This window comes from Zonotrichia leucophrys, chromosome 4 (assembly GCF_028769735.1).
Source record: "Zonotrichia leucophrys gambelii isolate GWCS_2022_RI chromosome 4, RI_Zleu_2.0, whole genome shotgun sequence".
Classification (NCBI taxonomy): Eukaryota; Metazoa; Chordata; class Aves; order Passeriformes; family Passerellidae; genus Zonotrichia; species Zonotrichia leucophrys.
In genome coordinates this window covers 21814228-21886316 of record NC_088173.1, presented here as the reverse complement: position 1 = coordinate 21886316, position 72089 = coordinate 21814228, and the positions used below count along the sequence as shown (strand labels likewise).

Here is a 72089-nt window from a genome sequence, read left to right as displayed (position 1 = left end):
GAAAATCACTCATAAAAGAGTACTTCTAAAAATATATATCTGTAACTTCAGCAGAGAAAGAAAATCTGGCTATTTAGCAAAAGAGAAAGAGTGGGGTGGGGGAACAGACTCCTACAGTGAGAATAAGAGAAGTTATACAGTGGACTGATTTTTATGGCTCAGACATAAACCTTTGAATGCAAAGGTTTATAAAGTAAATGCTGACACTCTCTTAAACACTGTAAAGCATTCTGTAATGGTACCAGATTTCTAGTATTTCTTTATAAATATATATATATTTTAATAGCTAAGCCTTTTGAGAAGAAGTAGTACAGATTATAGTAAGAACTACAGATAAAGGTATCTTTTCCTTTTTTTCCAGTATAATAGGTATCAGTGACTTTCCAGCAATATACTATAAGTAACCACAGTAAAACTCCTGACCTTCTGCTGTTCAGTTAAAACCTTCAATGTGAATTACACTTTTAAAAATATAAGATCCTTACTCAGTTATTTGAAATAATTTTGCTGACTATTGATTTTTTTTCTCATTATATTCACATTCTTCACTCGCAAGAAATGACTTCTTGGTTCAGAAATGAAATATCCATTAGTGCCACATTTCTTAAAGATGAGTTGGTGTGCTTTTAGATAACCATAATCACTCCATCCAGGCACCAAATTTGTAATATTACTTACAGTTGTAAATTCATGATTTCGAGCCAGAAGTTACAGAAATACTAATTTATTGTTATGAACCTGATTTAATCTCATCTTCTTTGGAAAAAAAAATCTTTCTGGTAGGTAAGGATTTTAAAATATAAAGTCATATTAAATTGCTGGGGTCTTTTTTATAAGTTGTGGACATTTTCATCTACTACTATTTATTATTTTCAAGTTATAATTTAAAAAATTCTGTAATGGTCCAGTATGGATAACATGTATTTGTCAAGTTTAAACTTGTCCTCACCTGCAAAGTTAAATCTTTCTAGAGGTTGTTACTGGGAACAGTAATCTGTAAAAGGAGGAGTGACTCTTGATTCATGACAGCCTTAAGCCTTTCTGTAGGTAATGTGAGAATTGATTCTATTTAGAAATAAAGAATTATTATCATCAGCTGTTTCTGTTCTTCCACAGCAATGACTGATTATACCCAGGCTGGGATGAGCATATACCATCTTTTAAAAAACAAGATGCCTCCTTTTAAAAAAAGGAACTAGAACCTAGTAGTCACTGAAGTAGGTATACACTGAAAATGCTGCAAGTGAAAGCACTGCATATGCTTCAAAATGAGCTATTTGCCTTTTTATCCAAACCTTGATGCCATAAGATGGTGGTGTGTAACTACTGCAATGACTGTTTGAGTTTTAGGGGACTGGAATTTCTGCTCTGACTGTTGGAGACTGTCCTTTCTCAGGGATCTGGTGTCAATTCCAGACCATGAGTGCCATCAGCCTTTACACACAAGGCTGTTAAGAGCCTCATGTGATACAACTCCAGCAGCATTTGTGTGCTGAACATGGATGTAATGGAATTACATTGAGTGTAATTTTTATATTGAATGCAATTTTTTAGCTACATGCTTGTGTGGTGCAGCATCTAGGAGATGAATAAAGAATGTTGAATGAAAATTAAGGGATTTCTTTCATTGTTAAGAAAACATTACAAGATTAAACAATGTTGATCAAAGTTTTAGAGTAGTGAAAAATAAGGTTTGCCAAGAGAATGTGTGTTCTAACAACTTTTGTTGTGTTGGAACCAGTGACCTCTGTGGAATTGGCTTCTCTGGAGCCACAGAAGGGGAAGCCAGGAGAGAATGAGTAAATTCTTTAGTATGGTGTCAAGTTTGAAAAATACTATTTTTTTGGTTTTTAACTGTTTCCAAATGTCTACTTTCATTAGAGACATCTGCATGTATCTGTATAGACATTCCATTCTTTTTATCTTTTAACTGGCTGTGAATGTTTATTCCCAAAAGAATTTCCACATACATAAAAAAATTTACTTTGTTTTCCCTCTCTTTAAATTTGGTTTCCTACTGCTGCCTCCATGAATCTTATGAAAGACACTTAGCATGGTTGCAAAAACCCCCAGGGTATTTTCTGATTTTTCTGTGTTTATTTCATCAAAGCCTTTTTTGCATTTGATTTTTTTCAATCCAGTTTTAAAGTTAAAAATGTTTAGTATTAATATTAAATGTCTAATCTAGATTCACATTTCTATTTCCCAGACAGAAATGTGTGCATGAAATATTGTTGCAACATTCTCTCTTTATTTAAGCCACATGATACTTTGGGCTGATATTATTACCAGAGAGAAAATAAAGAGATTTTGTGGTTAATCAGGTGAAGTAAGTCCACAAGTACTTTTTGATTTAGCTCCTGGAACTTTAGCTTACTCTATAGGATATACTGAAGTTTAGAAAATAGTGTACAAAGAAAAATAAACACACCCAGAATCTTCCCCTGCTTTTAAGGACTAAGAGAAGTGGCACTCTAAAAAAGGAGCTATAAATTGAAAGTGAAAAAACATCCCAGTGGCTTGTAACACCAATATGGTTCAAGATTAATTCTGTAGTTTATCAGTTGCAACATATCTGGCTCTTGTTATCTTTGCACTATTTTTATATCCCTGTAAAAGAAGACTAGTCCATTATCTCTTAATATCATGCAGAGAAAATTACTGTGTGACACAAGGATGGCTGTGGAATTTGTACCCCTTGAAATGTTTTTTCAAAGTCAAATCACATCAGATTCACCTTTCTGTCTTCCTAGAGTCTTGGCACTGTTAAGAAGCAAACCAGGTTATACGTTACAAAGCAGGCCATGCTTTGTGTTACAGTTTTAGTAAGTGCTAAAACACACTCACCAATTACAACAGTTTATTTTGCTATCTTATTTGAAATCCTTTTTCAGTTAACAAGGTGATGAACAATAAGGGAATTATTTGGATGTTTTCGGTAAAACTGAATTTATTTTACTCTTGCAGCTGAAAATAGTTTTGTGTTGCCACTGTTCTTTTTCCTTAGGCAGAACACTCTCTTATGAGTACTTTATTTCTGGTGGTACAAACCAATGCATTTTGAGCTTTTAATGTTAGTGTTTTTTTTTTTTAATTTAGCTGTTCTCAACAGCAAATTCTAAAGCAGTAATTGAATTTATAATCCCAATTCAGTCCTTAGCTGCAGGAGCCCCTTGGAAATTTAGGACCACTACAAGGGTTCTTCTGTACTTCTTTTAGTGTTGTGCTATGAATTCACATGCTGTATTCTGTATTATAACAGATTTCTAAAGAATGATTTTTGTTAAAAATATTTTATAAATGTAGTATCTATGTATATAAGATCATGCTGTCTCATTAGGATTGTAGCAAGTGCAGAATTAAAATGTCTAATTGACTGAGGAGAGGATTGAACTTCTGGAAAAGGTGGTTGGCCATTCAACCTCACTTAAGCTTCCTCAATCCATTGAAGATGTGGTTTGGTAGTTTATCCATTAGCTGTAAGCAAACCTAAGGTGTAATTGTCTCTTCTTCTTCTCATCCTCAAAGATAAACTTTGAAGTAACCTGACTTTGTCTGTGAGAACAGAAATGAATGTTGTAACTTTCAGAAATCTTTCCTTTAACAGAAATTTTTCATTCCTAACTCTAACTAAAAGATATTTAGAGATTCCAAACACCTTTGCAAACATGCTGGAAGTGACATTCCTGCCAAGTTATTGAATGTAAAAGCAGTACAGTGTGATCCAGATTTGTGACTCAGAGGTTATCAACAGCCAGAGAGGTGGAAGAAGCCCGGAGCAAGTGTAGGAATTGTCAGAAAAGGTAACCAACTCATATTTTCTGTATTAATTCAGTCACCTAGGATGCAGGGAGAAAGTGAGCATGGATGGCAGTCTGTGCAAAATGCCGGGGAGCAGATTGTTCACTCCCAAGTTTGCTTATGGACTACATCTCAGAAACAGTGAAAAAATACAAAGTATGCAGATCCAACAACATTTACCCTGCTCAAAATCCTGTTGTCATAAATATATTTTTTTATTAACTGAATTGTATGAAACTTGCAGTTCGTGTACTCATGTTGGGATTTACACTTTTTTATTATTACAGGCTATATATAGGCTGCATTTATACAGCCAGTTCAGGATCTTTCTGAACAAATCACTGATGAGCAAAATAAGGATACATGGAGCAGAGGAACTGTTTGTGTACTGAAAATGGGAAGAGATAGCTCTGTGTGTGATTAATCCTGTTGATTTGGGTAGCTACATATCGCTTTCCTAAATGTCAGGGTGCTGTGCTCTTATTTTTAATCTGCCATCTTTAATGAAATGTAAACAGGCTGTACATTAGCTACCACTGTATCTTCAGTATAAAAGAAATATCAGATCTCTAGTCCCAGCTTCCACCAGAGTTTGCAGCGTTTTACATATGTACATGCATACATAGAGAGAGAGAGAGGAAGAGCACATCCTTGTCACCAGGAGTTGTTCCTTTAAGAAATGTTAAACACAAAATTGACAAGTAATTTATATTTGCTACACAGTTATTCCTCTGCAGACTGTGGAATGGCTCCCAAGCTCAGGTGTCATCATATCCCACTCTGCTTCTCAAATTGTATCTCCTTCTATTTCCTTGTATGTGAAGGCTCTGTGGGTTTCTGCTCCCTACACACTAAAAAAGCTGTATGAAAAACCAAGCAAGAGGTAATATTGTGTGTTCTCTCTGTGGCTTTGGATTAGCCTCCCCAGAAGTGGTTGGCCACGGGGTCTTGAGTTTCACTGACAAATAATGAACGATGCTAAGCTTTTTATCAAAGTTGTATCCATTTAGGGGCAGAGGCTGTAGAGGATGTCCCTTGTCTAATCACTGTCTTGTTTTGCAACAGGCAAGCACTAAAACTTGGTAAAATTGTAAAATGTGCTCTGTGAATTTATACATTCTGGATTTCCCTATAAGATTCACTTTTAAAGAATTTATCACTAAGTATTTTTATCACTAGTATGAAGAGTGAACTACATATTGCTTTGAGTATTGATGCAACTTTCTGAAGTTATGGACAATAGAGCTAAATGAAAAATGCAAATATTTATTGTTTAGATGTATGTGTTTTGGTTTGGTGGCTTTTGCTTATTTTGGTTTTTTAAATTACAAATCTGAACAAAAGGTCAGCTCATAGACCACATTGTCTTCTATGGGGTTTCCAGATATTTTAACAACTGATGTGGAATTTTTTAGTTTTTTGGAAATGCCTGCAGTGAATGACGATAGCTTGTGCCCTAAGCTGCAAGGCTGCCTGAGAGCACCAGGAACCAATTAACCCAGGAGCTGGGGACCTAAAACAAACTGACACCTAGGACTTGCTTTGGAATTTCCTTCTGAGACACTGACAGTTGACTTGTTTGGAATTTACTGCTAAAAGGGCACTCAGTCACCATCTCTGAAACCCAGTTAATTAATCCTTGTCGGAAAAGCTTTGCCCTGAATGCCTAATGTCTTGTTACACTGACCTTTAAAGTAACACTTGCAGCTGAGGTATCTACCTGAGAGCACTGTCTGCTGAATGCTGGCTTTCAAAAATAGGCACAGCAGGGTCCTCACACTCTTTTCCTTTTGTTCAAGACTGTCGTACTCGTCCTGCTTTTATTCAAAACTTTTCATCTAGCCATAGTGTAGACACAGCTGTGGCTGAGAACACTTATGCTTTTCATGTTCCCTATGGCCTCTTGCAGACGTAGCCAATGCCTTCTCCAAGGACTCACTGCGCTTGTAATTGCGTTGTCATCCTTAAAAAGTTTCTTCTGGCTGAAATGAATTTCTCACTGCTCACAAAACTTTCACCTGTTATAACAGTTTATAGCTCTAGTCTCATAAAACTGATTCACAAGGCATGCATATAAACAGATCTGTAATTTCTGATTTGCTTTTAGCTTTTAGTGCAGACTGTTTGTAAGATATAAACACCAGGTTTGGTTTTAAGAGTGGATCATCCAAACATCTCCTATCTACCTTTTATCAGGCAGTGGATAAGCAGCAAGTCAGGTCCCTCAGCAGCTCACACATAACCAAGCTGTCACAAAACTGACATCAAGGTTTCCAGGCTTCCTACATCTGCTGCTACCTGGGCATTGAAACCTCCCACAAGGCACCTTCCTGTGCCCCGGGGCTCAGAGTTTGCTTCTGCAGGCTGCTGCTACCTGAGCAGCTGATGAGCCAAAAGGTGTGGCTGGGAGCTGTGAGAGAGGGCAGGTCAGCTCCTCAGCAGCACCCTGCTGCTTCTCCTGCTTGGCACAGGGTGGGAAACTGGAAGCCGTGTCTTCCCAAAACACCATGAAATAAGTGGTTGGGAGTCCATGAAGTCAAGGAGCTCCATGTTTTGGGACTTCTTCTAGCACGAGAAGGTTGGTGGCTGGCAAGATGTCAGCCAGCATTGCCTCAAAAACTGGAAATCAGCTGATTCCAGTTTTGCTGAATCAGCACTTCCAGAGGAAAGCTGTTAGGTCAGAAGATTTTTGCACCTAATATCATGAGCAGAACACTAAAGCAGCACATATTGCAGGAGGAGATTTTGGAAAGGTCATTGACTATTCATTTTCCATTGAGGATTACAAGCATATTTCAAGAGAAAAATGATGCCCAAGTGCTAAATTTTCCTTAGAAAGTTACATTTTTTTGTCTGTATGGCCCAGCCTGAATGGCTGAATGTCTGCTACCTAACTAAGATTGCCCTTTGGAAAATAGTCCCCACATGTAGTTTGTAAAATTTGCTCTTTTTTTTCCTCTTTTTCTGCCCATAACACTTTAAAATTCTTAAATTACAGTATTTTAGGAAAATAATTTTATAGTGTTCTGATTTATATGCAGGCAATAGAGAAAAATCAGCTTAAAATACAGTTTGACTTCTATAGAGGCATAAATCTGACACTGTCCCTCAGAAAATGTGGACTTTCTGCAAAGGCACTGGAGCCACCCAGGCACCTGCCCGCACAACTAGACAAAAAAAGAGAGATATTTTATAGATATTTTAAAAACAGACTTTACAACCAAACAAGAAAAGTGCACTTGAAAATCCAATTATGTTAGCAATGTCATTTTATTATTTCAAAGGACAATAATTATTTCTTAAACAAAAGGAGGCAGAAAGAAGAAAATAGAAACATTATTAATCTGAAAAGGAAAAAAAAAGAAAGACAAGGACATATTGTGTTTGTGTTCTGATTTGAAGTCATTCTTCCTGGCACACACACCTAAATGGGGAAAAAGGAACAGAAATAAAAGAACCCAGAAAAAATTGACTTTACTTGCTGTATATTACCATACTGTATCATGACAACATATAACTAAAACTAACCAATTAGTGCTAGAGAGAGGTTGCTCCCCTGTGGCACCTGTGCATCCTTTGATAACAAAGAAAGCGATTCCTTTGTATTGTGCTGCTCATCATCACATTTCCTTCACTATTTAAGCCAAAATTAAAAGGAATCAGCAAACCTGATAAATCAAATATTAAAATGGAAAAAACAGAATTCTATTTTCCTTATTGCATGGCAGAGTTTGCACTCATCTCTGCCTTTTTCTGTGTTCAGTTATTGATACCAAATTAATGAGATGGTACTCAAGTACTTATCTGCCGTTTTGTATCGGACAACCTCTATTCAAAAGCAATAAATGATCTGATGGCTTTTACAGTGACAGAAATATATATAAACCATTATTAAATTATAAAGTAGCAAATAACACAATTTTAATTATAGTTAGAATTAAAATTTTTGAATTTTTTGAAATTCACCCCAGATATTTAACTATCTATTTGTTAATTGCAAATGGGATTTTGCTAGGTGCTAGACTAATTCATTGCTTGGTATAGATAGATATATTTTTGGTTTGGTACAAAAATTGTAGTTGCTGGGGGACTCTTCCCTGACTCCAAGTGTTTTGGGTGAAGCCTTTTGTTACTGTGCCTTTCTAGGTTATTTTTAGAAACATGCTGCACTGTATTGTAGGAAGCACTTACAGAGCATTCCCAGTTAGGGAGGAGCAGGGGATGAAACAGGAGTTTGCAGCTTCTTGCTCTAGGTGCCAAGATGTACAGTTTGTTCTCAATTGCCTTACAAAATATTGGAAAAAACCAAGCCAGCACTCAGTCAATATTTTGTTTGTTTCATTTTACAATATGTCCAGGCTTTCTACCCAAACCCAAATAACAGAAAGATTGCTTCTGAGCTGTAGTATATCATGTTTCTGGAAAAGAGAGAGCAAAGTGCCATGGAAATTGACTACTTAGAAGCCTTAAAGGGTTATTCTGAAGTGGAGGGTAGAAGCAAAAGGAGGATAAAGATAGTAAATCCCTAGAGACAGATTTATAAAATCATCCACGGGCAGGTCTTTATGAAATCCCTCAAATATACCAATATTCTCTGTCTTATGCACTTTCTCACAAAAGCACGTTTTCCAATATCTGTGTCCTTACAAATATTTTTATGCTTTTGTATCCACTGTAGTAGTACCAGAGCAGTGCAAAAATCAAATGATCTGCACTACTTTTAGTTCCATATATGAGGGTATGATTTTATTTCCAGAATGATAAAAAGCAACAAGAAGGTGGAGTTTTTAAAGAAACTGCAGTATGATTCTGTCATTGTATCATACTCTCACCAGAAGGAAACAGCCTCCTTTGTCTGATCTAATACATGACAGAAGCTCTAAAAGGGATGAATCTGGAATGGGCTAGCAATAATTGGAGACAAGTATCCATTTGATGGATGTTCTTTAGGTGACAACAATGTGTAGATAGATAAATATTTTTCCATTTGGTTTTGGGATTGTTTTTTTCCCAAAAGTAGAGCTGTGAGTGTTTCAGTTAGTGGCTCATAGACCTTAACATTGTGAACTTCTCTGCTTGGTGCTCATAGCAAACACTGTTTGCAACAAATGAATTTATTTATAATTGTTTATAAATTGCAAACTTCTGCTCAGTAGGCAAATGTGCAGTAGCTGGCATGTCTTCTCATCCTTGACTCTGTATAAGATGAGGAATGTCTCTGCATTTAACAGAAAGATTTGTCTTTTCTGAAACTGAAATTCATAGATCGTTTACTATATTGGTCTTGTCATGTGAAAACACCAGTTGATGCTAAATTAGGAAAAAATAATGCAAATGTTGGTCCTCTAAAAATATTCACATGGTGACCCTCTTCAAATCAAGTTTTCTCTTTGCATGTATGTCATGTTGCAGGCCTGTGCATGCATTTTTCTTGAGTATGCAATAAGTGTGAGAACTTGTACAGTTTGGAAAAGAAAGAAGGTCTAAGATAAAGTTCCTGAGGAATCATCGTCTTTTCTTATTTGAGTACTCCAATAATATTTTTGCTACAAAGAAATGTTTTGCAAATGACTTTTTAATAGATGTGCTGATGCATAGGTGGGCAAATATTGGCCTGTTAAAGTTTCTAAAAGAGTAGTAATTTATGGTATCACCATATATATTGCAGTGCTATAAATTTCACAGATCTAAGATCGATTTATATTGAGCTCAACACCTTCATTTGTTATAAATAACAATCTTTTGATTTTAACTATATATGTACAGATGTTTGTATAGTTGCAACAAGAGAAGGAACAATTTAACACAGAAATGCGTCCAAAGCTGAAATATTTATGAATAATAATAATAATAATAGAAAATTTAATCTTAAATAATTGGAATCTTAATTCTGTTCTAGGGACATTAGAATAGAATTTTTCTTTAGAAACAGGATAGTTTGAAAGAAAAACAAAATTAAAAGTTATTTGAGCTGTCTGCTTCCACCTATAGTAAACTTCTGCTCATACTTAGAGATAATAAACCACATCAAGCCAGAATGGAAGTGAAATTTTTATTGAAAGTATTATTGACTTCCACATGTTTATATACTGGCTGAGTTTTATCTTACATAATCCAAACCTAAGGGAAAAAAATCTTAGTGTAGGATTTGGAGTCTTTTATGCTGAATTATAATTTCCAATACAGCACTCAAAAAGCTTTCAGTGTCATTGTACTTGTTTTACATGTATTCTAGGCCATGACCTTGCTAGCCTTTCTCTGCAGAGTTAAGACATAGGTTTTTTTTTTCTAAACCCAAAATAAATAAGTAATGTCTCTCAGTTTCTATTTAGAAAAATAACTTACACCATTACAGCAAGAAATCCATAGAGAAGCTCATGGGAACACTGTAACATGCAGGAACAGGATCAGAAAAACACTTATTCAAGGTGATAAAGCAGTACTGCAGTGACCAAAAGAAATGATTTAGCTGCTACAAGGTGAGTTATTTTCAGAGAGCTACAGAAACAGTGCTATCAAATCTTCCACAAGATGCAGAAACATTACACTGCATACGTGACCGATTTTTTTAGAATCTTCTGGCCTAAACTGCACCAGCTGTGTGATGCTCCCAGTTGATTTCTGACAAGCTGAAGTCCTCCATAAGGACAAGAGCAGTTGACTTGGAAGTGTCTTCTGATTCCTCAAAAGATAATTTTTTGACATCATCGTTCTGAATTGGAGAGCTGTAGTAGAAACCACTGTGAAATCCACATTATTGGTTGGCCCCTTGGTTCTTACCCAGAGGCTCTCAGCTATGCCAATGCCTACTGTGAGCTCCTGTGCCTTCTATTACACACAGTGCCATGCCTCCCTATGTTCTGTCCTGGATATCCCCCCAGAACAATCCAGCATGGCACTCTGATCACAGGACTCACTCACCAGGTTTCTCTTATGCAGGGATATCAAACATCTGGCACTGGGCCAAAGCTTGTCTTCTGTTCCTCACTCTGCCTGCATTAGTGTAGAAACATTTCAGGCGGTCCTTTGCAGCCACAACACCTCCTGAGGCTGATTAAAGGATCCCATTCTTGATCATTTCCTCAAGTTTAGGCACAACATCCCCTTGCTGTTCACTGGTGAGCCAGGTATTTTCCATTTCCCCCTTCCAAACTAGTTAGGGGCACTTGTCCAGCAGAGCTTTTGTAGCATCATCTCATGACTGCTGAATTTTTTAAACATATATTTTCTCTAAGATAATGTTACAAGTGAGGATTTCTGTAATGTATAAAAGAATAATTATTTAGGTGATAAAAAAGTTCCTGTCATAGCTGCTGTCTGCACTGTGAATCAATGTGTTTTATAAGAGCTTCCCAAAGTTACAAAAAAGAGAAAACTGAATATCATTGTATTTCTAACTCATACCAACAATAAGCCTTTTGCCTTTCCTAGTTACAACATGAGTTGCATGCTTGCAAGAGTCATGGCCAATTCCTGGACAAAGCATAGCTGTTTCTTCTGTAGAGAATTCTGACAAATATGTTAATTACTAGGGTTTTTTTCCAAAAGGTCCAAATGAATTTCTAGTTGCATATAGCACACAAAATGTCAGTAGGGTTTTTTAAGTGAAAATTGTTTAATATATTTAAAAATGACATGTTTTAAACTCTGGGAAGTGTAACATCTTTAAGTGTTGCTCTTCTCAGTCCTATCAGCCTTTCACTTATTCTTAAGGTCTTTAAAAAAACAAATTTTCAGTTATGCCAAAAAAATCAGTGAAGTCCGTTATAAAATATTTTGTTTAAACCTATAATTCTGTGAATTGAAACCCAAAGTTAGATTTCCTTAGAGTATGAAAATTGTCACATAATTTTAAATCTATATGTAATTATTCACTCAAATCCTAACCCCAGTTACAGCTTTGCTTTGAAGGTTGTTGTGGGTTTAGGGATACTTCTCACCACAAATCTGATGTAGCAGCTCGTGCTTTGGGAAGAGAATGGTTTTGTGCTTTGAGCAATGGAACAGATTAATGGAAATGTTCAAATACGTCTCTGTGTGGGGGCTGAAGTAATTCCTGTTGCATTATTGTTCATCTCCCATACTGGGCATTATTATAAATGTGGAAGAGAAATTTATCTGTCTTTGACTAAATTCCTAATATTTTAATTTGCTGTCCATGGAATACAGGTAGCTCAGAGACAGATTGTCATGGTACAAATATGCTGATACTTCTTTCTGTTTCAAAGAAACTTAAATTTTAGTTTGCAGTGAAATAATGTTTTTACCAGAAATTTATCCCTCTGGGCAAAGTACTGTCACAATTATGAAGAGTAGTCCCATTGCACTGAAGAATGAATTCTCAACTATTTCACAGGACTGTGAAACAATACAAGAGCTCTTGAGGTGGATCAAAACAGTAGTGTCTAATATAATTTATTTGCAGTCATTCCATCTCTGCAGTTTTCAGAAGAAAAACTGCTCTCAATTCAGTCAGTTATTCAAGCATTGTTGAAAGAACATTCCCTAGAAATGAAAAGTGGGCAGAAACTTTAATTAGCACTTTCTATTTTTTAATGAGTTATGAGAGTTGGTCAGCTGTACTGCATACATAGGGCACAATTGATGCAGTGCATATATTGTGAACTAGATTGTTCAACTGTACAACACTTCAGCTCCTCTAAACATCTCAGAACCTGGCAAGGGACCAAAACATCTAAAGGAGTTTATGCATGTGCTAACCTCCTAAAATAAACATTGCTCAATTGATGCTTCCATTTGGGAGGTGTGCATGAGCCCTGGAGTGTGCACGAGCTCTGCATGCAGGTCCAACACTGCTCCCCTCTGAACAATGAGACCCATCAACTATCCAAAGCCTACCCAGAGAAGGACTGCAGCAGCTTGAGAAGCCAAAGAAGTGTTTTCCAAATGAGATAGATGCAGCAGCAGGTGCCACACACTCTGTGAGTGGTGCAGCTGTGGAATGGTCCCACTGACTGGGTGTGACTGGTGGAGCTGCAGGATGCTGTGCTGCAGCATCTCCTCAGTCAGAAGAAATTCAGCAGAGACTCAGCATGGAGCAGTGATTTTATTCAAAGTGAACAGAGGCACCACACTGTAAGGCAGGGTAGGAAGTTACATACATGCATAGGTTTATGATTCTCCTTTGGTTTGCTCCAGGCTGCTTTCCTCCCTTTCTCCTCACAGCTAGTGCATTAGGATTATTCTCAGCAGGTGGCTAATTTCTTTCCATCTGCTTATAGGAAGCCAAGTAGGTCTCTGAGTTCTCTGGGTTAGGATCAGCTAGTATGCTTTCAGTTTTATATGTGTGATCTGTGCTTCAGAACTGTAGCTCTGCCAAAGGTAAAAGAGGTTTTTTTTGAAGAAAATCTAGAGAGGTTGGTGAAATAAATGCAAAGCAACCTTTTGAATTACACGTCATGCTGCATGTCTTTCACTGAGTTGTAGAGAACATCAGTGCTGAGGTTATCCGTCTGCTGTTTCCACCCACTGAGAGAATATTTAAATTCTGGTGACAGATTATGAAATAGATACTGAAATTTCTCTAAGGCTAGTGCTTCTGAAAAAAGGAAAAAAAAAGAAATAAGAGAATTTCATAATATAGCAAATGTCTCATGTTTTGCATGCTGTACAACTGGACAGGTGTTTTGTGAAGAATCCCCAGGGAATGTCTGCATTGATGTAAACAGGAAAGAGTTCTCATTTCATGAATCACTAGATTGTCAGTGATGCATTACAGCTTGTCACAGATATTATGGAGCAAAAATGAGGTCTTACCCTGAGTTTTATACCCCTATGACTAGAAAATTTGGACCAAGGGATTTGTACATTTTAACTGTAACCATCAATGGCAATTTTTTAAACTGCAGTTATGAGTATTTTTGAGACACTTTTTCTTTGTAGATTTTCTAACTGGATACAGCAATTAATCCTTTAATATTTTCTCACTGATAGCTCTTCTCTTCTGTCAAAGGCAAAATATGACAGTACTGAATATCAAGCAATTGATTTGTGAAATAAATATTGTAACACATTAGTAAAAAGTTTTGTGAGTTGATCTCTGAATAGTGATCGATAAAATAGCTCCAAAATATACACTGTGTGTAGTAGTAGGTGTACTGGAGAACCAGGCATTTATGAGTGACACTATGAAGCAGGAAACACTTTTGTACCTCTCATCATGCTCAAAGAAACATGTTGGTAGAAACTGGTGGAGAAAGCTGAGATAGCCAAGGTAATGAGATATGCTTACCCTTCCTAGCTCAGAGGAACAGAAGACTAGATAAATACTCATACAAGGCAGAGAAAATAGCATTCTTCAACACTGCTGAATACTGCTGTAAAAAGAGTGTGGGATTGTTGGTCTTTGGCATTTTTTACCCCACCTTGGTGGTCATTAATTTCACTGAGAGATATATGAGTGACAGATCTACTTGTGCAAGATTTGAGGAAATGGTACTGGACTTAAAAAAATTAAAATTACGTGTGTAGCTACTTGTAAAGTTCTTTTTGGTTTGGAATTCTTTTATTTCCTCCCAAAAGTCTCTCACTGAAGACTGTGTGTCAGTCATGGTGTTCACAACTTGGTGCATTGCCTTGAACTTTAAGGATAAACCTGTTGTAAATTTTTTGCTTGGGGTGTTTGTACCACTAGCTAAACAAAACATATCCGCTTCTTTAAAATGGCGTATTATTATTCCTTAATACATTGTATAAAATGAATATGCAAATGAATTTGGAATTTATTCACTTTTGTGTAATAGAATTTTGCCTTTGACTGTTCCCAGCTGATGCCACTTTGAGGGAGTTATTCAATAAGGGCAGAAAATACAGCTATCACCTTTGCAAAAAATATTTTTGACCTTGCGAATTTCCAAAATTTCATTCCATTAATTTGAAAGCTAAGATTTAATGTAGTGAACATCAGGCAATCTGTAGCACTTAATCTACTAACTCAGCAAAACACCAAATTAATTCAAATTTGAAAAGGCCTCTCCATCTGTAGCAAAAGCATGTTATCAATTACATATTGAATTAAATAAGAGATAGGAATATTTTTGAAAGCTTGAAATTTATGGTTTCATTAGACTGAAAAATTAAACCTAAAAATGTGTAAAAATCCACATTAATAATTTAGTTTTAGCACATAAATGCAAATGGCTTGGAACTGAGCTTCATTTCAGACTGTAAGTGGTAATTACCTAGTGACACCTCATGAGGTTCATTAGAACCTTGCTCTTAATAGAAGTGGGGAGCACTAGGGATCTGCACAAATATGAGGATTATGGTATTCAATCACTACAAAGTGGTAATAATAAAACTCCATTAGATGGGATTTCCAAATATGAAATCCAAGAAGACAATCAAATATGAGTGAGTTAAATGATCATTTAAAAGTACTTTATTTAGTGAGTTCTCTTTTCTTCTCTTCATGAATGGGTTGCTTTGTACGAATTATTTTGTTGCTTGAAACAATAATATTCAACAATTAGAAGATGGAAAATTCTTTCTTCCAAAGTGTTGATCTTATACAAGGCCAGTCTACAAACTGCATTCAGTTATTAATTAGTATTTTAGTATTTGTTATTCCTAATTTTTGATATATAATAACTACTTCTATGCAAAATTATTTCCGGTCCTTTTCTGGCCTATTAACCACAAGATGCATGTTCATATACAAATATACACATAAGAATTTATATTATGGTGGCAGTAATGATACAGAAGCCTCCTCTTGACCAGCATTTTACGTTGATTTGAATTAGTATTTAAAAGCCAAGCACATGACAGACGGTTTTAGAGTGCATGCATGCCATATGTAGAAATCAAAGTAGAAAATTAAAATGATAATGAAAAGAGAAAGATCTACTTCTCTCTCTGCAAAGCAGATTTTAGATAAGAGGAATCTCTTCTGCTGTTCAAGTTTGTATATGTAATTCCAGCAAGTAAAATGGTTAAATAATTTTCTATACTTTCTTTTCTGTCTTACACCAGTGAACTCAGGTTCCGCATTTTTGCTGATGTTTTATTTGCACTCACTACTTAATATGTTGCAAATACTCTGCCTGTATTTGTGTGAGGGAAATTCTTCTGATGACAGTTTTGTGAGCTTGTCTAGAATCCAACACAGTATTCAGGACCTCATGATCTACTGTGACATTTTATTCAGGTAGAAAAAAAATGTACATCTACTACTCTTACAAAGCACCAAGGCCTTCACTTTTTCCCCATTCTTTGTTTTATGCCCTCCTCATGTTCTCATACACTGTCTTTTTGTTGATAACATAAAATTTTATGTCTTATTCCATTGCTTTGTCAGTTGGCTGTATCTCATGATATCCTCACCACTACAGCTTTATCATCCGTGAGTTTATAACTATGCCAAGCATTACCCTTCCAGATTCCTCTTTCATCTGTTCCTATGCAGATCCAAATGTTCTGTTCTTTTTATTTAGTTGTGAAAAACTTGTGCTTGTACAAATTGGAAGGTTCACTAAAGAAAGGTGCTTAAACAGTTTGGATAACTTTGCAAATGGCCTACACAAGATGCAATTCAGGACGCATATGTAATTATTGCACATTGGTAACTGTCTTTTTAATCACCCCAAATGTCCAATTGCATGTTTTGAACTTGCTGATCTTTACAATAATTTATGAATTGAGGGCTGTTTCAGGAGAAGATAATGTTAAAATTCCATCTTTAAAGCACGTAAGGTTTACAGTTGAAAATGCCCAAGCAATATTGAAAATCAAGGATGATTCTTGGAGAATGCTTATTCTGGTTGGGCAGATGGATTTTTTTATTATTTCATATATTTTCTCAGTAAAAGCCAGATTTTTAAGTCATTATGCTATTCCATCAATATGTAATCTAGACAGTCTCAGCAATAATATGTTTATGAATCTATTTTAACTTCTATATTGTTTCCTCTTTTACACCAGAAGTTTCACTGGTTTTGGTATTCTGAAATTCCCACTTTTCCTCTTACACTGCATAACAATTCCTATATCATGTGGATCTTAACCAGCACATTCAATTTAAAATGCAGTACTTTACCCAGTGGTCATTACACCATGCAGTTATAGCTTTAACAAAGTATTAGTGCCACTGTTTTTCTCATTAAATTTCTCCTAGAGATAGATTTCTTTCATCACAGTTGCTGCTTCATTGCATAAAAAAAGACTTTACTCTTCTATAGTTTTTCTATAATTTGTTCTGTAGTTTCTCATTAACCTGTTTTTCCCAGAAAGGTTATAATCCCTTCCAGTCTTATTGTATGTAACTCAAAAATTTCTCAGAATGACATTTCTATAGCATCCAAATTCTTTGTACTTAGACTTGAAGAAAAGTGACATTAAGATCAAAATACTTAGGTCTGTGCTGTCTCATCAGCAACTGACCTCAGAGGAGATATTTTTATTTAATCCAATAGCAAATTGGATAGATCATAGAAAAGTTGTTGAAAGCAACCTTTAAAGTTTATCTAAAATAACTCCCCTGCAATGAGCAGGGACATCTTCAACTAGATCTGGTTGCTCAGAGCCCTATGCAATCTGACTGAATGTTCCTAGGATGAAGGCATCTATCACCTCTCTGGAAACCTGTGCCAGTGTTTCACCACCCTCATTGTAAAAATTTTTCTCCTTACAGGTAGCCTGAATCTAGCCTGCTTTAGTTTAAAACAATTAACCTTTGCAACAGAGTCTGCTGAAATGTTTCTACCCATCTCTTTTATGAACCCCCTTTAGATGCTGTAAGGCTACAATAAAGCCTTCCTGGAACTTTGTCTTCTCTCTCAGCCTTTCCTCGTGGGAGAGGTGCTCCATCCCTCTAATCCTGATGTTTCTGCTCTGGTCTTGCTCCAACACTCCCATGTTCTTCCTGTGCTGGAAGCCCCAGAGCTGGATGCAGCATTGCAGGTGGAGCCTCACCAGAGCAGAGCAGAGGGGCAGAATCCCCTCCCTCCCCTGCTGCCCACGTTACTTTGGATGCAGTCCAGGGAATGGTTGCTGCAAGATCCTTCTAGAACAGAAAGAGTGAGTGCATATCCTTTTTCAAACATTCCAATCATTCATAAAATCTTTGAGATCATACTGTGTAAAATATTTCCTGTTGATCTCAAATTACTTTTGATTTCCTTGAAACGTTTTCTGATTAAATAAACTGTTCACAAGTAGTGCTTACACTGAGAGGAAGTTGAAAACTCTCATTATGTTGCAAAGTAATTCTAATGTTTTTATCTTTGATATTAAGTGGTCTGTAGGTGAATCCAAGCTCATTTGTTGCTGCAACAGTTTGTAGGACTGTCCCTAAAATCTGAACCTGTCCATCATAAGAATTTTTGCTATCTAAGAAACACTGCCTCCAGGCTTTCAGAAAAAATACAGCTGTTTCATTTCCAGCCATTTGTCTAAACTGAAATACAAAAAATTTATACAACTTACAGCATCTGTATCATTTAGTGCTAGAACTGTTAAGGACTTAAGGTCAAAGTAAAAAATTCCCAAAACTTAAAAGCTTTCTGGTTATAAATCACTGTTTTGTTAGAGTCAAACCATCTAATGTTGACACTTATGTAATAAAATACTTTATTAATATTAATGCTTTAGAAATGGCTACTCTTCATATTTGAAGTATGAATATTCAGAAAATATATGTGAAACTCCTTGGACTGACTCTGGAACTATTTGAAAACAAAAAAGCTCAGTTAATTTAATAATGAACATCCAACAAATGAATAATTAAAAAGAAAGAAAGATAACTGCATTATCCAGTGGGACAGTTATGTATTATCTATAATGAACATATGTGACCCTTTGCAATCTCTGGTTGCATCTGAAAGCTATTCTCAAAATAGCTGACTCACAATATTTCTGAGTTTGAAGTCAGATGCATTGTTCCAGATGAAGCTCATTTAGCTGGTTAAAAAGTTGTTTCATAGCTTCTTCTATGACATCATAATCTGTGAGAGTTATCATCACCTGTGAGAGTTATCACCACTTACTAGGAGCACACCCACTCCTACTAATTTGCTTCTGTAAAATTATCTGGGTTAGAAAACACTTCTACTATTAGCTTATGCTAGTGCTGAGTGCTGATCTGAGGGGTGTTGATGAGAAGAAAAAGTGACAAGGAGTGGAGAACAGTATGGTCTTAACCCCGCCGCGCTGCAGCCTAAAAAAACCAGAGCAAACCATTGTCTTGTGTGATCTCAAGTTATTTTACTAGCTAGCCCATGAGATGCCCAGTTAGTAAAATAACTTGTGAATAAATTGCTTGCCTAAGATTTATTCTAATATACTGTTGCTTCACTTGCCATTTGGTAGTCAAGAAAAAATTCAGATGCATGTGATCACTTTGGATGGCTGGCATATTTGATCAGAGTGATACAGTTAATTTGGATTACTGCTGAGGAACAAGAATAAGGTAGAGGAGACACATGCAATTTCAAATTCAATGTTTGTAATTAATGACAGTGTACAATTTTTAGACATGAATTGAAATATGTTCTTGTGTGCCCCAGAAGTAAAATAAATCTGTTGAGGCTCTGGACTAGGAAATATTATTCTATAGATGATGTAGCAGAGGGTTGTGTTTTATGTCTTCGTAATAAATCTCCAAAGTTTAGAAACACTGGAACCAAATTTATACTAAGATGTGAATCTGATATTTTTTAGCTCATTTAACCCTATTAATGTAACTGATGTTACCAGGATATTTCTCAGATTGCAGTTATATAAACACACTCGGAGTGTAAATCAAGAAAAGATTTAAACATATTACCCTTTAGAGCTACCAACTTCTGGCTTAAAAGAATTTTGCTTACTTTGGAAAGATTTAATTCTATATTTCCAAACAGTTAAAATACCATCCAGCCTAACACCGTTTTTTTGGAATTATCACAAAAATTAATTCTGTTCAATTTTCTTTTTTAATTCCACTACCTGTGGCAATTCAATTCTAACAGAATGTAAAGCAGTACCATAAAATTAAAATTCTGGTGATTAATTATTGCTATAATGACCCTTGGCATAATAAATATGTAAATATTGGATATTTCTTCAGTATGATGACTTTTACTCAATATTACGGAAATAACAAGATAAAGATCAGTTTAAATGTACATTAGTAGAAAACAAGCAAGTTTTAATGCTTTAATTTGGAAAAGGCTGTGCAATTAAAACCAGACAGCTGTTGTGGAAACCTTAAGGTTTAATGGGAAAAGTTATAAATCATGATTTATGGTGAGAGAATGCAATTTCTTGGAGTTCCAGAAGCGTACTTTATAAGTTTTTTATATAAGTTTATAAGATCTGCAAAATGTCACTTAAATGGTAGCCAGGGATATAATTTGTGCTTCCCATGAGAAAACAGAAACAAATTTAAAGCTAAAGAGAGTGTAAAGCAATTGCATGTTCCAGTCATCAATTTATCCTCACACTATCTCTACAAAGTCCATTTTAACTGCAGTTATTTTTTATTTTACACTAACATTGGACAGTTCATGGTATGTCTGGGGTCTTTGACCTTCATGGGATCATAGATCAAGGATGCAATTTGTCCCCAAACTAGCAAACAACAGAACAGCCTTATTTCAGAGTTCATCTTCAGAGCATGAATAATGTACATGAAGGTACAGAGAAACGTTAGTGTGTGGGAAAGCACTGGGTTTATAGTGGGTTTAGTGTAGGGGAAAGCACTGGCCTTATATGGCCAGCTCCTCCTCTTGCTGACAGGGTTGAGCAGCAAGGAGATGTTAGAGAACATGACTGAAGCCATAGGTGTGTTATTGGCTGAATGTGTTGATTATGCCCATTGCAAAAATTTTATATAGGGACATTTGTCCTTTGACGTAATAGGATATTTGGACATATAGGATATTTGTTAAGGGACAAATCATAGGGACAGATCATCAATACCTGACCTTGTCCCACAGCAGAGGAATCTTAGATTGTCAATGGAATGTCAATGGATGGGAAAATCTTGGCCAATAGTCTCTCAGCCTTGTCATGAAATGGTAGAAGCAGAACCTCTGAAAGATTTTTATTTCCTGATGGTTTCTGTGTCCTGTTGGATGGCCATGTGTCTTCATTGCTAGAAGGCCCAAAATATAGGTCTTCAACACCTTCTTCCACTTTGCTGCAGTAAGAAAGATATTCAGCAATGTCACAGAGATAATTTTCTCTTATGTATTCCAGAAATGGTGATAACCAGCAGAGGAGACTGAGATTGGTGCCTGTTTTTTCTTCAGTTGTCAGAGGCTTCACAGAAGGTAAGCTATTACTCAAAAGGGGAGCTTACACAAGTGAGAGAATATCCATTCTATTGGAAATTATTGTTTAAGTCAAAACCAAGCTGCATGTTGTTTCCAGTGTCAGTTGTCTGTGTCAAAATCTGATTGAACAAGCCTATGGTGGGATTGATTTTGATGCTGACAGACATGCAGTGGCAACACTGGTGCTACAGACAGAAGCACAAGGCACATGGGTGCTGCCATTTTCAGAGCTATTAGCATTCCAGAAACTGAGAAAGCACAGAAAAAAAAAACAACAAAAAAACCAAAAACCCAAAACTCTAAATATGTAAACACGTAAAAATTATTCAAATTCAGGAAACTATTTAAGCAAACAAGCAACAGAAATAAAACCCAGAGACCAAATATTGAGCAGCATACTCAATTTCCTAATCTGTTTTCATAGCCTATTAGGCCTGTAAATCCACAGCAGGAGACACACAGACATGCACATTTTTAAATTTAGTTACACTAGGTTAGAACTGTAGTATTCCACAAAATGGATAAACCCTGAAATGTTACAGTTTTATCCTCATTTTCTGAGCTGTAAAAATGATAAGCATGGAAAGATCATAAGCATGGAAAGATGCTTTGTAACTACTGTTCAGTACTTTTAGGAAATTGAAGCATTCTGGTTATGTTTAGAAAAAGAACATTGTTGATTGCTCAAATAAAGATTCAAGTCTTCATTTAGAAATAATTATCAGATCCACGGATTAGGGGAACCTGTGTGTGAAAGTACACATGCCCATATAAATACTGGAAAACTATATTTAAGAAATACAAATGGCTTATTTTCTTTCATATTTTCTATAAGCCCAATATTTGAATCATCCTTTTGTGTGCATTTGGAGTTTCTTGCTCCACATTGTGGTGGGTTGTCAAACATCTGCTTGGCCTATTGCTTACTCCCTCTCCTCAAGAGGGTAGAGGGGAGAAAAGAGGAAGAACAGTGGGGAGAATGTTCATGGGTCAGGATGAAGGCAGGGAGATTGCTTACCAGTTACTGTCACAAGCAAAGCGGCTCACCTGGGAAAAGACAATGCAACCACTCCTAATTAAAATAGGTATTTATTAATTTGGGTAGTGGAAAACAGAAAGAAAACTGTTAAAGTAGCACCTTTCTCCCTAAGTCTCCCCTGAATCCCTTTCCAATGTTCTACATCATTCTTTCATTTCTGGCTCTTCTAACCCTGCTCCAAGTGGTGCAGGAGTTTACATCAGCACATGGCTGTTTCTTTGCTCCTGTGTACTGCTCTTCCTCCTGGCACTTCTGTGCTGCATGTGGACCCTTCACAAGCTGCAGGGGAGATAGCAGCTTTTCCATGGTGCTCCTCCTTCTCTGACATCAGTTTTCTCTCTCATTTCTCACTCCCTTTTCCCCTCCTCCTCTCGCTGTCTGGCATTTTATGAATTTTTTAAAATATGTTTTCATGGAGATGTCATCAGCTTGGCGGATGTGTTCACTTGTGTCCTGTGGTGGGTCCATTGGAGCTGATTGCACCTGATTGTGTGTGGCACTGAGCAACCCTGGCTCCCCCCACAGAGACCCTCTACAGCCCCACCTGGACACCTTCCACCTTGCCAAGGACTGAAAAATTTTGCAAAATTTTAATCGTATAGGAAATCCTGTTCCTTTCCAATTATTTTTTTTTTTTTTTGTTTCTCTCTGATGTATATCACAGGAGACCACGTACTCTGAATTGTGTATGAAAGTTGAAACTGCAAAAGCATTGGTTAAAAATTACAAAACATGATCCAGAATACCAGCTATATTGCTAAGTCTTTGCCTTCAGAATACATAATTTCTTTTCATCCTTAGCACTGATGATTTAAATTGCCATCTTCCCTCTCCCCACCAAAATAATTCTGAAATATTGCATTGGTTAAGAAGAAAAAGTACATCACTGCTGGAAAATTTAGCCTTAAAACTTCTAATTTTCAATAACTGAGATGCAGTTAACCAATTACTTTTATTGTCTAATTCTCAGAATTTAACACCTTTTAAAAATTCTGCTATAAACATCAGTTGTTTATAGCCCTGCAGTTGTAAGACAATGCTATTTGCAGCTTGGCAGGTGTTTAATCTCTGGTGACTGTGAGATAGGTCATTTATCTCTGCCTGAAAGCTCTTTGGTAGTATTTCCTGTCATTAGCAGTGAAGCTGCAGGTCTACTCACATCCATTTGGGCATAGGAGTCTGTTCTTCTAGTTCACCTTTATGGCAGATGTTAGAATAAAAGATATCTTGGATTTTAGTCAGTGCAGTAAGAATTTTTTAAGGATTAGTAATCACAGTTCTGGCATGCTAATAAGAGAAGCACAAAGGCTGAAAGACTGGGTGTTTGACCTTTTATGACAGGAGCTTGCAAATCATACTGTTACAAGCTTTGCTTGCCTACAGCTTCAAAGTAAATAGCTACAAAATGTTCTGCTATAGTGCTGAACTTTTAAAAGAAATTAGTAAGGAGAGATTCAACTGCTGACAAAAGAGAGAGTACTTCACAAAGGGGGCATAAAGAAAAGCACAGGAAAGAAGCAATCAGAGAGGAAAGCTAATGCAGGAATGAAGTAAGAAGAGTACTTTATGTGCTGGATATGATAAAGGCTGGACAAAAAATTAATCAGCTTCACATGAGTAGCCTACTTTTTAATGAAGTACAAAGCTGTCAGCAAAAGAGAAAATGTCACCAAATGTCAGCAACAGAATAAGCACAATATAAATCAGAACATATTCCTTGAGATAAAAGTTGCATAAACTTCATGAAACTTTCCCAATCAAGTTCTAAAAGAAGAAGAAAAAAATCTTTACAGAGAAAATGTCAGTGCTAATACAGTCAAACAGAAAACTACACTAATGGGACAGAATGAAAAATAAAATTATCTCAAGTTATAAAATACAGAATGACCTGATGAACCGCCTTGTACATGAGCCTCCAATTTTAGAGAAAATAAAATTTTTTAAATAAAACCCAAGGCAGTGAATTGTTTTATGAAAATTTAAATGTTTTGTTTTAGTGTGTGAGTTCTGTGTAGTGTAACTTAGGTGCTTATTAGTCTCCTATTCTTCTACTGTAAATAAATTATGCCCTTTTGTATCTTTCTTGCATTTAGATGCTTTATTTCTTCTTTGGCAATAAAGAATAGCTTCAGTTGCTTAATAGAGAAGGAGCATCTTGGGCTCAGGTACCTGGAGAGCATAACCTTGCTTATCATATTCCACTGCCTGAAGAACATTTTCACCCTCTTTTTTTTTTTTCTTCAAACACCCCTCTCATATGTTTAGGAGAAAGTGTCCTCATTATTATCTCCTGACATTTTTTGCTTTGTATGAAATAAAGACCTGTTAGTACAAGCTATGAAACATCCATAATCTATAGTGGATAATCAATCTATGGATAACTTTGGGTTTTAATTATACTATGTATAATGCATACAATAGAGGGAAGGAAGGAAGGAAGAAAGAAAGATGTAAGTAAAGGGGAATTGGGTAGAAGAAATGCATTACCTTGAAACAATTGCAAAATTTTTTTTCTATCAAAAAGGAAAGAAAACAACTCAAATAAAACAAGTGTAATTCTACTGTCACGGAAACACTGGCAAGATCACAAGTCTCTAGGCTTTAGGTCTTCTATGAGTTTAGTAGCATGTTTGGTGCAGCATCATCAACATCTAACAATGCATTATGTGCTTCTGCTGGCTCTGCAACAGCCATGATAGGTTCTGATGATTTAAGAAAAAAAGAAAAAAAAGAAGGGTGTAAGAAAAATAAAGAGAAGTAGAGAAAGTAAGAACCAAGTGCCCTCTATGGTAGTCAAAAAGTTACTAATGGAATGGAAGGTATTCAAACAAAACAAAACAAACAAAATTATATATATACATGGATATATATCCACACACAGATAAAATCCTTTAAAAGAAAAGATGCTTCAGGAAAGAATATCTCAGAAGAAAAAAGTCTGAGCTATGGGAGAGGTACTTTGTTTAAGAAGTACTTTACTGTCTGGAAAAAAGCCTACATTTCTTTATAGAAACAGATGCTACTGATTATTGTCCTGATTTAGGTACTCAAGAGATACAAGACCCTCAGTCATCACTTCCTCTTAATCACCCTGGCACTGGGTTTTCTGATTCCTGTTCCTAGACTTTCTTTCTATAAACTGAAGGGTTGAGATGGAACATGTGGGATTGTGAAACCTACAAGATGAAAACAGTCTGACCCTGGGTTTTCTGATTCCTGTTCCTAGACTTTCTTCCTATAAACTGAAGAGTTGAGGTGGATCATGTGGGACTGTGAACCCTACAAGATGACAAAGAATTTAAGCCCAAGTCACCAGCACCTGTGATCCCCCTCTCCTCAAGCTTTATGTGTGTATTGATGATGAACAGTGACATCAGAACAGTGAACAAGTGGCTGTCCCATTATTTCCCTTACCTCTGACTGCTGAAAGATCCAATTCTCAAAGAGTTATAGAGCTCTGTGAGTATAGTCCCACTGAATTCAACAGTAGAATTTATGTTTGTGTTTATTCAGTATATGGCTCCTCCAGGCTTTTCTTCCATGGACAAATGCAGCCAAATAAAAACAACCAGAATCGCAGAGGTCCTGCTCTCTATGACAGTTTTCTGTGGTGGTTTTTGTATTCCAGCTCTCCCATTCTTATTTTATTTCCATTGAAATTAGTTGGTAATTTAAAGGGTGCATTTAAGGCCTGTTATTCATTGTGAGATTAGTGTGGACATTCAGACTCAGATCAACAAAGTACTCACCCAGGGATATAGGAAAGTTTATGAGCTCTAAGGAACTTGTTCACTAGACAGGAGGAATGTTAGCTGGTGCTACAGTAATTAATGGTTAAATTACCCTTGGGTAGTAGGTAGTAGGTAGCATAACTTTACAATCTGGTAGCTTTAAATTTCACTACTAATTGTAGCAGTGGGAGTTAGAATGCAGGTTGAAGACATAATGAAATTACCATAGGGAGGAACAGACTAATGAACTGAAGTCCAACAAAAGTTATGGCTACATTACTGTCAACTTGAAAATCTGTAAATAAGAGCTTTGAAAACCGTTGAGGGCACTAGACAATGGGTTTTATGTGTATATAAGTATGAAATGTGGATTGGGAGGAATAATTGAGTTTGCTAGATTGTCAAGTACGTACTTGGAAAAAAAATCACTTGGTCATCATTTAATCTTCTTTGCACACCTTTTTCATCTTATTTGCATTTTTAATGCAAACCCCCACAGAATATCTCTTCAATCATACTGAATTGGTTTGTGTCAAGCAGTTAATGCATACACAACTTTGCAAGTCTTTTAATTCCTCAGCAAAAAACTTAGAGGAAAGCATAATAAACTTTTTATGTTTTTGGTACTTGGAAATTCAAAGTCAAACTTTCCTAGTTTTATTAAGAATTCTGAAATCTTGGTTTATTGAATAGTAATTCTAAACCAGCTTTTTAATGAACTCGACTATTTCAAACTAAATTATTTTCAGTCAATAAAATATAGATGAGTGAATCCAGTGCTTTAGGAAATGTGGCTGAAAAATTATCCCTATGGATGTCTTTACTTCTGGGTATTTTATTATGAATTTATAGGTTTATTTTTAAAGTTCCTGTTCTTTGGAAATGTCATATGAAAATCAGGTGTGTTGCTCTACCTGCTGCAGTTTGAAAGAACAGCATTTGACCTTCCAAAGGATGTTACAGCCAGTATTTGTTGTGGAAGTTTAAATGCATTTGATCTGTTTGATCTATCAATCATCTATAACATCATTTTCTCATGTACTGTGAGGCTTTTTCATGGATTACCATTTGTATCAGCTACATCAGCTGTATCAGTTTCACTTATATCAACTATTATTTTCAGCTTTATGCAGACCTGTATATTGCCTAGCCTGAGAATTGTTCCAGTAGTAGAAATTCCATTATTTTACTGCTCAACCTGTGCCATCACTTTGTCATTCTAATCTAAATTATTACCTAATAACCTGCCTTTTCTATTGTAAATGAGGCCTGTTTTTTCTTGTCCTGTATGTCACTGTAATGCAGGAATAACTTATTTTCCCTTTGTTCCACAGCTTTTAACATAATTAAAATCTATTCCACATCCACATTAATGCTAAGAAGATGTCCAGTATTCTCTTTCCATGTTTTCTGTACCTCTGACCACCTATTGATCATCTCTCTAAGCTGTATCCAGTTAATTCCCTTCTTTCTTAGACTGCAGTTCCAAGGCTGCTCAATTCATGAAGGCTGTGCCCCGGATAATTAGGGCAGGGACAGGCATTTAGACTCAGATCTGCTACCTAGGTGGTTCTTTTGCATCCTGTCCCCTTTATCCTATACCTGTTTGGCTGCTGTTGGACAGCTGGAATGTCTTGCACAAATTTCCAGTTTTTCACCTGTACATGGTCCTGAAATTTAGGGGCCATCTCTCTTACCTTCATGCAGGTTCACTAAGCATCCTCTGCCCCATTACCTGTGACATTAATGAAGTCATTGAATGGATCCTAACTAAATACAGGCTTCTGTATATCCCCCAAGCCTTCTGAATTTCATTATGCTAACTGCTCTCTAGCTACAGTTATCTATGATTATCCAAGGTGTTTTGCACCTACCATCTAGAAATTAAATCCATTTGAGCTTTCTGGCCTCTTATGGGCCTGTATTATCACATTGAAGTATATGATCTTTATTACTGCTGCAATATTTGTCAATGGTTTGCTCAGATTTTTCTCAGAACTAATCACAAGCTGGTTATATTTCTTTAGTTCCATTTTGCTAGCTTTTTAGATTTTGTTTTTTTTTCCCCAAAAGCACTATACTTTCTACATTTGCTAACACTGATTTCCATTCTTTTGGCATTTAAATCCACCTTGATGATTTCATAAAGAGAATGATTCTATGAGTCTTCAGATCATCCTTTGGGTATCTCAGGTAAAACTCAATCATGTCTCAAGGTTTTGAAAATTTGTTACGTAGATGTTACGTTATAAACTTTTCCTTCTCTTTTCTCAGCTGACACCATACTACTTTCTTTGTTACCCTTAATTAAACTACCTTTAATCAGGCATGCTTCCATTTTCTCTTTTTATGAAGACTGATGCAAAAATGTGCAAGAAACATTTCAGCTTTCTCAGCATCCCCTGTCACTTTTTCTTCCTCCACTTATTACCAGATTTCCTTGGGCTTTTTCTACCTATGAATGCGTTTAGTAGTATTTCACATATTAACCACTCATCCCTGAAGTTTACCAAAAATTGGTATGACTAGACTGGGGCTGTTTTCTCAAAAAGTGGTTAGTAGGTGTAGTGGGAAGATATTCAGAACTGGATGATAATAAATTTCCTTCCTAATACCTTACAGTGGTGAATCATAAGAAACATGGTTAATAATTTCTGCTTCATTTTCAGTTTGAGTTTTTCTATTTTGAGCTTCCATTCATTAATCCTTTCTTTGGTACACCTCCTTTGCTGGGTTAACTGCCAGCCTTTTCTTTCTGTAAATGCACTTGTAAGCAGTGAAGAGTTCAATTTGCATTTCACCTCTGAGAAAAGAGCCTGAATTCTCCTTGCAAATGTCTGTCTCCAACAGTATATCTATGAACCCTCCTGGTTTTATTCACTGTTTCCTACTGATGTATGTCCTAGGATATTAATGATATCCTGTGTTCTATGATGGCTGTTAAAGACTGGTCAGGGTGGTAAAATGTGAATTTACAGGGTTAAAAAGAGCTGACTAGAAAAAGGTATGAGATTTGGAGATAGGGGGTGCTAAAATGTGAGAGGCAAAATGAGGAAAGAAGTAAGGAAATGGGAATTTCTATGTTGTGTGTTAATAGTGGAAAGATATTTTTCTTTTTAAATATCTGGATTGAATGAATTTTTGATTTTGTAGGTAATATTTGTTAAAAATTAAATTTCATTAACATCATAAAGATTTACAAATTAAGTGCTTCCATTTAATTTTCAGAATGGTATTGAGCCTGTCTGAGGACTTTGTTTTGACATATATGCCTGAAAAGCAAAAATATTAAATTTCTATGTTTCTGGTTTAATTAATAAAATATATAGTACAAAAGCATACAGATATAGGTGGCAAGTATATAAAAGCATAAACCAAGGTTGAAATTTAAATTCCTACACTTGAAAAATATGATGATATTATGATTTTAAAGGGATTCTTTTAATCCTCTCCTACAATGTTCTTTGTAGCATATACATTTAGGCATTGTGCACAGTTCACATGATAAAAATTTTGGTTTCAGGTACATTTAGAAAAATGTAGGGCCCTAATTCAGGACTAAGTAAATATTAAGAAATTAATGGAAATAAAAATATCTCCTCCTCAACTTATTCATTATCAGAGTCAGTAAGTAACTCCAGTTCAGTACTAACTCAAATTATTTATATTTAAATTAGTAATTCAAGTCACCTTAGTTGCAATGCAAGTGATCAGAGAACAAAAATACTCATGGAACCACAGCTGATGGCTCAATTAGTACCAGAGCACAGTTGCACAATCCTCTTGGAGTAGATGGGACTCCTGTGCAGTACTAGGTTAATCAGGAACATGCAGCTGTCATTATTTTCCTGCTGGCAGATCCTTTTTGAATTTAAAGTCCTATTTAACCTGAGGTGGAAACTTATGTATGTACATGAGAATGGAGTTCTAAATGAGGTATAACTCTTTCTGCTTCTGAGACTAGCGTTGCACTGAAAACAAGAGCACGAAACATTCAAGCACTTCACTAATACTTACACCTCCATTGGCCCTCAATTTCTGTTTTACTTTATTCTACCATCAACCTTCTTCATACAATAAAATGCATAATCAAAGCAGGGAGCTAAGATAAAAGTGAAAAAAGCACTAGAATCTCCACTTTGTGTAGGCTTTTTTTTCATAACAAGCTTAGTCTTTGATCATTTTCCATTTGATCAAAGAGAGCTTTGATGCTCTTTGAAGAAGTACTGAATTATTGGAATAAAGATATAGAATTTGATTCACATTTTCATCCAAATAAAATAAGCAAAAAAAGTGGACTAGTAGTTTGCAGTAGATATGTCTAAGGATATACAAATAATTGGAAAAAGCCCCCCACAAATATAAAGAAAAAGGGAGTATAATCTATTTACAAGTGGAAGTTAACAGCAGGAAAGAAAGCCAAATGTATAGCATGTTTTTTTCTAGAAAATGTGTCTCTAACTGCCAGTCAAACTGTGATAAATGTCTTCAGCTTGGGAGGAAATATATGCTTATGAATATCAAAGTGCAAAATGCATTGCAGATCCATGCCTGAGCAATATTTACCACAGCTGGAACGCTTTACTCTAAGGAATGCTAGAAAAGAAGGAATAAAAGTCTAGGAAAAAGCAAGTACAGTTTAGCTCTCTATGTTTTATGGAGTGTTGCACAGTAAGTGAGGTGAGGGTTTTTTTCTGGTGGGTTTTTGTTGTTTGATGACAAAAGTAGAAGAGTTCATACTTTTGAAATTCATCAAAATGAATATACGTAAAATCTGTAATCTGGGTCTAAACTCATGTTTTTCAGCCGTTAATGAAATACATCAGTTTCATTTTGGAGGGTGGATGGTCAAAGGCAGCCACAAAACAAAGCCAAATTTCAAAGTACATATTCTTTTGTTGTTGTTGGGGTTTTTATCTTTTTTTTCCTTTCAGTTTTCTGTTTTTCCTCATAAATAGCCCAGTGCTAGAAAGTGCCAGCAAGGTCAGATAGACAGAAAAAAACTGTAAAGACTGAAAACTGCATTTAGTTTAGAAAGGAAAAGACTACTATTCATATATGCATTTTGGTCAACTCACTTTTATTGTAGAACAGTTATTTAATGAATATTTTGTCTCACTTGTAAATATTGATTTAAAGATGTAGAAGCTTTAGAAGTTTATAACTAATTATTCCTTTTTTCAGGAGAATGGTTACAGTGCTGGAGCTGTGTCTACCCTAAAGCAACTTTAATGATAGTTGTGTTTTAGGTCTCTGTGATTTAATTGAAGTAATGTTAGTTGAAGTTCTGGTACTCAATCTATTCAGCAAAATCCCTTCCTTCAATAGAGATTTTAATGATTTTTTTTTTAAAGTGGTATGAAAAGATGAGAAGTTCTTGTAAATTCAAGCTGATGTTTATTGTAGATGGTAGAAGGAGATTTATATAAGACAACTTGTCAGATTATTTTGGCTCTGACAATAAATAGACCTAACCAGGCATGAAGAGAGGCAAATTAGACCCATGCTAAACAAACAAACAAACCCTTCCCCCCCAAAAAAGCAAGAACCCCACCCAAAACAAACCAAAAACAAACAAAAAAAAATGAAAAAGCAAATTTTAGACAGAAATTCCAAACAAACATAAACCAGACAACCAGGTCTTGAAAATGAAAAAGACTTCAGCCACAGAGAATACAACTCGAGAAAGGAGGAGAAAGATGCTTCATATTCAAGGGAGGGGGCATCTGAAAACTTATTTTATCTGTCCCACCAGTGCATAGAGAAAAAGAGCTTCAGAAAGAAAAAAGAATAAAGCTGATTCCTACTCCATCTGCCTAGCAGAAAACAGAAGCAGCCTCAGATGACAACTTGGACATTTTTTCAGGTATTTTAGATCTCCCCAGAAAATTACTTGACTTCCTAACTCACTGAATTCATCTTCACCACCCTTATGTTCTTTTTAAAGAACTCTTAGAGTAACAGAGACATTACAGAAAGTTGCAGAAATGGTAAGTTTTGAATTAGGTGGATCACGTGCAGTTGACTCACTCTAGATTCGTGTTGGCGCATTAACAAATTAGAGATGTTGTTATATGCACACATGCTAAGTGAAGCATTTAAGAATAAGCACAGCTGAAGATGTTGGAGTGAGGAAAGTTGCAACACTGAGAAAACTCTAGGAATTATTAAGATAAGTAAATGAAAAACCCTACATACAGGGCTCTGTCTAAAAGAGTGTATATAATTCCTACATATTTAAAGGGAGTAAGACTGAGAAGCCATTCTCCATCTGTCTACATTGGTGAAATCAAGAACAGGATATTCCATACAGTGTGATAGACTTAAAAGAGGTTGTTCTGTCCTTGAAAGAGGTCAGTTTGAGGGATGATACTTACAGAGTATGTCCATCAAAACTTCAATCCATATTAATTCTGTAATTAATTATTAAATCATGGTAAATTTCTGTGCTTATAGTATTTGCCAGAATGAAAATGCATCTCTTTTTATTTTAGTTGAGTAATTCCTACTTTTCAAATTATGATAGGAATCTTTGTTCATATCCACTGATAAAGAGCTTATGCAAGTTAAACTTCTCTCTGGTTTGGGTCATTTTTTCTCCTTCTGTGGCTTTGCCTCGGAAGGCAAGTTCTGGTTTCTTTGAGGACTTGCTTTTCCATTGTCTTAGACATGAAAATGCTCCAAATGATTTCTTGTTTAGCTATATTTGCTGAAGAGTGAACTTTCTTTTTGTTTTGTAGTTTTAAAAAGAAATGAACAAAAATCTAGATGGCTAGACTCAGGTAATATGAAATACAGAGAACAATCAATAGCAAATGTAAAATATTAGATTGAAGCAGTGGGAAAAAACTGCATGCAGAAGAATATGATGCTTTCATAGAAAATTTTTGTTAACCTCTTGCAGGTATTTACTGACATGGTAATAAATTTTGGTACTTTCAGAAAAAAATAATTATAAATGTTTTATAGATGAAAATGAATTTTGGGAAAAAAGACATTCACCTGACATTTAAAATACTAAAGAAAACTTTAATAAAGTGGAAAGATACTTTCTGGAAAGATATTTTACAAGAAAAATTACTAAATATTATAGTCGAAATTAAGATTATAGAAAAACATAAGAGATGCAGATTTTAACTTGCAGTACAAATATATTGCCATGTAAATGTGTTCTATGTCGCTGGGGCTTTTTAATTATTGTATGGTGAATATTCCTTATCTTTGATGCAAATCCCACCAGAGTCTATATCCAGTTACTTCAGAGGATTCAGGCTAAACTGCAATCCTCTGGCCTGCATCAGATCAACAATGATAAAGGAAAAAACTTACTGTAGGTAGATAATTTATTAAGAGTCAAGAAACAGATGAGAGAATATTCTTGGTCCAATGGAATCTGCTTAAAGGCTAGAAAGTGTGGATATCATTGTTCTCAAAGCCAGTAACAATATGTACAGCTACAGAAAATAACTTACTTTCCAGGTTTTGAGAATGACAGCTGCTTTTAATGGAATCACTCACATTTAAATGGTTTACTGTGGTATGCTGGTCACTTTTGTAACAGACTAGAAATAGCATACATATTCACATATAGATGTCCTAAATTGCTGTGATGGGTCTTGTTGCTACAGAAAACCTGTGCATAAGAACAGTGTCCATATTCTTATTACAGCACAAATTTAATTCCAGTTTACTAAATTATTTATTTTATGAAAGAGAAAATAAGTTTTTGGGGTGTTTTTGTGAAACAAAACTTACAGTGCCTCAAGGTTACAATCCTATAACTGTTCTTGGAGTTGTGTATATATGAAGCAACACTGTCATGTTGAAAGTAGATCTATTGTTTCTTCTGATATATGTCTGCAAAAGTGTCAACTATTTGACTCTTCTACTGTATTAGAAGTTTTCATAGAGCCAAATTCCAAAGGCTCCAGCTTCTTGTTACTGTCCAGTCCCATTTATCAAGCACATTGAAATGACAAGTTCAAGACAGAGAGTTCTTGCTGCCCTTGGGCTGGCAAAAGCAGTCTGGTCATTTGAAAATCAGAATAAAGTTTGTAGCTGGATATAACAGTTTCATTTGGTGATTTTTTTTTTAAGTTGGTGAATTGTTTTGCATACAGTTTGATCCATAAGCAGAAAAACAATTTAAGGTTGGAAAAGGAAGGAAGTTCCTAGCATATTCTGAATGAAGATATATGGCTTCAATTCAGGGCACTGTATGTATCACAGACACAAATATTCTTGGTTGGAAAACTCCTCAAGAAACATTTTATTCTTGTTGGGATGTCTTCAGGTCTCTAAGCAACTGATTAAATCCTTGAAAGCGGGCCAAGAAGGTACACTAACAGGATTATGTGGTTAACCATTGGAGTAAATGAGTATAATGATTGCCAGGTTTGTTCAGGGCCTTTGTTCTCTTTGATGGTGGGTAGAGCTTGTGAAAAGAGGATAAAGCTAAGAACTGAACGTTTTAAAATAGGTTGTATATACCCTGGGCTGAAATAGCAAATGTATATTTTTAGCCCCTATATTAATGAAGTGGCTGAGGTATCACTCCTGTTTGTTTTTGAAGGTAAATCCTACTTCAGCTACAAAAAAGACACTAAATAAGACTCAGAGCATGATCAGGTAAGTGCTTGAGTGTCTGATATGCTGGTTTTAAAAGTTCAGCTGAGACATGTAACTAAGTGTGTGATTCTGCTGCAGCACAAATTAAAATAGAGGACATTTTTTGTGAATCTATGTACAAAAGTACATTCCAGGTTTTAGAGGAACAAGGTTTTCCTTTATTATTTGAGGAATTACAGAATGGTTTGGGTTGGAGACCAAAGATCATTTGGTTCCAAACCTCCTTGCATGGGCAGGGACACTTTCTGCTGAACCAGGCTGCTCCAAGCCCTATCCAACCTGGCCTCGTTCATTTCCAAGGTTGGGACAGCCTCAGCTTCTCTCAGTAGCATGTTCCAGGGCATCATGGTGAAGTCTTTATGGTGAAGAATTTCTTCTTAATCTGTAACCTAAATCTACCTGCTTTCAGTTGATAACTGTTAGCCCTCATCCTGTCCCATCACTACACTCCTTGAAAAAGAGTCACTGATAAAAAAATGTTTTTGGCTTTTCCTGCATAAGGAGTTTTATTATTCCCCAGGATGGGACACCCAAGGGGCACACTGCAGAGCATTTGATCACTGAGTTATCTTTTCATCCTCTTCCCTTTTCCTTGCTACATGTCTGAGTCCACATACCAAGCTCAAATACTGAAACTAGAAAAGTAAGAGTAAGAAAGGTAACAAGTTGAGAATAATTGCAGATTAATTCCCCTCTGGAGTTTAAAATGAATTAGGGGCATAGCTGTGCTCTTACATAATTTTCTGCCTGTTCTGTTCCCATGGTAGTAGAGCTTTTTTTGCCATCTCTTGCTACTGACTGCTGAGGAAATTTTAAATCTGAGTGTACATTGTTGAATCTCACCAGTAGAGATTTGATCTTTATAACAGAAGCCCACAAGCTTCCATGTAATGTGTATTGCATACACATACAAATGAATTGCAGTAGAAATAAAAATAATTCAAATGTCTTTAAGATGTCTTTAATTTGAAGCTCAGAATGGGTATAATGAAGTCGTGGGTCTCCTTTGTAACAAAAACACCCAGATGGGCTCACCATCTCCACTCCATATGGCACTTAGTCTCTGCTCTGCATCCTGCTGTGCTCACAGTATAATCCATATGGACCTCACTTGATTGGTTTCCTGTTCCTGCAACACTGACTGTCTGTGCATGGCTTTCCATCAAACATGCACTTACTGCTGAGAGAACACATTTTTTATGTGATAATTTCCTAGATTGTTGGAAATGTGAAAGTATTAAGTTTTTTGTGTGCTTTAGTCTGTGCTGTGGCTTTGGTCATTAGTGGTGAGGTAGAGTGCACACATATAAAGCCAATGTGCAGAATCTTAGCCAATTTATGAGTGCTTATATGCACCCTCTGAAGACAGCTAGCAAGCATTTCTCTGTTCAAGCAGCGCGTTCCTAGGGTGTGCAAGGCATTAAATGGAGGGCCAGGAATTTGGAGGAAGGCCATGGGCAGGTATCAAGTGGCTTCAGCTCTGCATGGGGTATAGGATGTAAGGGGAACTCTGTAATTGCTAGGGTGTCAACTGCATTCTTGAAGGTGAGAGGCAAAAAGGACAACAGAAGTGCAAGTTGCACTCTGTCCAGGTTTTCTCTTTTCAAGGTGAATTAGCAGTGCTTGTACACTGCAAGCTGAAAGTGATGCAACTCTAAAACAGGGTTGACACCTGAAGATCCCAGGTGATAGAAATTCCAGCTTTAATGCTCACTGGATGTGTGCATAAAAAACCCTGCGAGTCGCTCATTAAGTATTGACACAACTTGTAGGAGTTGATCTCACAATCATATCTTGCTAGTGTGCATAGGAAAGGGGTACAACTTTGATGTTATCAAGTTGTTTTGAAAGCTACATTTAGTTCTGATAGTCCTGATTCTAAAGAGATTAAGCAAGAGGGTGCAATGCTCTATGATGAAAGACCATAAGAACATGGCAGACTGACTACAAAGATAAAAATCTGGAAAAAGGGAAAAGAGAAGCTGGCCTAATGACTGAATGGTAGAGATTAAAAAGGATAAAGAGAAGGAAAAGGCTTTTTTTGATGTATCTTTTGTTGTAGTGAACCCTGCTAAAAAGCATTCTTTTGAACATATTGCAATTATCCTGTGGAATTGTGTCATTAAATATTTCTATAGCTAAGAAATATGTGGTATTCGGTAGAACTGATGATGAAAAAATTCAGAAATTTGTTACATGTTATATAAATTATCTATACTATATATTTTAAATTTTTTAATGTAAAAATATATGTCTTTATCTTATAGAAATGTACTTAGCTGCTGGCCAGTAAGATTTAGTATTATGCTTGTCACACACATATATATGTATATACACTATATATATATATATAGACACTATATATATATACACACACACACACAAGCATGTGCTCACATACACACATTTACATAAATGTGTGTATATAAATATATATATTTATACATAAATATATATATTTATATATAAATATGTATATATTTATCTCACAAAAAACTCAGAGAGTTTGGCATCTTCCTTGAACTGTGCATAGTAAAAAGCAGCATCAAGTAAACCTTGAGACTGGTGACAACGGAAAATTCATAAAATATAGGCATGCTGAAGGACAAAGGGAGAAATCAGCATCTTTTTGACAGTCAGTATCTCTTCTACATAGTAATGCATATATAAGGGAAAATACTTGTGATAAAATATACCCTATTATATCCTTTATTTTTATTGCTGTCATGACAGCTGATAAACTAAAACTGCTGATTGTGTCTCGTTTAGCGACGACTCGTAAAATTTTCTCCTTCTTTCCCATTTTGCCTTTACCATTTTCTGCAGACCCGAGAATAATTTAAACAAATTACCACTATAATCTACATCACAGTTTCTCACAATATTTATTTTCAGATATAATATTTTCATACCTATAGATTTACAGATGTCGATATGTTTTTCCAGGCGCCAGATTTGCTTGTGCTCCTCACACAGTTCTAGGTGCCCCCTGGCAGCCAATGTATTATCACCATGGTTGCTGTATCACAGAAACACAGAACAGGTGAGGTTGGCGCCTTTGGATCATCTGGTTGAAACTCCATCCCAAAGCAGGGACACCTAGGGCTGTTTGTTCAGGGTTATATCTGACCACATTTTGAATATTGCCAGGAGGCAGACTCCACTCCCTCTCTGGACAACCTGTTGGGAAAAAAAAAAGCAGCTTTTTCTAGCACTTAAGCAGATTTTTCTCTGTTCAAGTCTGTGCTTTCTTGTCCAATCATTGGGTCCCATGAGGAAAAGTTTGGCTGCATTTTCTATTCTTCCCCCATTAGGTATTTACAAATATCTAAAACATCTCCTCTGGGCCATTATTTCTTCAGTTTAAGCAGTCCCAGCACTTTCAGTCTCTCTTCATGTGACAGAGGCTCCAGTCTCTTAATCACCTTTGCTGCCCTCTGCTGGACCCTCTCCAATATATCCCTGTTTTCTGTGGAGACCAGACCTAGGCACAGTACTCCAGATGCATCTCACTAGGCTGAACAGCCCTCCCACTTCTTCCTAATCCAGTTCAGGAGGTTCTTGGCCTTCTATAGCACAAGGGCACATGGACCTTGGTTGATTTTCAGTTGTCTAACAGGACCCCAAGATCCTTTCTGACAAAGCAGTTTTTCAACCAGCCTGCAGCATGTACTGGTATGTGGGTTATTATTTTGCAGGTGCAGGAATTTATTTTTCTGTTTGCTGTACTTTGAGATTCCTGTCAGCCCATTTTTTCAGCTTGTTGAGATCCTTTTCATTATCAGCACCCCTTTTATCAATTTGGTTTATCAATTGCTTCTCTCAGTTTTTTATCATGTTTAAATTTGCTGAGCATCTAATACTATCTCATTCTCCAATTAATTAATGAAGATGTTAAAGACTCTTTGCCCTAGTATTAACTCTTTGTGTAGACTACTTCTACATCTCTTGGAGTGCTGCTGCTCTTCTGTGTTGTTTCTCCAGGAGATACTGAGGTTATTCAAGCTTCCCATGAGTATCATGGCTTGAAAAAATGAAATTATGTGAAGGTTTTGTCTGCATTTTCCTGATCAGGTGTCCTGTAGCAGACACACACAGTTGTGCTAACAACTTTGGTTTGACCTCTAATCCTGATCCCTGAGGTCTCAGCTAGCTCCTCATTCATCACAAAGAAGATCTTTATGCATTCACTCCCATAAAATGACTTTCCCTTTGTGCCATCCTGGCCTGTACTTAAATGTCCCTAAAGTGGGACATGCCTCCATCAACTGCAGCACTTCAGTTGAGTGAATTCTTACCTCACCTCTAGGATGCTTTCACAGCCCTGCAGCTACACACTGACCTCTATTTCTTCATTTGTTCCCCTGTTTCAAGTGTTACTATACAGGCACTTCAGAGAGGCACCCAGCCATGCTCATTTCCAGAAAAGGTATGAGTGTGTTCCCCACGATACTGTCTTTGCTTTCAGGTACTCCTTTAGTTCTGTGCCTGTGCTTAAAATGGACCCCTTTCAACTTTTTAAGAATTTTTTTCATAATAAGGATATTCCAGTCCACATCTCCCTGGAACCCTTGCTTGCCAGCCTAGTCCACCATTTCCTCATTTAATTACTGACTGGGGACTTTGTCCCATTTTTCCTACTTTAAAGCTCTTCCCACTTGCTTGCACAGCCTGCTGACAAAGATGATTTTTTCCCTCTTTGAAAGGTGGGTTCTGTCTCTTTCCAGCAGTTCTCAATCCTCAAACAGTCCCATGGTCACAGTGAAGCTGCTGTTGACCCGCAGAATCAGTGAGTCCCCATCAGGATCAAGGAGACAAACTCGCAGTGTGCTGATCTCTCGTCCCTGCTTGTTTACTTGGCCAGACACACCTTCTGCCGGTGCACTCCTCTTGCTAGCCCAGCCTCAGTAGGAGAGCCCGGGCACCCCTGCAGCCCCAGACCTGAAGAGATGCATCTGTACTCGAGGTGAGGCCCCAGATGTGCTGGGGAATTGCTCCAGTGGGGTGGGGACTGAGCCCTGCAGTGTCTCCAGTGCCACTGAGCAGCGCATGTGCTGCTCTCCCCAGAGCTTCTGCCCCCACTGTGCGCCCTTCTGCATGAGCTGCTGCCTCTGTGACACAGCAACCCATCACCACAGCAAACGAATTTCTAGTCTGAACTAGCTGGTACCTAGATATGCTTTGTAACTCTGCAGTGGTTTGCCTCACTCTGCTTTAATACAGTGTCAGAAAAATGCTTTGTAGTTTAACAGCAGGGGACTGTATTGTTTATTCAACAATAGATTAGGCCTGGAGAAGGAAAGGTGTGAGGGCAGGAATGGGTACACATAATCTCAAATACCAGCAGAATGTCAGACTTTTAATAACTTGATCAGGGCCAGAGATGTGTATTAACCTGTTCCATACTAAGGGAGATGTGACCTGGGCAGAGAATAATTGAAAAGGGGTTAGCAAAAACCAAATAATATCTCGGGGGGTTTTGTTGGTTTTTTTCCTTGCTTTGTTTTTTACTTAGGCTATACAGACTTGCATTTTGGTTCTAGGGTGTTTTCCTGTTTTACTGTAATTTTAGATGCCAAGTCGTCATTTACAAGTGGAGAAATAATCTTTCAAATGTCATTTTGCCACAGACATCAAGAAGTATTTATACACACAGATTAGCAGCCAGTGTCTTTTTAATGAGAAAAGGGTTGTCATTTTTCATGGTAGCAAATTCTGCTGTCATTGTTCTGTACTGTATTTTTAGTAACTCCATAATAAATAACTAAATACAACAAAGGTGGATTGCTCCAAAATGAGGAAATCTTCAAAAACCTTCACCAAACCTCCAAAATGGTTATCTCTAAGGAATAGGGAGCTACTTAAGTTTTTTTTCTTAAATATATTCTCTTTTAGTAACATATAGTAACAGCATATTAACAAATTTTATTAGACTCTAATTAATGATTTTAAGTGTTAACATTGCATTTAAAAATGAAAAAAAAATTGTAGGTCTATGTGGGTGGTGGGGAGACAAAGTCCCATAAATGTGGAATCATTTTATATGTTATATAGTCCCAAGTGCTACCAGAAACAATGAGTAACACCTGAAGTCCCAGAGTAATTTTTTTTCCTCCTGTGTACATTTAGCTCCTTCATTCTAGTTAACAGATCATGGCTCCAGCTGTCCTTGAAGTACATGTGAATTCAGACATTGATGTTAATAGAAGCTCTGCTGGACCCTGAGTAACTGAAATAATGCAGAAAGCTACAGTCCTCACTGTGAATATCGCCTAAAAGTAAGTGACCTGGACAACATTTCTATGGAGTGGACACTGTACTGACTTTGCAGTAAAATGAGGTGATGGTAGCAAGTCTAGTCTAGTCATGTCTGGTGCAGCATAGCTCTTGCCATTAGTTTCTCACAGGTTGAGTATTTGTGCTCCTGCAAAGGAATGAAATGTTCCTTTGTTTACCTGAGAACTAGATAGAACTGTGACCTGATAGTGACCCTTGTGAAGTAAGAAAGGACTGGTTTTAGGGATTTTATGACCTTTGAGTTTGTTTGTGATTTCTTCCCCCCCCCCCCCCCCCCCCGCTCCTCATTTCCATAGCAACAAGTTTTTGAACCTATTACTTCATCATTAAAAGAAAAATTTCATAGAATTGGAAAGAAAAATATTTCTGAAGTCCATAAGTCTGGTGTTCATGACTAATACTGAAGATTTATGAGGAACTACCTTTGTATTTCATAAGTTTACTTTATAATATCTTTTGTATACATGAAGAGAATTTGTTGTTGTTTAAATAATACAACATTTATGCTTTATTTTCTTCATTGCAAAGACCTATATATAGTATAAATTGTCACAGTTCTGATATACACCACAGTTAGACACATCATTATGCCTATTGAAACTCAGTAGGATGAAAGGTTGGGTCAAATACCACTCTGAAGTGGAATTTTTGTATTAACCTCTGTTCTAATCACTGATTTTCAGACTTTCAAAAAAGATGTAAGTGGATGTGGATTCACATTCTTGCTGCATGCACACTTTGGCAAATGGGAATTTGTTTTCTTGTACCTTATTTTACAGCAACAAATATCATTATATACATTTCTTTGATATACATTTGTTGCTGTGGGTAACCTTCAGAATTTTCATGTTTTCTGCATAGTAAAATTAGTTGCATGTACTGTAATCATACAGGGTTCCTGAAGATAAAAAGGGGAAAATGAAGCAAGTACTTTAAGCAATTTTAGTGAGTGTTGTAAAAATATGTAAGGTAACTGTGTCAGTTAACTGATGCCATTAGTTACTGTTGAAAGAGGTGAGCCAGAGTTGCAGCAAATGCAGGAACTTGTGCTTGGAAACAAGAAACCACTTATCAAAACAGAATTTTCCTTAGCTTTAGTGTCATCATGACAGAACTTCAGTTGTGCTATTAAGGAATATTTATATGTTCAAGCTAAGTATATCAACCTAAAAGGAATGAATGAATGAATAATATTTAGATACAGATCATAATGTTTTCTAACCTAGTGACAGGTCTAGAACTCCCCTTGTTTGAAAGGAAGCTTCTGCAGTGTGAGAGTAGATTGTCTTGCTATGGGCTCTTCATTATTCAAAGTTAGTAGGCTTTTCCTCACAGCTGTTGAGAGCATCAGACAGGAATGCAGAGATTGTTACAACTTCAGGTTCTTTCTACAGACATTTGAGAAGCTGGGCACACTGAAAGAACACCTGTATGTGTAGAAGGGCAAACACAATCAAACCACAGCAGTCATGATGCTGAGAGGGTGCCCCATGTTTGGTAAAATGTGATAGAAGTCCCATTCTGGTGCCTCCCTTCAGCCCCACACAGTCATCATTGTCTGTGACAGAAGAGTTTTCATAGTGAGATAAAATGTAATTAAGCAACACTGAGTTTGAAATTCATTTGGCAACAACTCAGATGTTTCTCAATACTTTGTGTTGTTCATTAGTATGAAAAACTGCGGCCTTTACCACATTTACATTCATCTGAGGAGTATGTAATGAGGGAAAGTAGCAAGAAAACATATAAAAGCTGTCTGTATAGCAATGCAATAGCAGTTAAGAAATATAATAAAATGAACACAACCACCTAGAATTAAATGCTAATTAGAATGATGTATTGTGGCCATTCACAGAGTTTGATCTAAGCTCTTGATTACTGGTGAGCACAGACTGCTCAGCAACAGGCAGATAAACTTTCTAGATCCATCTGTCTGCCAAAGTGCTTTTCTATATGATGTTCAACTGATTATCTGAACCAAACATTTTACTTAATGTTTCAGCACCAAAATATGTGTTTTATTTACTGACCATGGAGATCCCTCATCTCTCTCACTGGTAATAATTACTCTGTGAAAAAATGTTATTTTAATTTTCTGTATAGGAACAGAGTCAGGAAGAAATCAGCCATTGGGTTGTCGATTTCAGTACTTCAATGCTGTAGGGAAGCATTAAATACAGTGGTTTCCAATCCCTTCTAGCCAGGTAATACAACTGGAAAAAAATATTTAATTTTTATTTGTGTTGTTTTTTTGTCTTCATCATACTGACAAAATCAAAATATTTTATTGTCATTCTGAAAATCTTTGACTCCCTGTTGTGTTGTGGAACTAATCACTGCATACTTTAACCTTACTGACCTCAGAAGTACTGTTTGGAATTATGGTATTGTTGCATGGTGCAGTAGTTCAGACCACAGCTGATATACTATTAGAATATTTTTGTCTGCAGTTTAAGAAATCTGCAATGTAATACTGTGTTTCACAGGGATTTTGCAATAGCTTATAGCACTTAGAGTTGCACTTACAATTCTGCAATGAAAAAAAAAAGGAGAGAAAAATGGGGTAGAAACATTAAAAGAGTCTGTCTGTCTTTAATTACTACTAATTAATTTATTCTTTTTATTTTTCTGAATCGTCTGCCACCCTGAAGCATAGACGCCTTCATTAAAGTGTTTTTCTCCCTTCAGAAGGAACTTTCAATCTATTTTATTTGACAGCTAACTAAAGTGTACAGTTTTCCTTTCTTCACTTTCATGGCCTATTAATTTCCCTTATAAGGCCAATCAATTTTGTTACCAATAACCAATGTTGCCACATTAGACCAAGAAGTAGAAGCTGTTCCCAAGATACATCTCTGTGAACTCTGCTACTAAAATGGTTTTCCTCAACACTGATTAGGGCCTGAACACTGTGAGCTTGGAGACTTGTATTCACCTAAAGCAAAGTAAAATTGAGTAATTTTAACTACAACCCATGTAGTGTGAACAGCCAAAGGTAACTGACAGCTTTTTGAGAATAGCTGTCAGGTTTGTGAACCTTGCATGAAGCGAGAAGCTCCCCGGTGCCAAACTGGTTCCAAGGAGTGCACATTGCACCCAGGGTGCTGTGAATTTGTCAGCAGTGCCCAGTGTTCTATTTCAGGATTAAGGCATTTGCACAATGCAAGTACTTGTGCTGTATGCCAGTCTCCATCAGAAGACTAGGATGTGGGATAATGTAGGTGATACCCAGAAAAAATGGTGTAAGCTTCATTGCACTGGTATCAGGGGAAGCTCCTTAAAAAGTTGGATGAAGCCTACATTTTTTAGTAGTATTCAAAGTCTCAGAAAGATTTACAAAGAAAGAGAGACTGATTTAGGATCAGAGAAAGTGTAGTCTTAAGGATCAGTTATAACTGGGAGGTAATTAATGTAAGTAATGCTATGATTTAAGAAATAAATATGAGCTCTTTTCTGGAGAGGAGTGGCAGAAATCTCCTCCCCCACCTGTGTGATGATGTCTGTTTGAAAAAAGGGGGACACACAAACAAGGTTTCTATGCAGTACACAAAACTGAGACTTTTATTCTCAGGAAAACATTTAGCTGCCTTAGTGAAACAGACTATCAGTCAGTAATTTCCATGTATGTAGCAGGCTTGGGTGGACCTGAAATGAGGAGAGGAGTAAAGACTCAGACTCACCCGCCAGTTAATGCAGTGATGCCCACAGTGTCTACTTGGTAGGTGAGAGAATCACACACAAAATGTGCTTTGCTCACAATAGCAGGTTAAATCTCTTACATCTGTCTCAAGTAAATACTTCTATTAGCTTACAGATCACGACAGAGAAAAATTTGCTCATTCCATCTTTGCTGGAGATTTTTTCACATTTGGTAATTCAATACTTGATAAAGCCCTGAACTTCCACCTTCCCCAAATCACTCTTATTAACCCTCTCTGATTCTTCTTCCTGTCTTCCCTCCTTTCTGCTTTGAAAGATTAATTTCATAGAGAGAGACAGTAATTTTAAATAATAAAAATTCTTTCCTAGCTTGCTCTGGCAGGCATGATATTTAGGTTTTTTTTTTATTTTTTCTATTACATTTATGTACCTCTTGGGCTGTGCAAAGTAAGATAGATCTTTGAATGTCTGTTCAAAATATATACCCAGAAATTCTGTGGTCCAGGAATTGCATGACAAACTGGGTGGACACATCAATGGAATTTTCTCAAATTATAAAATTTACACATTTACTGATCTAGAGCTGAGATTTAAATAAAATGGTTTAATACCTAACAGATAATTTTTGACAGACAAGTCTCTCTGGCTTTAGAAATGCTGAGGATTAGAATTAGAAATTCCAACTTCTTTCAGGTAAAAGAACATTTTACACTGGTATTGAGGTAATAAGATACACAGAAATCAAGTCCAGAGCATATAGTAAATGGCTAAATTCAGAGGATTTCTACCTTGACTAAGGTATAATAAGAATTTTGATCATTAGTATTTTTTACAAGGTCTAATTTCTCTATGACTCAGCAAGGAATCCACCTTTATTTGCTCAATTTTGCAATAATAATTCAGGGAAAGTACTTTTTGTTTACACAAATATTTAAAGCTTCTGTGTGTGTGAGTAAGGCTATGGACCATGATTTTTTTTTTTTTTTTTTTTTTTTGTGCAAACAAAGGTATTCATGCTGAAATTTCTTAACTAGCTCCATAATATAAAAATGCTTTTTGCATCTAACCAGAGTGAGACAAAAAGTATTTTAAAACAAGAAATGAACAAGCTTTGGTATTAATTAATTTGAGCAGAAAAAAATGATTTACAGTATTATATTATTAATAGTAAAAAATAATCACTGAAAGAACAGGTCTGTGCTCCTGGGAAAAACTACTATTCTGAAACATTTGGCTGATCAGCCTCACCTCAGTCCCTGGGAAGGTGATTGAAAACCCAATCCTGAAGAACATTTCAGGTGCATGAAGGACAAGAAAACAGGAGCAGTCAGCATGGACCCACCAAGGGGAAGTAATGTTTGGCCAGCATGAAAATATTGTGCAGTAAAATGGTAGTACTGATAGATGATGAGGGAGTAGTAGGTGTTGTTTAATAGATTTCAGTAATTATTTCACTGTTGTTTCCTGTAAGATTCTCGTACAGAAGTTGTTGAATCCATGGGCTGGATTGAAAACTGGCTGAATAGCATGGACTAGGGTGTGATGATCAGTGGTACAAAGCCTGGTTGCAGGCTGGTAATTAGCAGTGTTCCCCAGGATCTGTAGCTGTTCCAGTGCCATACTAAACCTTCTCTAATGGTTTGGATGGTGGGGCAGTGTGTGCTTTCAACAGGCCTGCTGGTGACACTGACCTGAGAGGTGCGGCTGATAAGCACGAGGGTTGAGCTGCCATCCAGAGGGACTGTGACAGAAGGGAGAAAAGAAACAGACTAACTTGCTTGCATTTACATCAGTCTTCAACTAGGATGCCTGTGGGATCTGTACTCTAAGTGTGGTATCGAACATCCTTATTAGAGCTAATGCAGCAATATAGTGATACCAATTAAAATATAAATTTTAGTAGTTATCAGCATCACAGTACACTAAAGAATCCCCCTTTATGTCCACATTTTAGGAGAGATCTACAGTAATTTCTAACCATATAATGACTTCTAACATGAATACAATGAGCACAGATGAAGGTGTATATGATTTTTTTCACTGCTGTTCTCAGTATCCTTTCACTGCAGTTCAGTCCTTTCCACACTGAGTGACTGTCACATTGAAAAATATTACAGGTTGTATTAAAGTAGACCTGTCCTGTAAATTTGGTATATACCATTTCTAGGTAAATATTAATATTTATTAATTGATCCATAAATTTTTACTAAGGCATTTAAGATTATAAATTTCTGAACCTATAAAATGTGCAATAAAGTACTCAAGAGGAAGGTGTTGGAATCTCTTGCATACTTGTTGTTACAATCACACTGTTTCAATTTGTCCATGTTGCAAAATGAATTATGGATAAGTTTACATTTCCTAGAGATGTTTCATATGTATTGAGGCCTAGGTGAAACAAATATTGTGATGATGTAGAACACATAAGCACATTTCCAGAGGAGGCTTTAAAGCTCCTTGTAGTTTACATAATTTGCCTGAGTCGTGGTCAAAATTAATGCAAATTAATATAACATTTCTTTAGAAAAGTTGCACTTTTTTACAACTGAAATAAAAATTTGAGTGAAATTTGACAGGGATCAATAAAAGTCAGTAGAGAGAATAAAGTAAGCCAAACATTAAGCATAAATAAAGTAAGCCAAGCTGAGACAGCCAAAGAAAGCAGCCTGGTTGTTCAACAGGCAGGGCAAGACAATCTCATCCAGTGGCACAGCTGCCTGCCTGGAGTCAGGAGCAGTTATGTCATGTCCTGGTACAAAGCACAGCTGAAGCAGTAATTCTTAAGGAGCAGAAAGAGGAAAATAATCAGACTCCAAAAGTCAAGACCTCATTTACCTAAAGAAATGAGTTCTCCAAGTTGATAAGGCTACACAATAAATGCACTAATGTAGATAAGAACAATGTGACATTAGTGCCTCAAAGAAGATGCAGCAAAGCTGCAAGGGAACAGAGACTGTTGCCTGTCTCTTTGCTTGTAAATTGTGCAATCTTCATTCCTTGAAACTCAACACAGATGGACTAGATGTTTGTTACTGATGTGTCTGACTTCCCGATTATGTGGTTCTGTTACTAAAAATGTTAGTACAGATTCCTTTTGTGAAACACTACCACAGCTCCACTAAATGTTTTAGAAATGCTCAGTGAATCTTTCCTGAATTCCATCTGTAGTTCTGTGAAATACCCCTGTTTCAGCTCCTTTTTAGTCTTTTCTACTGTTTCTTTGGGGGTCACTGTACAATTGGGGTGAGGGCTGTCTGCAGATTCTACCTGTCTATCTGCTCATTGCTAAGAACTGATTTTCACCTACTTGTTTTCCTCAACACATCACCTTCAGGATTCTGTACTCCCCAGAAATGAGGAGTAACCTTTCTGATAGCTGTAGTCTTTTAAATTTTGTTATTTATCTATGTAGAAATGAACTACAGCTCCACTTTATAATGGATTTCATACTTTTGAGTCCCTGTTATACTATGCATTTTTATATGTCTTTATCACTTTTTCTTGCTGCATGTTACAATTTGTTCTATTCTCTGCTGCTGTTCTGTTAAACTGGGAATTTGCTCTCTCCTGCTAAACACAATTCCAATAGTGATGTAGTGTGCTGTAAAGGCAATGCCCTAAGGTTCAGCTGAACTAAATCCTTCCAACCTCTGTAGCCTTTTGAATTATCTCTTAACTGTCTCAATTCTTTTTCATCAAACTGTTCAATCACAGATGCCTGTGATGTTAAGTTCTGAGATACAGACTCTCCTGAAAAAGAAGCTCAAGCAGTCTGCATTAAACTTTGTTTCTTTTGTTCATTAAGCTGCAAACCACCACCAGAGAAAAATGTTCTGGGGCTTCATGTCCTGCAAGTACAGATTTAAAGTACATTTATGACAGGTTACACTATTCTTCTTAACTGTATTACAAACATGCTCTAAGACTTTCATGTTTGATTATGCACAGAATCATAAAGAATCCACAGAGTCATAGAATAATTGAGGCTGGAAAAGCCCTTCAAGATCATCCAGCCCAACCATCCACCAGCACTAACACCATTATCTCCTAAACCACATTGCCCTCACCAGATCCAGACACCTCTTAAACACTTCAAGGGATGGTGACTCCACCACTTCTCTGGGTAACCTATTCCAATTCCTCACCACCCTCTAAAGTGAAGGTTTTTTACTAATATCTCATCTGAATCTCCCCTGGCTCAGCTTCAGGCCATTTTCTCTGGTCCTCACTGCAGGCATGGTAGAAGAGACTGGCCCTCTTTGGGAGGGTTGTAGAGAGCAATAAGGTCCCCCCTGAGCCTCCTTTTCTCCAGGCTCAACAATCCAACTCCCTCAGCTGTTTCTCATAGGACAGGTTTTCTACACCTTTCACAAGCCTCCTTGCCTTTTCCAGGACATGCTCCAGCACCTCAATGACCCTTTGGAAGTTAGGTGTCCAGAACTGAATGCAGTACCTGCTGTAAACTCAAAGAAGTATTAATAATAATAATACATCAAAATGTTTTATAAAGTATCTCTAATTATGGCCTATCACATATATCTCACAGCTTCATGGTCTTTGTCTTTTGAATTTAACCCACCTGTAAATCCTTACCATATGTGTGGACTTAGCAATTAAAACAAAAGTAACCAGTTTAATTTTCACTGTTGTTTTTCAGTTCAAGATTAATTTATTCTTCAGGAAGAACTATTTTTCCTCTTGAACTTATTTTGGTGGGGACTTCAGTGACTTCGTTTTCTCACTGAAAAGCTCACAACTACATTTTCCTGTCTAATATTCAATTTGATATGAATAGCCAATCTGTAATTCAAAAGTGTTCCTTCAGTGTGTAGAGCAAGAATTCAGCCCTTTGCAATCTCCGCATACAGCTTTTGAAGACCTAGGCTCTCTCTAGAACTCCTTTACAGCTTTTCATTTTTGTTTTGTCTTGGGTTTTGGGAATTTTTTACAACTTTTTCTTTTCATGCAGAGCACTCATATTGTGATATTTAATGTGGTTAAATTGAAAATTATTGTAAAATCGTTATGTTCATGGTGTCTAAGTATGGGTATTGGATGCTTGGTCTGTGCATGCTTTTACAGTTAATGCACTTCCTGTCCATCACAGTTTCTTCTGGTTCTATGATTTTTGTAACCTATTATTGTCTTTCCATTTTTTACTTTCCCCTTGTGATAATCTGTTTGTCCAGTGTTACTGCATCTCAGTTTTCTTCTAATGTCTTTTTGACGTGTCCTTATTGCTTATCCTGATTTAGATTTCTATTTTGTAGCTGTCATTCCAGTAGCTTTATATCTTTGATTCCAGTCACTCTTTGATCTCTTCTAATGGAATCAGTCAGTGTGCCATAATTACATGGTGGACTTGTTAAGTGACTGTCAGTCAAAGATTCCTCAAATTTAGAGAAATGAAAGAAATTCTGTTCTTTGAGAGGTGCATGCGATGAAAATGATGTCCTTCAAAAGTTTCCCTTTTCTTAGGAGAACAGTATTTCTCCTGCACATTTTCAGAAACAGATTTTTCATTCTCTATTAGTACCAAGCTAATAAGTAAATGGAGAATTTCAGGTATACTGCTATATTAAAAAAATAGTATCACCTTTTTGTGATTGCTTTTGAGCCAAGCTGGTCATTGACAGGTTCAAAAGCCTGCATAAATCTTCTCTGATTCTGCAGCATTTCCAAAGAAAATCAGTTGCTGCTCACTCTCAATAGTATTCTTCTCTCTGTCTCAGTTTCTTTGAAAACTTATTTTTTCAAAAGCTTATTTCAGTATAATGCAACAGCTGTAGGATGTCTGGTTGTGGAGCAGCTACTGAGAAATTACAGACATTGTTTCTGTGTGATCTAAATTTCTTTGCTTATGTAAAAAATAACTAACCCACTCCAACACTTTTAAAACACTATGGGGAAGGTAATGTAACTGATTTCCTGCCATTTAGAGAGTTAAGTGTTGAACTGTCTTTTTCAATAAGACTTGTCTTGACGCAGGTGTTTTGGGGTTTTAAAAATTTATTCTTAATTTACTTTGCCACTCTCTTTGCCTCTTTGTCTTTTGTCCTCCATGTACCAGTCTTTCTAGGACACTGGGTTATGTCTATATATACCACAATGACAAGGTTGTTCTCTGCACAAGAAGATCACACTTCAAGGTCAAACTGCCTTAAGGTGCACAGCCAGCTTGGGCTGCAAGGGAAAGTTCATGCAGGGAAACCTCATGGCCTTCATTTGGGATGGTATGGTGTGCTGTGCTGTCCCAGTCCCTATTTTTAGTGCAGATATTTAGTGAACCCTATACAGTCAAAATGAAGTATTTGAGAAAAAGCTATTAAAAATTCATGAGTAATGGTGGGATTGCTGTTGTATAAGAGTGGATGTTTCAATTCAGTTTGCTATTTTGGCTCTACCATGAGGAATTGTGTTATATCACATTAAGGATGCCCACAGGACATGTGGAATGAGGTCTTCTTGCTGACCTGAAGTGAAAAGAATCATTACCACATGATAGAGTTTGAAAACTGCTAACAAAATATCAAAAAAGCCATTACTTAGGCTGTCAGTGTCTTCTTTCACCTTTCCCCTGAAGCCCTCAGAGATCCTCGTGTCTAACCCTTCATTTATGTAGCTAAGATTTTCAGTCTGCTGCAATGCTGAATTTGAAGAGTGCATGGAGAGACAAATAGTTTACTTTTATTTTTTGATGAAAACATGATGAATACGCCTGAAGAAAGTTTGGAAGCTTGTAAGATGACCTAGAGGGGATTAAAAAATGAAGTATGGAAATGTGTTCATTGCTTGAAAGGATAGATTGAGCTTGCCACAGAAAGCCTATCATATGTTTTATTGAAAATACTGCTCAATCATGTTCAGGAAGGGAACAGTTCATTTAGATGAGAAGATATTATCAGCATTGCCAGCAATGTTAAGTGGGATTTTCTCATCAACTTTTCATAGCTGCAGTTTCATTGTCTCTTGCATTCTCCTCAACATTCCATGGTGGACCAGACATAGTCTGGGAGATTCCATGCAAGCAGAACCTCCTATGCCTCTGTGACCCCAAGCTGCCCATAGGCACTATGATGAGGAACTTGAACAGTCTGTACTAGGCTTGTCCTTTTCAGATAGCTTTCTGTAGGCACTGTTGAGCAAATTATATGGTTTGATGAACCTTTTGGTATGTCTCAGTACAGTTCTTTTTTTGTTTTGTATAGGCATTAGAGAGAAGAGGAAATGTGATTATCAAGTTGTCCTGTGAAAATTTTAAGTTTCTTTGATATTAGTTTTCCCCTTAGTAACGGGAGAGCTCAGTACATAACTCCTGAAATATCTTAAGTGTGTTGTGTGATGTGGGTGTGCCTTCCCTCTGATGCACCAAATTGCACACCTCTGTCATTTGCTCTGTCTGGTCATTTTATAAATTAATAATTTTGTCCTAATGAACTTCTAACTCCAGGAATAAATTATTTAAGAAGAAAAAGAGAGGTATTTGAATGATAGCAACTAATCCATGCTGGATAGAGGCACTAAAACCATCCTTAAGAAACTAGTCCTGTTGCAGAACTATTACAGGGTTGCATACCTTGATTGTGTGATGTATCTTCTCATCTCAGTTATTACAGGTCCAGATGCTGATGGAGAAAGCAGCTAAAGACAGGTCTGTATTTTTGTCTGAGATTGTATGCTATCTGGATAAATATGAAGTTCTGAAAGTATAAATTAAAACTTAGGGGAAAACAGGGAAGTTATGCAGGTAATTGAGGGAACACATGAAATGGCTATTGGTTACCTTTGCAATTTAAGATCTTGACAAGCTATTGGTTACCTTTGCAATTTAAGATCTTGACAAGCTATTCTATGAAAACAGTAAGGAAACTGTAGGAAATTCAGCAAACAATTTCTCTGTATACACCAACAGTGAAATACTCCATCATCCATCTGTTGATTCCTCTATCTATTCATTTGGTGATTACTGTAGCATTTCCTTTGTCACAAAGAACGCATCACAGACTAGGCTTCTTGCTGAGGGAGTCACTTTAAAATGGCAGCCCACACTGAGAGACATCAGAACAATTCACAGCTGGGCAGATGTCAAAACAGTGCTGGTATAATACAGCATTTTTAAAAGGCATCATAGCAATTCATTTGAGGATTCAGCCTTTACAGCTACAACATTATCCCAGAGTATTCCAGTGAACTGCCCTTAGGAATCTAAACATGTCTAACCATACATTGTTTGTTGTGAGAACACTGTACTGGAGTGTTTGGGTGTTAAATAATGATCCTAGACATACCAATAATACCTCTTTCCTCTTCTGAGATAGAGCATCTATTGCATTGGAATATAAATGAAAATTACTTGTTTGGATTTCCAAAGCAATCCATTTTTGCAATGAACATGTCTATGAAAAGCTATATTAGGCCTCTTCTACCTTTTATCTCTAAGGAAAAAAAGTAAACCTTTCTGAATGATTCTGCAGGCTGAGATTTTGTGGAAAGATCATGATATCCACCTGTTAGGATACACCTTTAGGATACAAAGTATGAAACCCTCACAAGTAACCAGCATTGGAGCTGTTTGTCTTTTCTGCCTCAATTCTGGATATGCTTTTCCTTGTGTCCTGTACCTCCAACCTTAGCTGTGTTTACTGTGGATTTCTCACTTGCATCTTTCCTGGGAAGTTCCAGGAATGTTATGTGGATCCTCTTGAGTGCATCTTTTGAATGGAGGAATTGATAATGGCCACAGATGCATATTCTTGTCTAATGGCAACCCTAATAGCATAGCCAAGTTTCCTCATTTTTACTGTAAGCTTGGAGTAAATGCCTGTGGCTATTTAGTGGATTAAAAGACACTTGGTAATTTGTTCAGTCATGGGAGTGTGATTTTGTGCTTGATGTATGTTTCAGTTCAGCCAAGAATATAATGCACCATGGCGTGTACACCAGGAAAATCTGAGAGGCCTAATGGTGCCTTGCAGCAAGTTTTCAGGAAGAGTGCTCAGGTTCTTAAACAGTAATTATTTTGTGAATCATCCTATGTAAGGAAAGAATTTTTGTGTATAAATCAAATCCAGTTTTTAACGACTACACTTTACCTATCAACCACTGATATCCCAAAGTAGATGAATATCCACCTTGGTAGGTTGATACTCAGTAGGATCATTCTGGGTCCCTATACAGTAAATGGTAGACGAAAAATAAATAAGATGTCTAAGATCGGGAGTGTAGATTTTTGATCTCTGATGGGCCATAAATGGAATGGAAGCTTGTGGGCTATGTTTGTTATTGAGTATACAGCACCGACTGCAGTATGAGTGACTGCAAAGCTGGTTATATAGTTTTGTGGAAGATTACTTGTTAAATCACCTGCCAGCATACACATATAGGGCTCTTGTGAGAGCCATCTCATATTTAGGGCTTGAAAGGGGAGAAATTGCAATGAACTCACTGTAAAATGTAACCTTTTGGTGCCTCTAGGAAATTCTATGTGAGTCATTTACTGGCAGCAGTAAATGCTAGAATTAAGTTTAGCAAAAGGAAGGATGTCAGTCAAGGACTATGATAAAAGACCTATTATGAATTTTTGCTTTGAGAATTGCCTGTGCTATGTACTAACTGCTTACTTGACATGTTTCTGTCTAAGTGAAGTCAGTGTTAGTGCTGTTTGTTTTCAGAAATACGCGGCGTATTCCATTAGCATGTAACAAAACAGAATTTGATTTCAGCATTTATTAAATTGTTAGTATATAAAAGTAAAGAAATAATAAGACCTACATGAAAGACTTTAGGAAGAAAGGATTTAAAATATTATTTGGATGAAGACGTAAATATAAAAGATCACAGGCATACAATATACTGTGGGAAGCCTGTCACCAAGACTGAAGTACATGTACATGTGTATGAATGTCTCTGAAAAGTCTAAAGAAATTTTCTTCTACTTGTGACAACACAAAAAATTTGTATTGCTTACTTATAGAACACAGTTTAATTTAAGTAAAACTAAGAAATATGCTGGTCACCTAACTTCAATTTTTATACTAATTTAGTTGGAACATTATGCCAAGAAAGCAATTCAGGCCAGCTACTTTCTTTTATCACTTACCTGGGAAACTCCTAATACTGCTTCTATTCTAGATTTTGTATTTTTCTGTGTCTGGGATTAAGTATCTCTGCGTAGTGCAGAGTTTGAACAGCTATGGGTTCAGATGACAGCTAAACTCCATTACAGTTCAGACATTCAGTGCCTGAAGTGCTAAATTCTTCAGAGATTTTTTGCCTTCAGGAATTGTCAACATGGGCACTTTACCAAGGGACCAGAGCTGAGGTAGTGGCATCACAATTGAGTTCAGAACAGCATCTGATTTTTTACTCTTTTAAAAACAAGAGTTAGGGTACATCTCAAGATACTGAAATATTAGTTTTTAGGCCTCCTCTGCTCAAAAGCTGCTTCTGCTCCTGAGATTGCTGTAATCACTGAGCTGATATGAAATGCTTTAATTTTGCTGTTGAACTTACAGAGCTCGGCAGCAACAACATGATTCTTAGAATGGAGAGAGTCTGGGGAAGACAAGACATCACCTGGGAGCAGGAAAGGAAATTGTCCTGTTCATGTTTTATATTAATGCAATCTTGTGGTTTATTCAATTTGCTTGTGAGTTGAAAGTATGTGTATGAGGCAGAGAGACAGGGGAGGACATTTAAGTATTGTACCCAGGATTGTCAGGGAGTTTTAAAGTCAATCACTTCTGATACATTTTCCCCAAACTGATCTTTAGTAAAATTCTTTCCCCCCTTGAGATTACACCACTTTTATATAGTTGTATAAAAATGGATAATATGAGAAGGGCTGCACTGGTTATGCCACTGGGAGCCTGAGACTAGTGTTGTCTCAGAGGTAATAAAAATTTGTATGACGAATGTTCATTTAGCATGAAATAGTCTCAGTATTAAAAAAGAAATTGTTATTCAGTGTAACTATTTCAGTACACAGTAATCTGAAAAGTCTTTTTAAATCTATTTTCCATTTTAGAAAGCTGATATTCACATTATAAATATCATAATTAGTGAATAGTTAACAGCATTTAATGCTATCTGTACCTTAAATGATCATCTGAAGTCAGGGAAACCAGATTAACTTCAATTGTAAAAGACCAAATAATTCTACTGTTTAAAGTCAGGAATGACAGTAAAGATTCTAAGTGCATGCTTAAATGTATCTCTATTAACACCAAACATTAACATTTAAATCCTGATCTGATCATAGAATAACAGAGTATCCTGAGTTGGAAGGGACTCCAAGAATCTTAAAAGTCCAACTCCTGGCCTTGCACAGCACCATCACCAAGAATCACACCCTGAAATTTTCCAAAGGCTTCTTGAACTCTGTCAGGCTTGATGCTGTGACCACTGCCCTGGGGAGCTGTTCCAGTGCCCAACCACCCTCTGGGTGAGGAACCTTTTCCTAATATCCAACCTAAACCTTTCTGACACAGCTTCAGGCCATTCCCTTGGGTCCTGTCACTGGTCACCACTGAGGATAGATCAGTGCCTCCCCCTCCTGGGCCCCTCATGATTTTGTTCATCTACTATAGCTGTCAGCATGTGTGTCTCTATTATGTGTGTAATTTCAAGCTTTTAAAAGTAATAATAAATATGATAGCTACCCTTCATTGGCTAAAATGTTAGTAGCCTTGAAAATAGAAAATAACAGAAGCTTCTGCTGCGATTACAGATCTGTAAAGCTCTGTATTCCAAATAACTGCATAATGTGCATAATTTATGTTTTTTGATCCTTTAATAATTAGAATCTGGATTCTTGGTGTAATTATTAATCTGTATAAGCAGTCAAGCAAGCAGGTCAGACACCTCCAAAGAGTAAATCAGGCTTAAAAGATATCATCATTCCAGTTATGGCATGCAGTGTTTGAATAGTGTGGGTAACCTTTTTTATTTGCAGAAAACAGGTGAGCTCCAGCATTAGGGAAGAGCACAGACATCTCACACTTGTCTGAAAAACTGAAGGAGCCCTCTGACCTCGCAGGTTTCAGAGCACGGTTTCAGCACCTCGCAGTCCTCCTGGCTGCATGGTGGATTAAACACCGACATGCCATTGAGTGTGTTCTGATTGTGTGGAGCTACATTCAGGGATGTAGGTGGCTTCATTATCCCGTACAGAGGCAATGAATATATTTGGATGACTGACACATCTGATAGGATTATGAAGTAAATGGTCTAAATTATTGCATTGCATTTGAGAACAAATACCTATAAGCCAAGGAAGAGTAACTAGGACTTGGATCTGTACTTAGAAAACATATAGGAATGAGGCTGGGGAGAAGGAGCTCTCAAGCAGAATAAAATAGATGAGTAAATGATCTATACTAGTCTTCAGTTGTAGACATATGAAAAGGGGTTTCCACTACGTGTCCTCTCACCCTATCAGCTCTTGCTTCACCAGATTTTTTACTTTTAGACTGCTCCACTCCCTCTCTCACAATTTTCTCTTACATTGATATATAGCTTGTATAATGTTGTTCCAAGCCATCTTCATTCAAATTTATTTCAAGTTTATCTGCATCAGACATGACCTTTATCCACTACTGTTAATGTAAGGTATTGTGATGTATTTCCTTTGTATTGATGGAAATTCAGTCTGTTCAAATTCACTGGTATTTACAAATCTGGAAGTTTAGCTCTAATATATCTATGACAAACATATTTAGAATTACTAAGATGCATGTTTTTTAGGTATTTCATGAATTTTCTTAAACAAAACTATTTTCAATTTCTTGTAACATCAAAAAGATTTGAAATATGTCAGCATCAGAATGGACTAGATTTATTACCTGGAAAGGTTATCCCAGTTTTACTCCTTAGTTATTTCAGCAACTTGCATGAAAAAAACACGAATGTGCATAGTTTGAGCTGAGATGATGGATTCCAAAGATAATTTCATATTAACAAGCAGTTAATTTTCCATTAATAGATTGGTGTCTGATTTGAGTGATTAGTTAAATGCAAAATGCAAACCCTTTCTCATTATTTAGGTCTGAAATATGAGGAAAGAGAAAGGTTGCAAGGGAGAAAAGAAATGAAGGGTATGTGTGGGACCAAAAGCTAATCTAACTATCTAATAGTTGGTTGGCACTAGGGGGTCACAAAATGTCTCTGTCAGGGTGACAGAAATCCCTCCCCAGCAGAGCTGATTTGATATCTTTGACAGTGTGATGGATAACTTTGTGACAGGCTATATCCTGTTTGCCAGGGCGCGATGTGAACCTCTTTCAGCAGGTTGTGCCCTGTTTCATGCCAGACGTTGGCTGGAATGGTTCATTAGCTAAGGAGCCCTCCTGGTGTATTTCACTGCCTTACAGATGCAGCCAGTCTATTTTCTCATGCAACAGATATGAGGAAATAGCTACTCTGTTGTTTTGTTTCAGATTTGTACACTAGTGTAGCAGCAGGCAGAAGCTCAAACTATAAAGCTGGGAAAAGATCCATAACTGGCAATTAGCAGTAATTGTGATAACTATAACACATTCATATCACACTGGTTTCAAAATGTAGTTCTTGGCACTCGAGTACATTTAAGGAAACCACAAATTATTTTTCTACTATTATCCTTTTTCAGTACTCTAGCAGTATTTGGAGGATGTGAACTAACTACATTTGCAGGGAGAACATTTCCCTGGAGAGCTGTCCCCCAGCTTCCTCTGTAGGCTTCATGTTATTGGAAAATGAGAAAAAAGAAAACAGCTCATGGGCAGTATTCAGGGATTCTGGATTACTGTGGATTCTTGTATGAGGAGCTCTAAAGCAGTGTACCTTCTTTTTTTTTCTTCCTCTTTCTTTTTCCTTCTTTTTCTTTCTTTTTCCTTATTTCTATTTCTTTTTCTTTCTTTTTTTTTTCTTTTTATATGACTTTAAGCTTCATGTTCCACGTTGCACCTTTTCCATGGACTCAGCACTGGTAAGATTGCATCCTGAACCCTGTGTTTAATTCTGGTTTCTTCACTACAAGAAAGACACTGAGGTGCAGGAGTGTGTCCAGAGAAGGGCAATGAAGCTGGTGAAGGGTCTGGAAGACAAGTCTTGTGAGGAGCAGCTGAGAGAGCTGGGGTTGTTCAGCCTGGAAAAAAGGATGCTCAGGAGACCTTGTTGCTCTCTACGACTACTTGAAAGGAGATTGTTGATAAGGTGGTTGGTGGCCTCTTTGCCCACCAAACAAGTGACAGAGTAAGAGGAAATGACCTTAAGTTGCACTAAGGCAAGTTTAAATTGGATATTAAAAAAAAATTCTTCACTGAAAGAGTTACCAAGCATTGAAACAAGCTGCCCAGGGAAGTGGTGGAGTCACAGTCTCTGAAAGTGTATGAAATAGGCATAGATGCTGAGCTTAGAGACATGGTTTAGTGACAGACCTGTCAGTGCTGGGCTAGAGGCTGGACTCAATCTTAGAGATCTTTCCCAACCTTAATGATTCCATGATTTATTATTTCAGTGCAGAGTACCCCAAGATGTAGTTTAGCACTTTGCATATGTCATTGAGCAACATATCATTGTGTAAAACTTACCAGATAAATTAGAAGAGTACTCACAGGAACCAGGCATTCAGATCAGCTTGGTATAGGAAATAACAGAATTTCTTTAGCTGATAATCTCTTATAAGCATTTGCTGCTAACCAGAACCTCCTGTTACCAGCACATTGAGTAAAAGCATTACTGAGCCCTGCTGCCTTTTAATTTATTGTTTCTGCTAATGGCATCTAATCTCCTGCATAAATCACAAATATCTAATGAAATTTAGAATCATCAGTGTCTGTAATTAGTAATTTACCCATAATATATTAACTTTTAAAATCCAAGAACTTTCTTTGATTAATTTTTAATATTATTGGTTACTACCCTTTTATAAAGAAACAAATTCTGTTAAATATTTCTGCTAATTGCACTGCTAATGTCAGTGAAGTGTACATGATTACTTATGAAGTTACTAGCAAGTTAGAAATTTACTGTATATATTTAGAAAAAAATCTAATGTTTGAATAACTTATTATCCTGGAATCCAAATTATTATAATTTTTGAATAGTTAAATCCCTGTGTGATTCTCTGAAGAATTTTTCTTTCTAATCTCTTGAATAATTTTTTTACTAGTCTGACTATTTTTTAACTTACCAGTTTTTCTCAGTAGGGTATTTTATGTTAAGCTTTTCAACATAGGTAGGTACTTAGTATATGTTGAAAAGCACAGAAAAGCACAGAGCAATGTTTATTTGGGTTTTTTTTTTTTGTACTGTGGTTTGTTCTCACTTTCTTGTTTTCCACAATTATTCATCCTCTTCCTAAAAGAAAAAAAAATACTTCTATCTTCTTATTCCCTCATTAGGAAGTTAGTCTCTAAAAAATATTTTTCAGCAACAGATGTTTCTTCCATGAATGTATCAAGGGAATGTAAATATTTTCTGCTCAACATGCTGTTTTGAACCAAATCTTCTAGACCATAAGGAAATCCAAGGACCAGAGTTACAGAATATATGCTGATGCAGTGTCATTTTGTCTTGCATATGCAAGTTTAGTCTTCAATTTAGCTCTGGAAAAGATTGCAATAAAATAATTATTTTTCAGTGATATAATTTAAAAGCTTAATATAGAAACAAATGAAATAAAATTCAAACATTGTTTTCCAATGTAAAATGAATTTCAAGAGAATTTCCTTACTGAAAAGACATAAAGTGTTAAAGCTTATCCTGAGCACACAAGGTCCCTGATAGAAATTCAAATCTAAAAACCAGTCTTAATTCTTAGGAAAGCTTCAGCACAATGCAGAGGATATTTTGATCCATCTGTAATGAACATAATATAATATCAGCCAAGTAAGAATCTTTCTCTTGTTAATTTTCTTTTGTCTTATATCATGATAGTCTCTCAGATCAGTGCTGCTTCCTGTTGAACTAATTTAAAAGTCAGTTTTTGGGCAAACTTCTCTTCCTTTTCTGGGTTTGTAATATAAAGCTTCCTATTAAACGCTTCAGATAATATTTTTAGGGAATCAGTGCCCCAAGAAATCTTTGGTGGGTAAAACCACAGTAAATGAACTTATGTTGATTTCAGTTACATTTAACTTTGGCAGGTTGTTAACCAAGATGGTGCTCTGCTCTCCCATGCTGAAATTTGACTATGGCAAGAAATCAAATTACTGACTTAGCAGCTGAGAAAATAATGCCCTTTAGTTAATAATTCTACATATGGAATAGATGTGGAACAATTTATTATTAAAATAGAGCTTAGTTGTGGAGATTAACAAAACTGAGGGAGTATTATGGATCTGACACAGAAATGAAGGAATGAAATATGGTACCTATAGGGTATCTGCAAAAATGCTCCTACTGAAGGGACCTGAAAAAAAAAGGCAATGGTAAAAAGCAATGAAGAATGTCAAAATATCAATCTATTTAAAACCTGTTTTGAGTACAGTTTGGATTTAATTTATGTCTTGGTAAAAGACTGTATTTTACCACTTAAATTGTCAGCTGATGATTTATCTGAATAATGCCTTATATCCCTTCACATCTTAAGAGTGCTGGTGGAGGTGATGAGGTGCTGGAGTGGAGATAACATTGCAATTGATATCTTCCTGCATGCTGGAGGGTCCTGATTACCTTTCATCACATAAAGATTCCTCTCTGTCTCCTGCATTTCCAGCTCACTGTCAACCTGGAGGCAGCAGTGTTTTGGTTTATACACTTGTCACAATACAACCTCCTGATCCATTTATCCTAAAATTCCAGTTCCTTCAATCCAGATAATATTTTATAGTTTTTGCCTAGAGTATTGAGAATAGGCAGTTAGGAGTATTTACAAAAAGCATAGAGCTATTAAAAAAAAAAGCTTGAAATGAGAGCAAACTAGAAGAGCTCTCTTCCTTTCTTCTTTCTTCAGATGATTTTTTTCTTTCTCTCCTCACAAAACATTTGTCAAGGTCTCTTTGAGTGTATATTATATTTCAAGCTGCATCTTTTAGAGTGTTAACCTTTCTAATCTTCACCACAGAGAACTCCCAGAGGGTACCTCCTTCTGGTGTCTCTGTTAACCTTTATAGACCACTACTCTTTTGAAATTTTCCACAAACTTCAATAAGATTAATTCTTTGTACTTAAAATTCATCCAGGGGACAGGTTAGCCATTCTTCCTCAAAATAAACTGCATTTCTCTGTTTACAACAGTGCCTTGACAGAGATGCCATCAAGTCTTTTGGGTGTTTTTGGAAGTCTGACCCAGCCTTTAATAAATGACCCAGGAGGGCAGAGCTTCTCTGTAACTCCTGAGAGATGGCAAAACCTGTGTGGTTGTCTTGGATACCTCAGAGCACTGGATTAAGCTCAAATTAAGGCTCCTAGCTTTTCTGTTTCATTGTTTTATTTTGCCTGAAACTAGATGTGGTTATAAATGTCCAGCAACTCCAGGCAGCAGCAACTTTTGAGTAACTGATCCCCCAGTAATTTGTCTTAAGCATATTATAAGAAAACTGCACAATAACTATGGCACAGCTGAATAAAGTCAAAGTGTTTAGGTAAACAGTCTTTCATATTTCAGAAACAAGGAGCTCTTTGTTAAGCAGAAATCATGGAAGTAGCATCTGGGTAGAAGATGAAAAAATAAGTCTGCAATGACATTTTTTTCTTTTTTTAGAAAAATTAAATAGCTATGTGCTAACGTTACACATGTCCGTCAATGTACTCTCAGAGGCTTCCAATTAATTTGCAAAGCATACTGTGAACTGTCTGAATAACTCTCTGAATAACTGATTTCTACGGAAAATGAGTTTCCAAGACATGTTGGAAGTATTAATTGTAGCTGAATATATAATGTCCCTCTTTATAATTTCTTTTCTGGAAATGACTTCCTCATCTTCTAAAACACAGAATATCATCTGTCTTTGCTCAATAGTTACTGCTGCAGTGTAAGTTTCTCTCATGCTTAGCAAGATTATTATTTCAATTGTTCAGTCTGATTCCTACCAAAAATCCCCCTACAACTTGTCTACTACTCTGAGAGGTAAAAAATTTAAGAAAACTGAATTTATTTGCCTCCATTTCATGGTCTCACTGGTGGAAGGCGAGTTGCAAAGCTACCAGTTTTTTTTCACAGACTGCATTTATCCAGCCAGTGTGGACTTTAGGGAAGAGTATTGCTTCTCTCTACGGCTTTCTCACCATGGGAAAGATGATTCTGCAAATATGTGTTTTGCAGGCCTCATGAAAGTGTCCTAGCTACTTTTAACAGCTAGCTCAAGTAATAATAAGAGGTTAATTGTGGTATTAATCTCACCTAATTTTAGACTTGTACTGTGCAGACCTAAAATAATCAGCATAAGCTATTTTTACAGTCCATAAAGAGAATTAGGCAGTTGCAGGAAGGTTTTAATTCATCTGACATTTTGAACATTCTTTTTAGAGTGAATTAATTATATTCTAAATTTGCCTCCACTAGTTATGAAGGGAAAGCAGATGACAAGCAAGATATAAACATCTATAATATAGAGGTCTGTATTTGATCAAATTTAAATATTACCTAGGTCACTCCCCAGTTTTGAATACTGTATTTTAATTTTCAGTTTGATTCATCTGTATGTTATTTGTCATCTTCCCTGACTATTTGAAGGCCAACTCTCATTGACCTATGTGCCTGCAGAGCAATAATCCATAAACGCAGCGCCCATAACTGATTTCCTTTCCCATCTCCCTCATATCCTTAAATCAAAACCAGTCAAACTAAAGCCACATGCATCATTTTTATGCTTCAAGCAATGTTGCATCATGTCACAAAACCAGATTAGGAATATTCATACTTCTTATCCTGTGTATAAGGATCTCATCTCTTCAGATGTTAAATAATCCTTTTTTCATTTCTTCTCTTGAAATATAAGCACGCATGTTGCACTTGTATTCAAGTTATATTGTATAGCAAGATCCCAGAAAAACAAATTTAAAATAGGAGTCTGAAATGGGAAAAAAGTTATTACTTTCTATCTGATTTAACTCAGAAAATGTATGACTAGTGCTAGTACTTGCAACAAAGGTGTGAAAACAAAAAGGCCAGATTTCAATCTGATGTAGATCAAAGTGTATACATCAAAAACAGTGAAGGGTCTAATTAAAGGCATGGCCATTGAGTGGAGGTATTCTGATTTTTTTTTTTTTTTTGTTGTTGTTTTTGTTTTGTGAACAGTTGCAATGTGGGAATAGGAAATCAAAGTACCATTTTAAAATCTTAAAGTTGGGTTTTATAAAGCTGATGTTTTCTTCTGTTTCTGTTGCAGTTGCAGAAACTCCCTAGGTAAGGGCTGAGCATATGAAAGATTTTTTCATTGTCTCATATTTTCATTTGATCTGAAAGAAAGCCTTGGGTAAAAGTCTACTATGTTATGGTTGGGAAAGTGAAGATTCAGAATGTGGGGTTCTGAATCTTCCTCTGGCTTTGCTCTGCTGTAGCTCTGTTGATTGCCGCTCTGTTCTGATTGTCATACTGACTTCTGATCAGCCAGCTGTTGCCTGCTTTTTCCTTTGATAGGCAGGGACAGCAGGGACTGGAAAATGTGTCTCCATATAAAAGGGAGTTAAAATAGAAAAATCTCAGTCAGAAGGAAGAAAAGAGCTTTACTTATTTTCTTCTTGATACTGTATTCCAGTAGACAGACAGAAGATAGACAGACAGACACATGGAGTGAGAGACTCCTGACAAGTACATTGGTCTCTAATGCTTGGGCTCCTTTGGGAGTCTATCCTTGTGCTTGTTAGAAATTATTTCCCTATGGTTCCTTTACAATTCCACAGGATTTTTTGACACCCAATATGTCTCTGTCTTTGAGGGCTATCAGGAAAAGAAGTGATTATGCTTTAAAGTAGTTTTTCTTGTAGATTTGAAAATTATAATGCTAAAAGCTGTGTGTGGGGAGGAGTTTGTTTGTTTATCTCTTTGGTTTGTTGGGATTTTTTCCCATGCTTAATAAAACCCTTTCCCCAATATTTTCTATCAGTTTGTATATTTTTTAAATTATTTTTCTCATCTGGTCATTGTCTATAAAAATCACATTTTTTCCTCAATTAGAGTACCCAACACTTAATGGTATGTGTGCATCCAGGTAAAATTGATAGTGAACGGAAAGCAAGATTACCTACATGACAATTTGTTTTTATATTCTAGTATAATTTTGCCAATTTGGGCAACAATTAAACACTCATGAAGACACTCATGACTTGATGTCTTATTGATTCTGATGTTCTTGAAGCATTTTGTTGCTGGTGCACAGATGCTGATGGAACCCAATAGCTTTAGAATCTTTTAGGCTGTGGAGTGCATATGTGTGTAAGGCTAAGCATAAGTACACTTTTTTTTTTTTCTTTATGTAAGGATAGGTCATAAAAGGGTATAAAATGAGGTACGCCATATGGCTTCATGTCTTATGGGATGCAAAAGAGGAAGAAATGATTTCCCCTCCTTGTTATAGCAGCTCTCCTTTGCTTTCCTCAAGTGAGATGCTGAAATGGGAAAGAAAACAGCTCCACTTATGGTTTCTCTACTAGACACACGGGTGAGAACATTGCTCCACATTCATGAACAAAAGAGGGTTGCTCCACTGTACTTTGCCTCTGCGATACATCTATTATCCTTGTCCCTGTTTTGTGCTGCAGGAGTAAAATACAACTAGCTTACCTCAGAGATTTTACTTCACACACAAAAGAGCAGATTTCCAAGGCATTTGATAATCTGAATCTCAAAATGGAAAAAAGAACAGTATGAATTTTTACTTTAAAAAAGTTTCAGAACAATATTAACAAATCCTTACAGATAAAAGATATTCTCCATAAAAATTCAAGATCCCTTTGGAAGAAGTTCTAGCTGTCTAAAGTTTGTTTCTGGAATATACCTCAGTAAGTAAGATTCAGATGGCTGATTGCAGAGAGGCAAGATCTCAGTTCCAATGAGATTAAATCCTCATGTGGTCATATTGACATCACATCTGTGCATCCAAATGCTCTGTGAAGAGCTTTCTTTAACAAGAGCAAGTAATATAACTTGCACTATTTTGACTGGTACTAATCTGATAAAAGGAAATGTTTCCATTTATGCTGCTCAGGCAGGTAACACTTTTCTCATATTTATCCATTATTTTAGCAGTTTGGAGATTAAATTTATGATTCCAGGAAACAATTGTTGTGAAACTTTGATGCAGAGAGTTAAAAAAGAGATTAGAGAAAATTAATAAAAATCAAACAAAACAAACATTTACAATAATTTTTCCAATATTGTACTTTTCAGTTCTTAATGTGAGAAATTAATCCTTATTTTTCTGTAAAAACAAATCTATTAAACCCAACATCAGTGGAGAAACAGTTTCTACAGGAAACTACTCCCTGACACAAAAGCTTAAGTGCTGGGCAGGTGGATTTTTTACAGTAAATGTAAAATATTTAAATAAAATAAAATGATTGGCATTTTTATTTTCAGGATAGGATTATGTGCATGCATGTGGTGTGACACAGGCACTGTGAATCTAATGTGTCTGAATTACTCCCGATCATGGCACACATCCGAATAATACATTTGCTATACAAATTATAAAGGATGTTGAATGCATAGCATTATTTTGTTGTGATCTCCAGTTCCTATGTCATTTCTTATTCATTCTCTCCAGAAATCCAGGAATCAAATCAAGGTGCAAGATGTCTATAGAGACTAGAAAATGCACCAAGTTTTCAAATTGTGTTCGGAAAAAGTGTTCTGCATCACAGGAAAAAAAAACCACAGCAAAATCTTGCCTGGCCTTACTCATCAGCAAAACATTCAAAGCCTGTACAAAAAACATGCATAATGTATCACTGGTACAAGATATGGCATTCTACTTTTTCTTCCTGGAAACTTTTTTCATGGAGATTTTGCATAGCTGAACTTAAAAGTTCAGTTTCTTGAACATCTATGTACTGATTGTTTTCCACACAACTTTGTCATAGAAAAAACCCTTAGTCACATATATTCTGTTATGCCTCAGGAAAGTAAGTAATGACCTTTGAAAATGTATTAATAAACAGGTAATATTTTTACCTATATTGTAGCACAGATAATTACATGTAACATAATATTCCATTGTAATATTCATTATCCATTTATCTTTCCTATGCATTTCACAACAGCTTGTAAACCTCTGAATTGTTAAAAACTTGCCTTAGAGAAAGAAATGCATTTTAAAGTTATAGTCTCAGATTAATCAAGAAAGTAGAGGCAAAGAATCACATGAAAATAAAAAAACCCCTTAATCTCTCTCGAATTTTCGTACTTGTGAGTTATATATGGGAACTTTAAAATAATTTACTTGCAATATTTTACATTCTTTTACTGTCACTGAGAACAAATGGCTTAGATAAAAAGGGCTTAACAGAAAAAAGATAAATATTTATTTTTCCTGCTTTATCATTAAACTAGGAAACATAAAAATAAAACTAAAGTCTCAGGCTTTTCCCAAGACTAACATTTTTCATTAAAATGCTACACAAATTTCAGTTTAGCCTTTTTGTATGCTTGAGGCAACCGCTGAAGAGCTCTGAATTTTGAGGCTTTTCAGACCTACAGCTAGAAAGAACAGTGTAAAGTGTTTTGTGCTATTGTGTGGTTCATAGGCAGACATATTTTTTTCTTCTTTGATCCCTTTGTGTTTAGCAATCATTTATTTCTTTTCAATGGTGGTAAGTTTTTTTGTTGTTTTGTTTTCATTTTGCTTTGTTTTGTTGTTGTTGTTGTATTCATCAGGACTGTTCTGCACCTCGGCACCTGGCATCACTTGGTGACCTCCCTGAGGCTAAACACAAAGGAAATTGTTGGATTTCAAAAGCAAAGATCTATCCTCTGCTTGCAGAATGCACCTTTCTAAAGGAAGAGTCACCAAATGAGAAAGGGATGGTTTATGCACAAGTAACCCTCCATCAATTTTGAGCAAGTTATAAGAACAGCAGCTTCCATAAGGTAAGCATAGTTCTGATCTGTCAGCAGCTCCCTACAACTAAATTTTTCTAATGCTTAGCAGTAGAATGACAAGATTTTTAAGATTCTTTCAAAGCTGCCTAATTTGACAGAGGGAATGGATGAAAGCAATTTCCATTGCTGGTGTCTTACTTTCCAATCCAAGGTCATCGCTGAACACCAACAGTGAAACGCTCAGAGTTGGCATGTCCTGCGTGTGCAAAGAGCTTGCTGAGGTAGCCAGGGCTACCTGCAGTGTGCAGGGAACTAAAAGACAAAATTAAAAAAAACCCAACAAAACAAAACCAACAAGAAATAAAAGCCAGAAAGAAAATCAACAAAAAAGAAAATTTAAATCTAAACCAAGCAGTATTCAATATTGCAACTACCAATACGAAGCTGATGATGTCTCATTAGAGAGTCATGTGCAGGTTATCCTGATTGTGGTCTAGAAGGTTGTACCAGAAAGACTGAAATATTCTGGAAAACAAGTGTTTTAATGCCTACAGCCTCTTTCCCATGGTATGAATTTTAAATCCGTTTTGGACACCTTAATTTTCATCAGGGAACCAGGTGATAAACAGGGATCCAGGGAACCCTGATGAAATCTTGATCTTAGGATAACAAACTAAGTGTTCATTACCACACTGTTATCTTGAGATAAACAAGTTATCTGAAGCTAAACAAGTTAACTGCAGTGGGTTCTGGTTAAAGGCCCAGTGCAATAAAGATGAGTGACAAGAGGGTTTTCTCTGATTTCTCTAAGGGCCGTACTGCCACAATTTCCATTCTATTTACCAATGTCATGTCACTTTGTGCCTCAGAAAATCAAGCATAAAGACACACTCAAAAACCAATGCAATTACAAGACCTGTCTGATCTGAAGAATTTTGGCTTTATTTGCCTGGACAGATTTTGAAAATAATTTTTGAGAAGGAAGCTGCTATATGACATTTAAAAATTCAAGCATCAAAAAGATATAATGCCTGTAAGGGGAAATATAAATGTAAACTGAAAGAAGATTAAATAAGTAACTCATAAAGTCTATAAGCTATGGAAAAGAGGGAAGATAAATGGCTAACTCAATTTGATGTTACAGCTGGAAGTCTAGATTTACAGAGAGGCTCCTTCTGTTGCTTTTGCAAAGACTCTTTATTCCCATCAGGTGATGAATGCTTAGGGAGGTTAGGTTATGGGCATAATAAATGTTCAGAACTCTTCCAAAATGCGTGCAAATTACAAAGCTAAGAGTACATGCCTAAGAATAATTTATAATCCCCATATCAGTCTGAACAATGTAACAGCAGCACAAGTTCATTTTGCACAGGAACAGACCAGAATCTGACAGCTTTCCACTACAGTTTATAGGAAAAGAAATGTCCTGGTATCTCTCAAGTAAATGCTCTCAATGATACTCCTGCTGGCAAGCTGTGAGTTAACACACACAATTTCCCTGAGCTTCCTCTTTGCAAAGAAAGAATAAAACTGCTGAAAATATACTGATATAGCAGTGTTAACTTTCAAATAATTGCCTGTACTATTTAATGATCACACATCTAATATTCCAAGAAGTGCAAATTTTCTTGATAAGCATCCTATTGGTGTTAAAGGAAGAGCCTGGCAGCATGAAAACATTGTAATAGTTTAGCAACAGGAAGAAATTGAGGGTTTTGGTTTCTTACCTGGGGAATAGTTAGAAGTTTTTTTTTAAATTTTTGCGTGTGTATAAGATCTATGGAAAACCTTACATAATGGTTGGTAAAGCAGTTCACATGAAATTTCTTTATAGGCAGAACTTCTTATGGTTCTTTGAGATGACATTCAAATTTCAATAAAACCACGTGATTTAGGTGGAAGAAATATTTTAGGGACAACAATCAGGGTACTGACTGATTGTGGTTTAGATCTGTTGATTTTGTACTGAAGAAGGTGTGCAAACTCAGGCATAGCTATGGAGACATCAAGAAAGACACGAAGAAATTTTTCCTAAAGGCTCGCAGGGTCATGTTAGCTTTCAATAGAGTGAAAACAAATAAACCAAAGATGCCTAATTTATCCTGAGTGTAAATTCTTAAACAATATACATACTCTGCTGCCAGCCACAAAATATGTAGGTAAAGAAAATTGGAAAAAAATCATTGGAGGTTCCAAAATGTTTCATTTGCAAAGGCAGACACTTAATGGGTCACATTTTCATTTTCTGTGCAGCTTTGGTCCTGAGTGAGGCAATAGCCTGTGGTGAATATCTGTGATCCTGTAGCTGAAGGACATGTCATAAACATAATGACAAAGGAATTACAATTGTCCAAGGAAATGTAAGTCTTTCATGTCTTAACATTTGTGACTTTCCACCTAAATAACCTTCATTTAATCTATTTTTATATATAGATTATGTAATTGATTGAGATTTACATTTAATGCAAAGCAGGCCAAAAAGCTATGAATGTGTTTTCTCCAATGTAATGTGGAACTAAATTAAATTTACAAGATCTTAACATCTGGGGGTAATCACAGAATTCCTGTGCTATGTTTATTGATGTGTTACCATTTTTGTGCTGCTGTGTAATTGTCACATTAAAGCATCAGATTTTATTCTCTGCCTTTTCAGAAATACATGCACAGAAGGATGCTGGATTTTATAATGCACTGGAAATTAAACACCTTTTCCTCTAGGAAAATGAGGGTAGGAAGGTGTTTTCTTATCCTGAAGGTTTTGTTATCCTGAAGGTTTGCTCCTGTCAATGCTCACAGGCTTTGTGCAACTAAGAAGGAAATGGACATAATAGATCTTTTTGAAAACATCCTGTGAGCTTTTCATTTACTATAGGAAAAAATGGCTTTTTAGAAGTTTAGAGCAGAAAATACAGAAAAGCTTGTGAGTTATAAAGAGTAGACAATAGAATCCTGATCTGGTCTATCTAACCTGTGACTTTTTTTAAGTTTTTATTTTTTTTTTTATTGTTCTCAACTTCTTTGGCTCTCTCTCATCAATCTCTGTTATTTTGGTTTCAGAAGTAGTTATTTTGATTCAGAAAGTATGATCATTGCTGACAGTTTGGACTGCTGGGTAACCGCAACAATAGTACTCATGGACAGCAATTTTACCCATGGACAGCAATTTCTTTCCTCATGCACATGATCCCTTGTGAGAGTCTTGATGGCTGGGGGAGAGCAGAAGGCAGGCTCTGTCACCTCAGCTGACCTCACTGAAGGGAAAACGTTATGTTCTTTCCTATTCCAACACTGAGAGTAGTGCTAAACCTATGCATAACGTGAATGGAGGTGTCTGGGAGTCCTAAATCCCAACCTTTAGTCCTAAACTGTGCTTCAACGAGTCACATAAAAAAATAATGACAGTGGTTTAACCACAGAGCCTGTAGTTCCACAATATGACAAATCAAAAAGTCTCTTCTCTCTTACATTGGGGTTCTACATTAATGATAGGACAAGCCTACATAGTTCTTGACAATTGGTAGCAGCTTGCAATATTTACGGAAGAATTTATGTACAGACTGGAAAGCACTCTGTATTATTGTTGGCGTAAATCTACCAGAAAAGTTCAGGTATGTACAAGTTTGTAAAAGTCATCTATGTGTGTTGACATTTTATATTACAATATGACATGAGAGAACATTTTTTCATTTGATGATGTTCAACCATAACTGATGATATATACAATTTATGGTACCAAAATACATGTATTTTGATTTTGAATCACAAAAATCATAAAATATAACTTTTTATAACTTTTTTTTATTTAGATCTAGCTGTTTGATCATTAAACATTCTTTGTTTAAAATAGCTTAAGCATGTTTTAAAATATCAACTATACAGTGCTCTAAATATTTCTAACTTTATGCTTCTGTGAACTACACAATCCATATTTATTCCAATTTATCAGCATAACTCTCATTATTTCAGTTTTCAATTTGATTTCCAGTTGCTTGTTTTATCTAAGACCCAGGCCTTGCTGAAAACTTCCCACCCAGAATTTAGTTTAGAAGGACAAAAATATGCTCAATGGAAAATATTTTTTGCTTTCCTGATATAAAATTATTTTGGAAGTGAGACTAGTAGGCAAACTGTCTTTAGTTCTGAGCCTAGAGTTAAGAATGTTGTCTTTAAGGATGTACTCTCCTTCTTTCAGCTGTTTTGCTTTGTAACTTATAGTGTAAATGTTGGTTCGCTTAATTCTTTCTCCTAGGTCGTTTAATTATACCACGACCAAAGAGTTTTATGTAGTATCTCCAGTTACAGCTCCCTACCTTGTCCAACATTGGAATTTTATATAAAAATGAATAATGTATATGAAACAGCAGTAATTGTTCTACTCAGACTGTCTTTTCTTCCTCAACTCCCCAAACTCACATCCTATCACTCCTGCTCAGAAGCAGAATTTTGCTCATCCAACTCAGTAGATCTGCAGCCAGCACAAAGTAGTAACCCACACTGTTAGGTTATCACAGCAGTAATAGGGTCAATAATAGGTTTGGACTTTAAAAGCCAAAACAGGCACTAAAAATATAATCATGACAGGAAACATCTTTCTTGTATCCTATATGGTGAGAAAAGTATCTTACTTAATATGCAAAATAAAACACCATTCCAGTGTTCCTTGGCTCAGAAGTCTGAATTTTTGGATTGTT

The 72089-nt window shown here is 36.3% G+C and overlaps 1 long non-coding RNA gene across 1 annotated transcript; it reads left to right on the top strand.

The window, feature by feature from the left end:
• The first annotated feature begins 34345 nt into the window (after window positions 1–34345).
• LOC135447531 (uncharacterized) lies at window positions 34346–70158 on the top strand. The gene is made up of 5 exons (XR_010440183.1): window positions 34346–34475; window positions 40619–40753; window positions 67234–67446; window positions 69652–69758; window positions 70052–70158. It is a non-coding gene; the product is annotated as an uncharacterized LOC135447531 (long non-coding RNA).
• Window positions 70159–72089: the final 1931 nt, after the last annotated feature.